At 27.4% G+C, this 56887-nt stretch overlaps 1 protein-coding gene across 1 annotated transcript; it reads left to right on the top strand.

Moving 5' to 3' along the window:
- Positions 1–19910: 19910 nt before the first annotated feature.
- Positions 19911–54719, top strand: LOC107451030 (proton channel OtopLc). The gene is made up of 8 exons (XM_016066997.5): positions 19911–20221; positions 44290–44429; positions 47036–47207; positions 47767–47881; positions 49674–49938; positions 51216–51376; positions 52366–52546; positions 52682–54719. The coding sequence occupies exons 1-8, from the start codon at positions 20007–20009 to the stop codon at positions 53671–53673; spliced, it is 2241 nt and encodes a 746-aa protein (XP_015922483.1). The 5' UTR covers positions 19911–20006; the 3' UTR covers positions 53674–54719.
- Positions 54720–56887: the final 2168 nt, after the last annotated feature.

Below are 56887 nucleotides of genomic sequence, written 5' to 3'. Positions count from 1 at the left end.
TGTTTATGAATTATTCAACTTTGGTAAGTTACTTCCGCAAAATTTTGATGTATAAATGAAATATTTATTTTTACTTATTTAATTTTCGTCTAAATATATCCTGTATAATATTTTTCTCAGACTTGTCGACATCAAACTATTTTGTGTAGCCATTGTTTCTCCTTTCCTTTTTTTTTTAAACATGCATCTATCGTTTAACAGTGCTTCTAATTCTCTTAATTTTTCTTTGGTGCTATTGTGCAAATTTTGACAAAATATCAATTTACAGATTGGAAGAGGAGTTATTATACATTTTATCTCTTTATTTTTTTTCTCTGTATTTTAGAGATATTATCTTTATAATTAATATCTCTAAAAGAAATTAGGACGAAGGTGATTGCTCTTTTCTGAGGTTTCAGGATGAGAATCATGTTAACAACCAAATTTTTACATGATGTATAAGCAAAGAGGTAATCATTTGAAATTTTATATGGTCTTGTACTTTCCTGCAAGATCAACACCCTAAATTAGTTTTCTGTTTAATTTTTTTGTAGACTTTAGAATATAAAATCTATCACTCTATTTGCCCTCTATTGTGTCCTGACTAAGGTTTACAAATTTCGATCTCTTATTAAATTTGAACAAATTTTTAACTTTATCAGCAAATATATATATACATATTTGTTTACCATAGTAATTTTACTTTGCAAATATTTTTTTCTACTTTAAATGAATAAGTATGCATCACTATGCCATTCTGTTGTATGTTTAGATAAAAATTAAACGTACTTTCATTTACATTAGCTCGATAAATATTGTAAGTAGAGACTTTGTATGAATGTATCATTACTTTAAAATTATACTTAAGATACTCAAGGAGGTTAGAGCAGTAAATTTATAAAGGGGCCATGTCATCCACATTGCCTTATGATTCAATTTCATCATTGTGCATATCCAAATACTGCTGTGCCTCTTGATAGAAATTAAATTCATTTTACATACTTCCCATTTGAATTTTTATTTATTTAACTTGTATGTTTAATAGCCATTATAACAAACTGACAGTTTTCTATTTAATTAACTATTTTTTATAGTTTTCATTTTAAAAATTGTTTTTACTCTCACAGTGGCTTAAATGTTTGTCTTGTGTGGTCTTTAAATTTTTGTTACTGTGTGTGTTTCAATAATAGACCTCAAGCATTTATTAGTAATTTTCATAATAATGGTCTATTATTCATTATGTTTGACTGATATTTTTAATATAAACATAGAAACTAATTGTTCTATCAATTTGAATTATATGGAAGTTAAACTTTTAACCACTTTTTAATGTGTTCCAATAGTTAAATTTATTTTACATTCCTTATTAAAATTATTTTAGAGAGTGAATGTTGAAACATTTATTTTTCCTTTTAAGTAATATCTGAACATTTTAGTACTGACTCATGAAAAATAAATTCTGGTCAATTATTACAGATGCTTAATTTTTTTAATGCTCAAAATCTTTAATCCTGTTCTAATTTTATACATTATCTAATTTTATATTTTTCTTTATCTGCTCTACTGTTTCATATTCACAGTATTTTGATCATGGAATTACTCTGTTAAATTGCATTTATTTATGTAGTTAATATGAGAACAACTTTCCTTCTAACTTGCTTATTAAACATAATTGTGGAAACTACTATAAATATTTTTCTTATTGCCTGGAATTTTTTTAATATTCGACTACATCAAGATATTATCGACTCAAGTTTTGAAGATTTAGTTGTTACTCAATATATATTTGAAGTAAATGTAAATTAATACAAGTTAGTATTTTAAGTTATGAAATCGAATACAAAAACGTTTTGCCTGAATAAACATACCTTTTTTTTCGACAAATTCAGTTTCTTCATACTCAAAATATGGGGGTTGTTGCAATCGAAAAAAAAAGGAATAAGAATGCAAATGGCATTTTATACGTATTAAAGAGTAAAATTATATTCTAGTATTTATGGTTTAATTATAAATAAAGAGTAAAATAATTTATACCTATTCACATATTTTGAATTACAGTATCTCATCTAGTGTCACATATTTTAACTTATATCTAAATCATAATTGAAATTTACAGCTAAATTGCATTTTAAAAAGTGGCTATTAGTTTTCCCTTATTTAGAAATGGTCATTTCATCCACAACTCATTCCTTTTTACCAGGATTTACTTATATTTATCCTAATTCCTAGAGTAATAAGTATTGTTTGCTAATTTACTGTCTAATGTTCGTCATTTTGTGAGTAGGTTGCTTTTCTTTATGTATATAGTTATATTTTTAAACTCCCAATTTCATTATTTTAATTTATTCATTGTTCATATAACCCATGAATTATAAAACAATTTGTGTATTGATTTTAGTAAGTAAAATAAATAAATTTTGTCACTGAAAACGACTTAGTATTGTTGACTTATGCATTTTGCATCTACCACTAGTTTATCTTCAAGGTTACAGTCCATAACAAAAGTTACTAAATTTTTTTAAACTTCAGCATTGTTACTTCACTTTTGTGATTTTAACAAGCATCAGTGAAGGTACTCTTATTTAATCACTTATACAAAAGAAAAAATCTAACTCATGCTTGCAAAAAAGAAAAGTTAATATATGAAATTTTAAGATAGCGCCAGTCCGGGTTCTACTTGGTAATTCAACTATTCTTTGTGAACCAAAGTTTAAAGTTTATCTTCAAAAAGCTTTAAGGACCTTATTGTTTTAAGAAAAGGTTCTAGAAACATCTAGTTTTGATTAACCGTTTATCTGTTCTTTGTAATATCTGTTTCATATTTCTTAATCTTTATTGTGGGTCTTTTCAAAATTGTATGAATGGATTATTCATAGAAGAAAATTTAAAATAACTGACATTGTTATACTACCTCTTAAATAATAATAAAATTTTTTTGTTTGCTTTCTGATGATTTGTAAGCAAGTTTTAATTAATTATTTTTATTGACAAATATTCTTACACAAGAACACAGGCCTGCAAAACTTGAGTCATGAGAAGCAATTACAGTCTAATGACTGATTTTTATTTTATTTTATGAACTGATTTCAGTCACATAAGGATTTTTCACTATCTGGGATTGAATATATGGAGAAAAATGTCTATTTTACATATTCTAGAGTGAAGGAGTAACTATACCATTACTACATAGAAAAGTGAGGCATTATTTCTGTTGTAAAATTGAATGATATCAAACTAAATTCGATAGAACTAAAGTTTAGTAGCAAGATTTTATGTACAAAAAGTAAAATTTTGTATTTATACATATTTGCATACATGATATTGTTATCTAGACAAAAAGAAGTATTATTTTCTATAAATTTTTTTATGCTGAATCGAATAGATAAAGTTTAAGCTGTTGAGACTAATAGTTAAAAAGTTAGTGAAGTTTTTACGTATCAAAATTACAATTTTGAACTTATACCTATTTACATGTTTGATATTGCTATATAGTCAAGTGAGGCATTGTTTCATGTATATTTTTTATGACAAATCTAATGAAATGAAAATTCAATCGATGGAACTAAGATTTTCCCTAAATTTTTTCTGGGAGTACTTCGATTTATGTGTCACCTAGATATTCATTTTATGATTATGATGGTTAAATTAAATTAATTTGCTTTTTTTAAAATCACGTGCTTGTTTGTCCTGCTTACACGTCTGCCACCCTTAGAAGTCGGCAAGATAGTTATACCTGAGGAGAACGGGAGCAGGATTAATAAAATTGAAGTTAATTAAAAAATGAAAAAATCTAAACAAAGAGAGACACCTTGCCCACAGGAGGAAAATTTTTGATTTCAAAGAAGTTTCTAAAAAATCAGAAATTGAAATACATGCTTTAAAAAATGTCTAAACAAACAAATTAAATGATATTTGCATTCATAAAACAGAATATTTTAACAAGGTGAAAAAATCTTTAGTTGTTAAAATTTTCAAATAAGTTAATTATATTTAATTTTCGATATTATTGTTATTAATAATAATAAACCATCCTGTTAAGAAAAAAAAACTATATATTTTTTTTCCTAGAGATTATATTGTTCTAAATAACGTTTTTTAGCTTCTTTTTTCCATTTGGTCAGCTGTTTTTCCATTCAGAGTTAAGTACGCCCCCTGTAGGTTAATTGTAACAATGTTTACCAACACAAAGGAAATTTTCTACAAAAGTATTACATAAGCATACGTATAATATTGCATTTATATTTTGATGTTTAACTTTTGTTGGTGCAAATACGCTCAGCTAATTATTTTGTTTTTCATTGTATAAACGTTTCTCTACAAGGACAGTTTTAAAACTGTTGCACATGACCAACAAATTCATATGTTTCTGAAAAATAAGAAATTTATACACATGTTTTTAAAAAATCTATGTGAGCAAATAAAATGCGATTTTTATTGTACTTACATTTATTGCATTTGCGAAAGACAATATTTAAGTACAGAAATATATATATATATATATATATTTTTTTTTGTTGTCAAAAGATAGTTCAGCCTGTTATTTCAGTACAAAGAAACCAACACTAAATTTTTCCTTTGTGATTGTATTGTTCTATGGACATCAAAAAGTAATTATGATTAAGAAAAAAAATATTTATTTTTACAATTTTGGTCAACTTTATTTTTTGACTCTGACCACTGTGTGTCAATAACTATTTTTAAAATTTATGTTGAGAAAAAAAAATTTTGATTATTAGTTTTTCATTACAAAATTACAATTGTTTAAATGTAATTCTTTCACATTTTGGCTTTTATTTTGTACTTAAACTTTGCAAACAATAATAATAGTTTTTTGTTATTTCACTTTAAATGATTTTAATGTTACAAGTAGTATATTAATATTTTGTACGAGTATCAATGTTTAAAATCATGTCATACATTTTAATATTTTTTATTTAAGTTACAATTACAGAAAATGGCACTAATAAAGTTTTTATTTTATTTTTTTTATTGAAACCTGTATAAAATTTTACAAGGGCCAATTTAAAAAATTAATGTCATGAATTTGTACTGGGAAATCTAAATTTTTAGAACAAATTATTTTCTACCATATTAATTTTAATGAGGTATCATATTAATCAATTTTATGGGGTACTTTTGAATTTAATATTCCAACTTTACTACACCTGACCTATATTTTTAATACATAAATATTTTCTACCCTTTTTTAAAGTTTAACACAAATAAATTAAAAGACATTAAAAATTACAGGTATTTCTATAAAAAAAATTTTTTATTTTTTTAATAACATAATTACACGACGCAACTCATTTCTATGAGAGTCCATACTTAAAATAGTACCATCTATTTTAAAATTAGAACATCCATTATCACTTTCTAAAAATAACAATAAAATTCAGAGTGTTTGATAAAAACGTATCAAAACTTTGAAGCTCAGAAAAATAGTTACAAGATCTTACTCGTTCAAAAATATAAGGAGATTTCTTTACAATTAAAAGCTCAGAAGTCGTCTCACAACTGAATAGAAGAAAAAAGTTTAAATATTTTTTTTTTAAAAATTATTTATATTTTTTTATCATACGTATTTCTTGATGTCCATAGAACAATGTTATCAGAAAGAAGAAAAAAAATTTTTGGTTTTTTCCTACATATATAACTTACTGAACGTTTACTTTTTTATCATTGCAAACGTAGGGGAAAAACAGACGCTAACAATTTTGGGAATTTTGGCACCAAAACTAATTTTTTTGTTAGCTTATAAAACTAATGTTACCATACCAATATCATCTTATTTTGTTACTTTACTACCGTGTTTAATAAATAAAAATGTGCAAGTAGATTAAATAAAAATTGCATTTCACGTGCATTTGGACATTTTAAAATGAGTGTTTTGATTTTTTAGAAACATTGCGGAATTTTAAAATATTGGGTGCATATGACAGTTTTAAAATTGTAATGGGTCTTGTAAAGAAACGTTTATAAAAAGGAAAATAAAAGAAAGAAAAAAAAAAGCGTTAAAAATCAAAATGTAAAAATATTCTGCGAGCGTTTGACTCATAATGGGGTGACCCGGGCTCGAATCCTAGCAATAGCTGGTACATATGAATTCTGCACCTGGCACGCACCGATCACAGTGCTGACGTAAAATGTCCTCTGTGGTAAACAGATTATGGGTCAAAATTCCTTGCTGTTGGGCATGGGAGGTTTTCGGGGTTTTCCTTTCCATGTAATGCAAATCAAGGTTAGTTCCACTAAGAAAGCTTCCACGAATGCTTGTTTGCCCAAATTCTTAACCCAGGAGCTCCCTTGTCTCCTGGGTTGGGTTTAAAATTACAAGGCTTAGGAGTTGAACATTGATAGGCATGAGCGAATTCATAATTAGGTCGGCTTCTTCGTAAGAGAAATAGAAAAACTATCTCAGATAGCGAAATAAGGTTTATTTTCACTCAGCAAAAACCTTTTAATGTAAACCTAAAGAGGGTTGTAACACGGTTTACGTGTAAACCTTCTAACCTTAAAACGAGATCAGCGACAATCTACTTTATTCTACGCACATTGCCATAATCTAAAACCTTGGAAAACAACCTTCTATATAGAAACTTTAAATCGAGGTTGACTTAGGGTTTTCAATCGTGGAAAAAATCCTTTACTAAAGCTAGTCTCAAGGTGAAAATAATTATAAATCTAGGTAATTATAAGGTTTCTTTTCGCAAAGTCTTGCATGTTCAGCTAAAATTCACCTTGTCATGAAATTTTAATGGACAATGCTATTTGATCTATCGCTAGTGTGACGTCATTATGGACCTTAGTGACAATACTTTTAAAAAAAAGCTTTAAAAAATATTTTTTATTCCTTTTGGGATGAAAGGTTTAAAACTACAATATTTTTGCTTTATTGAAAAAAGGTTTTTAGTACAAACATTTTCGGAACAGCAAGAAGAAAATTCTGACACAAGGTTGCCATAAGGTTACATGCTTTCTGGGATGAAGTTTCATTACGTTAATTTATAATTTTCTGGATAATTACCCCAATTAAAAGTTACGCTAAATTAGAGTTTGCCACAAAGACAGAAATCTCGCATTTCGACTGCGTGATCAAACAAATAGAAAAACTAAAAAGTTTTTGTTCTGTATTTTGTAATTATCTCAATTAAAAGTTACGCAAAATAAACGGTTGCCACAAAAATAGAAGCCTCAAATTTTAACTAAGTGTTCTTTATTAGAAAGCAGGAAAGACTGAAAATTTTCCTTTAGATATTTTCTAATTATCCTGGTTATTGGGGATAATCAGTGTCAATTAAGACACTGATGCCAAATAACACGTTGCTATTTTGTTTAAATCCCAATATGGACCGTGCGTTCTTTATGAGATAAATAAAAAAAACTAAAAAGTTTCATTTCGATATTTTTTAATTATAGAGGTACCTCGATTTATAGTTTCGCTAAATAAAAATTTGCTACAAAGATAGAAATCTTAAATTTCGACTCTGTGTTTCTTATCAGATAAAGGAAAAAACTAGAAAAAATTTAATTTTGATATTTTTCAAAGATCGGAGTAATCACCATTATTGGCAGTAATGCAAAGTAACGCTTTCCAACCAAAATAGAAGCTGCAAACTTGAATCATATATTCCATGTATCAAATTAAAAAGATAAACTGAAAAAGGTTATTTCGATATTTGATAATAATCGTGGTAATTAATCCAATAGACAGTAATGCTAAATAACCCTTTCTCTCTAATTTCCGCCCAATATTTGGTTCGGCATTGTCGATTCTTATGTTGTTAAACGAGTGATTTCGTGCAGATGGACGACTACTATACAATAATGTATACAATTTTTTTTTTTTTTTGCAACTGCGAAACGGTGAGTTTGTGTAAGCGTACTAACTGGGATTCGCGATTCGCTCTACACAACTAGAATTGGGCGGAGTCTCTTTACTGTTAGGCTTTCAATATAAATATTTGCCTCATAGTAACCTAATATTTAAGTGATCTTCGAAGTCAGAAGTTCAACCGGTTCTATAGCATAACAAGCTATATTTTGCGTAGAAAAGGAGAAACCTCTTCGCACGCTTCAGAAACGGGTTTTGTGCTTACATTCAGAATAAAGATGAGGTCTGGATAAAGCAAAATAATTACGTTTTATCTTTAACCTCTGTTAAAAGTTAACATTGCTACGCCACAAAATGAAAATTGGCTTGTTGTCTATTGCACGTAAAATTCTAATGCTGCTGATTCAGAGCGATGCTGCCGAAGACAGCGGGTACCAATGTAAATTCACAAACGGTTGAATTCATGCAAGGGGCAGTCGAGGCTCTAGACAGAGCCCTGCGAGACCTCAGAAGTAGAGACAGGCTTATGGGCGGAGTCTTGTCGCAGAAGTCTGTAGACAGACTTTGCCAGTGCAGAGTTGGCCGTCTATTACAGTAATCGATTACAACTGCAATTGATTGCAGATAATTACTGCTATCTAATCAATTACTTGTAATCACGATTACATGTAATCATGATTACAAGTATTTATAATTTTTTATTACATCAGAGTAGAGCAAAAATTTAATCGATTACATTTTCACTTACAGTAATCAATTACTTGTAATGATGATTACAAACATTCTTAATTTTGATTACAACTGTTATCGTGATTACATAACCAATTACTGTAATCAATTACTTGTAATCGTGATTACAAGTAATCAAAATATATGATTGCATGTAATCTAAATTTATGATTACAGGACTATTGTTTACTTATACATGATTATATTTTACATAGTATAATGTACCGTATAGTGATAAATTTTGTACGTATTTACATACTGCATATGTACGAATGAATATAACAAAAATGTATGTACATATGTATTTATCTAATGCATATGTAGATAAATATATATGTACAGACATTTTAGTTATACACTCGTATGCATACAATTATATTGTATGTATAAAATATATGTACGTATGTATATAGCTAATAATTGCGTATGCATGTGCAAACAATGTAGACATGCACATTTATACACAATGAATGCATGCATTTTATGCAAATGTTACTTGTGTACAGAAAATGTATATCCATGTTTATGTACGAATGTATATACTTGTTGATTGCACGAACATACATATATTGTTTGCACAATGTATGTCCCAAGCATGCATGTACGATTTATTTATGAACAATATATATATATATATATATATATATATATATATATATATATATATATGTATATATATATATATATGTATATATATATATGTGTGTGTGTGTGTGTGTGTACAATATATGTATATACGTACGAAATATGTATGTATAATGTATGCATGTACATATACACGAAGTGTTCATGTTCAATGCATGTATCCAAATATGCATAATACATTTACGTACGTACATACATGTATTCGACATGCATATATTGTACAGATGTATATTCGTATAGTGTACAGATGTGCATTCATATAATGTACATATGATGCAATATGCATATAATTTTCTTATAATGTACATATGAACGAATTGTACATATGTGCATACGTATGTACCTATATTATATATATGTGCGTACATATATTATACATATGTGCATATGTACATGGGTAATATATTGTACATGGGTACATATATTGTACATATGTGCATACATATATTGGATATAAATCATTCGTACAAATTTTACTTGTGTACATACATGTTATCCCAATACATGCAATATGTACAATGTTTATGTGTCCAATAAATGTATCCACATATTACAATACATGTATGTTTCATCTATGCATATTCATATGTACTATGTATGAATGTATGTACATGCATTGTACATACTTACATACATTATGTACAATACATTTATGTCTAAATATATGTGCAAAGCAATAAATAAAATGTAAGTTAGCTGATAACGACTCAAAGCAAGCTCAATGACAAAATCAAACGATATTTAAGTTTAGGTTTCAGCTTTAATTGTTCTATATCATTTTAAAAATGTTTGAATATAATATAATTTTCAAGTATTTTCTTAAAATGTTTGATGCTACGAATTTATTTTGTTATAACATAATGCATACATAGTTCATAAAAGTTTTTAGATGGGGAAAAAAACGGTTAATTTTATATGTGGAAATAATATTTAGGAATTTAAAATAAGATTATAGTTTGCTTTCCAAAAAACAAGAGTTTGAGTTGTATATGTCTTAGAATAAATTTTAAAATGAACTTTAATAACTTTACTGTTATAATTTTTTTTAATGCATGCACAATGTATGTGTACATTGAAAGTACATATATTTAAATGTACGCATGTATTTATACATTAAATGTAATTACGTTTATGTATACGTTGTATGTACATACGGACATTGTGCATCCAACCATTTTTTGTGCATCCATACATTACATGTACATATATATTAGCAAAGTATATAGTTATATAAGTACATATGTTGTGTGTACAAACCATATATCTATGTACATGTAAATGTACATGCATACATGCATGCATTTTATTTACGCAGCTATGTACAAATTATGTACCTATAAACATTCTTACATATTGTACGTAAATACGTACAGTGTATTTACATACATACATTGTATATACGTGCTATTATCGCAAATTTATTACACTTACGTACATAAATGCATGCATACGTATGGAAATTTTTTCGCGTACTTTCATACATATGTTGTCTATGTATACAAATATACAAAATATTGCATTCGCATACAAAAAAAACGTACATGCATCATAAATGCATAATTATGTGTACTAAGCATAAGCATATACTTATTGTATTATGTATATTTCAATATAATTATGTATATTGTGCTTACAAACAACGTTTGCGCATTCATTGTATATTTATATATACGAATCACAAATTGTACGTACATGAGTGCGTACATTCTATGTACATAAAAATATGTATCCCCATACATACTTACATAATGTATTTGCATGTAGTATGCAATTGTAATTACTTGTAATAGTGTAATATGATTACAAGTAATCACAATTACTTGTAATTAAGATTACATGTAATCATGATTGCATGTAATCATATATTTTGATTACTAGTAATCATGATTACTCGTAATCGTTTTTGTTGTGATTACTTGTAATCGCAATTGCTTGGAATCATGATAATAATTGTAATCAAAATTTTGATTACAGGCGTAATCAAGATTATAAGTAATTGATTACTGTAATCAGTATTGTAATCATGATTACAGCTGTAATCAAAATTTTTGAAAGTTGTAATGACGATTACAAGTAATTGATTACTGTAATCGACCATTGTAATCACGATTACAGCTGTAATCAAAGTTGTAATCACGATTACAATTAATTGATTACTGTAATCGACTATTGTAATCACGATTACAGCTGTAATCAAAGTTGTAATCACGATTACAATTAATTGATTACTGTAATTGTTTGTTGTGATCACGATTACAGTTGTAATCAAAATCAAGGTATCTTGTAATCATGATTACAAGTAATTGATTACTGTAATCAAAAAATTTAATCGATTACATTTTTGTCCAACTCTGGCCAGTAGAGTATCTCGTGCCCGTGGTACTCGAGCTAATGAGGCAAGGCTTGTTTGAAATCCTCTTACTTATGTCCCAAGAAGGTAATTGTTTTGTCTTTGCGAGTGAACACGAGGGTGTACTTGTAAGGGGTTATCGAGGGTTATCTTCAGGGGTATCAGATTTAAAAAGCCCTTCGGAATTACTTTACCCTCATCTTAAGAACAAAACGGAAAAAAGTGATTCAGCGAAAGAATAATTCTAACTCCCGAAAACGACATGGTAGCGGAAATTAACAACATACTTTTGAAACAGTTAACCAAACCAAATTGAAACATATAAGTCGATCGACTTTGTAATCGAATTGGAAAAGACGATAAATTACCTTATCGAATTATTCGATACGCTTAATCTACCTGGCATGCTACCACAACCACATAACCAGATTCTGATTGTTAATGCTACTATTATTTTGCAAAAAAAAAACAAAGTTGAAGTTGTGATATTTAACGGTTGTGGAAAAGGAGAAACAGCCTTTATTCCTAAGATTCCATATTTGTCATTTTAGTTTAAAAAAACTAGTTTCCAGTAAGGCTTTGCTTGACCAAGACAATTAACAAGGCTCAAGGACAATCTCTTCTATAAATCAGAATGGATCTGCTGAGAGAAGATAGTTTCTTTCACGGACGTTGTACGCAGCCTATTCCAGAGTTAGCTCGTCGTACAATTTATGGATCACCAACCAGATGGATAATCAACTGGATAGACAGACTTGCGGCAAATGTCATTTATCATGAAGTGTTGAAAAAATGATATCCCTCAACAGTAATGCACTAAAATGCTAAATAACAGGATAGAATACCAAGAGAATCTCGATATGGAAGTTTTTACTAAAACAAAAATCTCATATAAGACCACGTGTTTTCAATAAATAAAAAAAAAACTAAATAAGATTCATTTCAATATTTGTAATTATCAGGGTAATTAGCCTAATTGACAGTAATGCTAATTTTCCCGTTTTTAACAAGATAGAAGTATCAAATTTGGACTATGTGCTCCAGATAAAATTTAAAAAAGGTTACATTTCCCTATTTTGTATTTATCGGAGGTGCTAAATAACTCATTCTCACCAAGCGTTTACTGCAGCTTAACTCATTCTGGCTCTTGTTCACGTGACTCGGAAAGAGGGGAGTTCGTGTAAGTTGGCGATTATGTGGAATTGCGAAGCGGCCAGGTTGTGTATAACCATTGTAAGTTTTTACCATGATTGAAGTCTCAAATTAAATCACGTGCTCATTATGAAATAAATAGAAAAACTAAAAATAGTTTCATTTCAATATTTTATTATTATCAGGATAGTAATCTGAGCAGGGACCGATCAAGACAAATTCAGGCCCAAGGCCCACCAAATTTTACAAATACTTACAAAATATTTTGAAATTAAATTACTGAAGAGTAGTCCTAATAATGAAAAAGAATCCATTAAACTGCATAATTCAAGAGAAACATTCTAAGAAATTTTAAAAGCAGACAATTGAAGATTATTTTTCTAAGAAAAAGTTTACGTATCTATAAATTAAAGCAAAATATAAAACAACAATACAATGTTATGTCAGAATAAAAAACAGTTTGGTGACCACAAACAATTGAAATCAGTGATTTTTGCTAAAAGTCACTGATTAGCTGAATCATTTTTTATTTAGTACTTAAATCAAGACATAGCTAGCCCACCTTTAATTAGCGTTTTTACTAATTTTTGCGGCCCCTCAGAAATTGTGGGCCCTAGGCCCATGCCTATTGGGCCTAGGCTATAATCAGGCGCTGAATCTGAGTAATTGTAATAATAATCTTAGTAATGAGGGGTAATTAACGTAACTGACAGCATTGCTTAATAACACGTTTTTATCAAGATAAAAGTCTCAGATTTGGAAAGTGTTCTTTATGAGAAATGAAGAATGAAAAAAAGATTCGTTTCGATATTTTGTAATTATTGGAATAATTATCCTAATTGACTGTAATATTAAATAACATGTTCCCATGAATTGACAACATGAGTGTATACCGGGTAAAAAAAACAATGTGGAGCCAAGAAACGGTGAGTTTTGATGGTGAACCAGGTGTCGCCGTAGGCGGCTAGTATTTTATTAAAATGAAAATAAGCTTTTTAAATTAGCAAATAATAGCACTACACCAAGCGCGTGGGGGAATGCTGTGTTATTAGCATCTCTAAGCCACGGCTTCACGGACTAAAGAATTAATTTAATTCACCCTCAATAATGATTTGTTGGATGTTGATTACGTTAACAAGTCATTCCGGTGAAGGACAGTGATTTGTTTCTGATTAACTAAAATAATTAAACAACTAAAAATGAGACTTAATTCCTACCAAGGCTCGAAATTATGTTGTCCGAGATGCCCGGGGCATGTAAAAATTTCGATTTGGCATGTAAAATTTAATCAGAAATACTATTAAATACCGACTAAACACTTTTTTAAATTTTGATAGAAATCTTCCAAGATGTGGGTTTAAAAGGAAGAAATTGAATATATTTATAGAACTTTATTGTTTCTGAATATAATTAAATAAATAAGAGCTTATAAAACAAAGTTACATTACTCTTTTTTATTTTCATAGACTTGCGTATTTTTATTTAAAAAATGTCTATCCTTACCACTGTGCATAATAAATATTAATAAATATAAATGTTGATATAGCAAAGTAAAAGTAAACATAAAGCATCGTTTTTATAACTGTCTCTGAACATCTGCTTCTAATATTGAATGAAATCCCACTATTTCAGAGCAGGTGATTTTTTTGTTTTAAATTAAATTTTTTACTAATCGTTCCTAATAAGTGCTCTGCAGTTTTTACCATCTATGCATATTCATGCTAAACAATTAATTAGCAATGCAAAATAGCTTCATCAATGGTTATTCGTGCTTAATACTTGTCAATAGTATCTTATACCTTTGTTAATAATACTTAATATTTATGATTTATATTTAAAATAAATGCGTTGAATGTTGTTAATTTAATTTTTTAATTATTGAATGTCGTTGACTTAATTTTTAATTTATTTACAGATTAATAACGTTGGTAGCGCGTTCATACGCATTCGAAAAATATTTTTGGTTGTGTAAAAGTTTCGTTTGGGCATGTATTAAAGAGATTAATGTGCCTGGTAGGACATACGAAATATGTGAAATATTTTCGGCTCTACTTTTTAACAGAAAATGAATTTCACTCAAAATGATTTGATTCAGAAAATTTCTAATTGCTATTGCTTTTTGTTATTATCATACATGACAGTGAATGAATAAAAATATTAATTTACCTTGATTTTACTTTATTAAACAGTTTTATCAACCCATCTATATCTGGTGCTTATTTTATTTAGCACTAGATATAGATATAGCTCTATAGAAATAATTTAAAATTTCACTAAAAAAATTGAGCGTAGTAAAGCGTATTCATGAACTGAAAATAGTTTTCAAAAAACATAGATAATACGCTATTTTTTGTAGTAAATGCGTTTCAATATTGTATTCATAAAGTGCGCAGTCGGGGAAAAAAAGGGTTTACGCATAAATTCTGAACTGTTGGTTGGACTTTCATTCTGTAAAGTGCACGCTTACTGTTTACTGTTCTCACTTTTTAACAATCGTATTTTATTTTACTTAACCTTTTGACGCAAAATTTTTGTTATACATATTTTTCAGATTTTTTTTCAGTATTTTGCATTAATTTAGGTCTAAATAAGGGGAAAATATTACATTTAGCCTTTTAATAATGTATAGCTATGAAATACAGCATGGAACACCGGTGTCTTTTTCTGCGTTAAAGGTAAAACCTTCCAAATACGGCTCACTTTCAAACCATAATTTTTCAAAATTGCACTTATTTAGGTTTAAGAGAAACTGTTATTCATTATTGAAATTTCTTTAATTTTACAAAATCTATTATTTATAAATTTTTGAATATTAATTTTAAAAAAACATTCAACTACTTTTTTTTGGATTTTATATTTTAGTACAAATACAATTCCGATAGTGTAACAGATTTGCTTTTGTATCTATTAGAATGTTTTTTATAATTAAAGAAAACCAATATATATATTTTTGTTTGTAATTAGAGCGTCAGAAAAAAAGTATATAAAAAAGGGACACCGGTGTCCTATTTGCGTCAAAGGGTTAATGCTTAAGGCACAAATTTTGGATTTTTTGATACCCCTTAAGAACTTCAAGCCCTGAGTCTGTGCCTGATAGGCCCAGACCTAAAAACTGCTCTACTATGGTAAAAGGTCCCAAAAATTAAAAAAGAAAGAAAATTGAAAAAAAAATAAGGAAGAAGAAAAATAAATTAGTTTCTTTCTCTTAGTAAAATATATTAAAAATATATTTAAAGAGATAAAAATATATGATTATTAATCATTTAAATTTAGATAAGCTTTGAAGCTGATTATTTTAAAGAAATCAAAATTCGGAATAAATCGAAAGACTAAAAATGTTTCAACAATTTATCTGTTTTGATATTCAGCTTAATTTTTTTTTTTAAATTTTTGATTTGAAAGAAAGCAATTCTGAATAGGATGAGACTTTTCTTTTAATCCCGTTTTAAAATGTATATTAAGCTCTCACGGAAACCTGAATTGAAAAAGTTAACATTCTGAACAGGTTTTCTTTCCCCCTATTGATGCTTGTAGGAAAAAGCTTTGTTTTATTCTTTCTTCTTAGAAGCGCTCGACATCGGATTTGTGGATATCAATATTCAACACAGTAGCCTTGAAGTTTGAACTTAACCACGAAGACAAAGAAACTTTTGGATGCATGAAGTAATTTTTTTATTGCATATTTTTTTCTTCTAGTTAAGAAAATAATATTTAAAATTTTTTGAAAAGGAGTTTCTATTTCGTATATTATTTATCAACTTGAAACATTTTATTATTTAAGAAGATTCAACACAGTCTATAGGTCTAAGAGAAGTCAGAGAGAAAATTGTAAATCTCGAACTCAGTTTTCTTAGAATGTTGCGAATCATTTTAAAAGCGGTTTATTTAATTCGACGAAAAAAAATTTCATAATCGTTACACGACGCTTTGTTAATGTTGTCAGAAATTTACACTTTCATAAACTTCGCAACAGTGACTAAACTCACGAAAGACGATTAATTCATAATATCGAGTATATACATATGTAGGGGAGAGTCGGGTAGCCCGGCCCACTTAAGGAGTATTGCTTATATTTCTGTATAATATTAAGTAATAATCAATATTTTTGTATGTTTCTATTGTTTTTCCATCTAATTAAATAATGCAAAAAGAATAAGTCAAAAAAAAAAAAATAATAGTTTAACTTAAAAAAAAATAGAAATTTAAAAAAACATGTTTTTCAGCTCTTTTCAAAATGTGTGGGGTAGGGGCTACCCGACACATGTTACAAAAATTATGTTTTTTGACTGTTTTTTCAGGTGTAAATGAAAGTGACCAATGTATTGACAATCGATAAACCTCATTTATCATTTTTATCACAAAATTAATTTATTTATTACATATTTATATACTTTTAGTGAATTCTAGCATTTAATAACAATCGTTTAATAATAACAATATTTGTTCTTAAAAATGCATATAACATTCAAATTTGAAGCAATAAAATAATGATCTTTGCAACCGTACATTTATCGACGAAATAAAATTGGGCGGTGATACCCGACATTCGTGTGAGCTGGGCTACCCGAAATCCAATTTTTTTGTAAATTTGTAATTACTCGAACAATTTTTCACATATAAATTTCTTTCTTCTTGCAAATTAAACTTAAGACTACATACTTTAATGCTGTATGTATAGAAAAATTATATTTTTTGTTATTAAAATGAAATTTAATCGAAACATTCAACCAATTTTTCTTAATTTCATGACAACTGTATTCAACATATTTTCAAAACTATTGTTTACCATGTTAAAAGCTGCATAAATACTTGAAACTTTGAAAATAATATTTTTTTTAATATAACAATTAATGTCCGATTTCCCATTGACTTGAAAAAGTATTCTATACATATGAAATTGACTGTGGGCGGGGCTATCCGACTCTCCCCTATATGCAAGAGGAAAATAAATAAATAAAAAAATAAATGAAAAAAATGAAATAAAATTTTTCAAGACAAATTTTTAGTGAATTATGCGTTGTTATACAAACTAAATGAAAAATTGTTAAAATTAAAATATTATTTGTCTCTGAAATTCTAAAATATTTTAAAATAAAAAGAATTAGTTTTATTTTATATAAATTACAAAAAAAATCTCATAATCGTTACACAACACTCTGATAATGGAGCCAGAAATTTACACTTTCCCCATAAACTTCGCAATAGTGACTAAACAGAACAGAGACAATATTTAATTCCTCTTAATTATAATATAGAGCAGGGGTTTCCAACTTACATGAGGCCGGGGGCCGTAATTAAAAACACCAGTCAAATGGCGGGCCGCAACTTTATCAAAATTTTATATAGGACTGTTTTACGTTTGAAGGAACATTAAATATTACTGTCAGCATTTTTATCAAGTTGTACAAAACAAAAGTATTGAATTACAAATCAAAATACGAAGTAGAATTTTACCTGAGAAATAAATTTCTTTGCACCGTTGGTATGTAAAATTTCACAGAAACGAAGAAATTACGCTTTTTTTAACGAAAGAAAAGTATTTTATACCCATAAAGATTTTTTAAGAAAATTGTCCGCAAAAAAATGACTAATATATTTTAGTTCGCGGGCCACAAAAAAAGGCTTCGCTGGCCGGACGTGGCCCCCGGGTCGCCAGTTGGAAACCACTGATATAGAGTATACGAGTAGATACATGCAAATAAATAAATAAATAAAAATAATTTAAAAAATAAAATAAAAAAGTTTAAGTCAAAATGATTTATTTAGTAATTTATGCGTTGTTATATATACTAAAGAAATTTTTTTTTAAATTGAAATATTATTTGTCTTTGAAATTCTAAAATGTTTTAAAATGAAAAGAATCAGTTTCTTTTTTTATATATAAATTGTGAAAAAAACTAGCATTACGATATTTTATCAATTTAGGTATGTTTAGATACATTTTGAACGCATTTTCATGTTCTACATTTTTATGAATGATAAGAATTCAAGAGAAAATTGAAAATTTCTGACTCAATTTTCTTAGAATTGTGATAATAGTTTTAAATGCATTTAAAATTTCTAAAAAAAATAATCATGACGAAAAACCCCATATTATTTATCCCATAAAATATTATTATAATCCCATAAAATATTATTTATAAGAATCATTTTTTTTATAAATTATGGAAAAACACTAGTATCACTAAAAAGTAAATATCTCATAATTGTTACGCAACACTCTGATAATTGTGCCAGAAAAAAAATTATACTTTCCCCCTGAACTTCGCAATAGTGACTAAACTCAAAAGACGATGTTTAGCTCCACTTAATTCATAACATCGAGTATATTGATATAGACATACAAAATAAAAATAAATAAATAAATAAGTAAAATAAAATAAAAATTGAAAAAATAAAATAACATTTTTTAAGTCAAATTGATTTTTTTAGTCATTCATGCGTTGTTATAATAAACTAAAGGAAAAATCGTTAAAATTAAAATATTATTTGTCTCTTTAAAATTCTAAAATATTTTGAAAAAAAAAAGAATAATTTGTTTAGAAATAAATTATAGAAAAAAACTAATATCGCGACGAAGAAAAATCTCATAACACTCTCACGCAGCACTCTGATAATGACGCTAGTAAAAGATTAACTCTTTCCCTATAAACTTTGGAATAGTGACCTAACTCAAGAGAGACGATGCTTGGTTCCCTATAATTCATGATATCGAGTATATGCATAAATACACACAAAATAAAAATAAATAACTAAAAAATAATTTAAAAAAATAAAATAAAAATTTTCAAGTCAAATTGATATTCTTAGTGATTAATTCCATGCTATATAAAATAAATGAAAAATCGTTAAAATTAAAATATTTAGTTTTGAAATTCTAAAATGCTTTAAAATATAAAGAATCAGTTTTTTATAAATTATACAAAAAACTACTATCGCGATATTTTAATTACTTAAGGCATATTTAGATGCATTTTGAACGTATTTTCATGTTCTATAGTGTTTCATGTTCTATATTTTTTAACGACAAGAATTCTATGAGCATCAAACCTCCACCAATGCATGATCTAAAATGCATCAGAATCAATTTGTTTATTTACATCGGATGCACGTTGGCGAATTTTTGCCCACCCAGCAGATGAAAACAAGCAGTGTGGGTGCACCCCGTTGGAACGTCGAATCCCATAAGCAAGACCCTTTTTTTTAGGTTTTTGTTATTCGCCAAAAAACGGCAACCCTAACATTCTCATGTGGTTCTAAGGGAGCGTCGCTTCCACAAACGCTTTCAGATTTTCCTAAAATAATGAAGATTTGACAATGGCTAACAACACCGAAAATGACAAGAAAGAGGTTTCAGAAGTTGTTAATAATCGACTTTCCGTCGAATCGAAAGAATCTTCCTATATGGGATTCGACAGAGGTATTGACTCAGATATAGAGATAGAACCTCGAAATGAGGAACACCCCACTGCAAGATGCTCAAGTGAACCACACCTTAAGAAGCGTCTGCCGCTCACGCCAAAACTCGCGAGGTGAGTTGTTTTTAATTCCAATCTATTTTGACAGTTCATGCCTGGCGACTATTTAGTATTGTTTCCCAATAATTAATTATCTTTGTATTAATATTGCGCGCTGTCATTATGTAAAAAATAATAATCATTTCTTTTTTTGAAAGTTGTTAAATATTAAATTAGAAAGTTTTAAATTGTTCTTTCCCAAAGAGAGTTTCTTTAATGGAGTCTAAAGAATGAGGAACAAAATCGTTTGAATTTCGAATAGAAACTTTACATGTCTAGTTTTTAATAAATAGCTTTGAATACGAAGAAAATATTCTTGATATTATTAAATATTTAGTTAGGGAAATTCGAAATTTTGTTTTCTCAAAGAAAATTTAGTAGATGGAGTATGAAGAAAGAGAAACGGAATATTTGGAAAAACATAATGGAATTATTTGTATAAAGAATTTAGGTGCCTTATCCTTTTATCAAATAGTTTTCAATACAAAGAAATTACTTTCAAAATTATTAAATACTTAGTTAAGGAAATTCAAATTTTTTTAAAAATTCCTCTCTATTTTGACAGTTCATGCACGCCGACTATAGTTTTCAATATTAATTATCTTTGTACTGATATTGTGTATGTGTGTTAACAATGTGTGAAAAATATCAAGCCTTTCTTTTTCCAAAAGTTTTAAATTCTACTTTCTCAAAGAGAGTTTCTTTAATGGAAAATGAGGAACTAAAACCAAAATTGTTTGAATTTCAAATAAAAATTTAACTTCCCTGGTTTTTAGTGAATAGTTTCGAAAACGAAGAAAATAATCTTAATATTGTTAAATAGTTAGTCAGGGAAATTCAAAATTTTGATTTCTCAAAGGAAATTTAGTAAATGGAGTATGAATAATGAGGAACGGAATGTTAACAAAATGGATTATTTGAATAAAAAAAGTTTAGGAGCCTTATCTTTTCACCAAATAGTTTTGAATATGAAGTAACTATTTTCAAAATTATTGACTAAATATTTAGTTCTATAAATGTAAAATTTTACTTTCTCAAAGAAAATTTAGAAGATGGAGTCTGAATAATGAGGAATGCTTGTAAAAACATAATGGAATTGTTTGAATTTTAAATAAAAATGTTAGGTTCCTCATCTTTTAATAAAACTGTTTGGAATATGAAGAAATTATTTTCAAAATTATTCAATATTTAGTTTTAGAAATTTAAAATTTTATTTTCTCAAAAAATAAATAAATAAATAAAAATGGTAGATGGGCTCTTCATAATGAGGAACGTTTGTGGAATGGAATTATGGATATTTAAATAATGGAATGGAATTATTTAAATTTCAAATAAAAATTTTAGGCGCCTCATCCTTTCTTCAATTAGTTTTGAATACGAAGAAATTACTTTTTAAATTATTAAATATTTAGTTAAAAAAATAAAAAATTTTACTTTCTTGAAGAAAATTTAGCAGATGGAGCCTGAATAAAAGCAAACAATATGTTTATGAAAACGTAATGGAATGGTTGGAATTTAAAAAAAAAAAAAATTTAGGTGCCTCATCTTTTCATCAAATAGCTTTGAAAAAGGAATATTTTATAGATAAAATTTAGAATGACGATGCTTTTTTTATAATCTCAAAAGTTGCAGTAATTTTATACGAAGTTAAATTAAAGTGTTATTTCATTTTAAAATGTGAAAAGGGTGTTCCATTCCATGGAAAACTTTTTTTAATTTGATTGAAAAGGTTAAATTAAAATTTTTATTTATAAAAAATTTAACACCTAAAATTTTCATAGTTACATATTCCCAAAACATAAATGACGAGCCAAAATACTAATACACTAACAATAATACATTTGAATACGAAATCTTTTTTTATATAAATTTCAGAATGAAACAAAATATAAAAAAATCATTTTTATAAGAGCGTCGGTTGTTCAGAGGATAAAGCGCATGCCACCAAGGTTCGAATCCCAACGATCGCTAGTCGTTACTAGTTAGGTTGTCGGCTTTCACCAACCATAGTGCTGACGTAAAATATCCACAGAGATAGACAGATTATAGTTTAGAATCCCCTTGTCTTCGGGCTGCCAATGGGAGGTTTTCCTCTCTACGTAACGCAATTTCGGGTTTGATCTACTAAAAAAAATTCTCCACAAAGGCAAAGTTGTCCCACTGCTAGATTTAGGTTCACCCTTGTCTTCTGGGTTGAGTTTAAAATTACAAGGCTGCCTAGTAGAACATAGATATTTTTAAACACAAAATTGCGCCGGCTGTTCTACACCGGTTATTTAATAAAATGCAATTTTTTATGAGCTCAAAAGATAATAGTAACTGTAAGAACATAATGGAATTGTTTGAATTTCGATTAAACTTTTATGTGCTTTCACTTTATCAATAAATAATTTTGAATACGGATTCTTTTGTATCGAACAAAAATAATTTCCTTTTTTTTCCCTTCAACTCGAACGATGCATTAATTTAACCCGAAGGTCAGGTTGTATTGTATAAAAATGTAAAATTGAAATTTCCATCTTAATGTGTGAAAAAGACGTTTCATCAACAAAAAAAATAAATATTGAATTTGATTGAATTTTTTTTAATGGGAATTTTATTTTTTAGAAATATAATTTTAAAACACATAAGATTTGTTACATTTTCTCAAAAAATAAATTGTGCCGCTAAAATACTTGCATTTTGATATTAATCTGAATTCTTTCGTAGCTAAATTTTTGAGTGGTGCAAAAATATTTTCTACTTAATTTTTTATAAGATTTTAATAATTGTAAGGATATAACGGAAAGGATTGAATTTGAATTTGGATTGTATTGAATAACAGAAAGGATTGAATTTTGATTATAAAGTTTAAATCCTTTCACTTTTTTAACTAATGGTTTTGTCTTTCGTAGATATGTTTTAGAATGATGATGCAAAATTTCTTTTTTTTTTCCGTTCTTAAAAAAGTCTTATAGAACTAACGTGACATGAAAATTGCATTGAATGAAAATGCAATTTCTATCTTAAAGTGTGAAATGAATGTTTCATTACAAGAAAAACATATTTTTTTAATTTGAATTAAGTCAATAAGCAAAAACAAATTTTTAAAATATTATTTTTCATAAATTTAGAAAAAAAGAGAAAAAAGAAACTGTTTTTTATTATTCTTATAACCCTTTCACCTGAAAATAAGTAATGTGTTTTCCACCTATTTCCCAATCACTTCACCTTTAGATTTTTAAAATATTAATCACCTTTTTCCAGGTGATGATTAAAATATTATTCAAATTTTATTTTTGCTCGAAATTAATTGTTAAGTTCAGGACCCGATAAAGAGAAGCTGAGCATGGGACTGATTTAAGGGCCCCAAAATTTTCATAAAGTGAAAATTGTTTTTATTTAATAAAAATTTCACAAATTTACACTGATGTGTGGAGTACAGTTTGTAGTACTCGATATAAATATATATATATATATATATATATATATATATATATATATATATATATATATATATATATATATATATATATATATATATATATATATATATATATATATATATATATATATATATATATATATATATATATATATACATACATACATACAGTCTGACTTCTATATAACGAACTTACTTCCATTTTGCAAATTTCATTATTTTGCGAATTTTTTCGAGGAACCAAGAACATTTTAAAAATTTCTTCGTAAAATAACTTCCAAATAGCGTAGTGAATTTTCTATTTAACGAACTTTTCTTTGAGATCCACTTTCTCTATTTCCCAAAATATTTCAGAACATTTTAAACTTGTTAACGCATTTAATTAGGGAAATAACCTTGAATTGAATTTCAATGCCACTTAACTTTTAGAGAAAGCAGTAAAATCACTTTCCCTTTTTGTGTGCATTTCAAACGATAAACTCAGACTAAATTAACGAATTTTATCAATAACAATTAAACTTTAGAACGCATGTGGTAATGTATGTTTAAAATTACTTTTATTAATAAATGCAGATATAATTGTATGCATAAATTTAGCTTTTTTTAGTTGAAAATATATGTAGCATGATTGTGTAACACTGAATAATGTTTATCTCTATTCTTGCTTTCCATGCAGATTTCTTTTATGATTAAGATTTATAAAATAAATAGTAGTTACTACTTTATAATATAAAGGTGTAACCATTGCTATTTTGATTATGTCTAATGCTTATGAATTTGAAGCCTGTTTTGTGTCGTTTAAATATTTCAAAAGATGATTTTTCTTTTTAAGGAATTTTCCATATAACGAACTTATTATCGTGATTTAGCTACTTCGTTAAATAGAAGTCCGACTGTATATATGTATGTATACAAAAATGGAACTATTATAGAAGTTTAATGAATCAGCGAGGCATAACCTAAAAATGTAAAATAAAAAAAAACCTTAAATTAAAATATTTTAAGCATTCATATTTGGGGCCCTTGAAATTTTGGAGATCCTGGTGAATTAACCCTTATATCCATGCCATAATCAGGCCATGGTCGAGTTATAAATATTCGTGGTTTTCCTCTTTATCTAATCCAAATGCGAGTTGGTTTCATCTAAAAATCCTCTCCGAAATCAAGTTTGCCCCAATGCTTGATCCAAGAGTTCCCTTGTTTTCTGGTTTGGGTTCAAAATTACAAGGCCACAGAGTTGAACATTGATAGTTCAACTATGTTCAACACCTTTTATAAAATAAAATATAAAATCAGTGAACGAAAATTTTTAATTATCAAATGCATTTTATTAACTTAAAAAGTAATAAGAATGAGATAAATCTTTCTTTAAAGGGGAAAAAAAAAACATTTAATGCTGCAAAAAGGGACAAAATATCAATAATAATAAAAATTTTCAATAGGTGAAAATGGAATGGACGAATTTTCTACATCGTTTTCTTGATTTATTTATGAAATTGAATGAAAGGAAGTTAATGTTAATGACACATCTCTGAAAAGCGTTTATAATTGATCAGAAACAAATAATATTAAGTACTCAATGCAAGAGAGTCAAATTGTGCTTTAAACCAATTCAGACGCAAAAAGAAAAGGGTTCAATTATTTGAATGGTAAATTTAAAAACACGAAACTCAGAATCCATTATGACACACCAAAATTAAAAATTATCTACTCAACGTAGCAAATTCAAGCGATATTTGTCGCGAAAATAGAAGAGAAACGTATGGTTAGGCTAAAGATAGGTTATAGATGGCTATAGGATTCCTCCACTCGTGAGTTTCCTATTTACCTGAAGACCCTCTCCCCTTCTCCCGAGAGGCCCTTGCTCTCCTGGCACACATTTTTTTCCTTGTGTCACTGGAACTACATGTGTAGTCATTTTGTTAATTTTTAAGAGATTTTTTGCGAATGGCTTAAGAAATAACTTCGCATGTCTTAAAAATAAGTAACATCTTCCGCTCATCTAAATCTTATGAGCTGTTTGAAATCATGTCTATGTCATTTGTTGTTAAATTGCCTTCATGTAATTCTGCGTTAGTGATCCAATTTAGCTTTACTTAAAAAATAGTTTCTTTTAACTATTATATATCGAATATGATTTCAAAATTTTTCTGTAATCATTGAAATGTTACGTAGAAGAGACTTTTCAAGAGCTCTTTTGTTCAGCCAAAGAGAGGATAGATTTTCGATATTTCGTACATAAATTATAAAACCAAAACAGATCACGAAAATAGAAAAACATGTTTAACTTAAATTTTGTCACGTTTTAACTTTGATTTACTTATTTGGTGAAAAAAGTATTTGATTTATTATCCATCGTTTACGAATATGTTATAATTTTTTATAACTTATTATTCGACAGATTTTATTTTTTAATCATAGAGCACTTCAAGAAAAAAAAATAATAACAATTTAAAAATTGAAAATTTTCGGCAACACGGCTTAGGTTGGAGAATTCGCACAATTAATTTTAAAAAGAATGAGTATTAATTTTTTGTTAAACTAACCATTAATGATGTTGGGTACATATTATTTTTATGTTTTGTACTAATGTTTTATAATTGTTTTGTAATTCAGCTTTAATTTTAAACAGTTGCAATAAATCTAAGAATGATCTTTGGCTCAATATATCCTTAAGGAGTGGGAGAGATAGTTATAAATAATTACAGTAAAATTGCGAACAATATAATTTGCATTTAAGTAAAATCGCTATGAGGTTTTTGTAAACAAATAATATTAGAAGTGAAAATTTCAACTTAATGTATAAAGAAGCAGAAAATTGAAAGAATTTCAACTGTAGCAAAAAATTAAAAAAACAGAAAAAGTAACTTTTGCTGTTTTCTTTTGGCTGCTTTGAACACACCATAATCTTACACAGCATAGGAACCAAGTCCCATCTTTTAACATAGGAAGAAAACCACCTTTCTCCACACAAAAACTGAGAAAAAACTTGAAGTCAAAACTATCAAAATAGGGTATAATTTACTGTGTTTCAGGCTCTATTTGGAACTCCAAAAAGCTCGATAATTTTTACCGAAGCGCTTAGGCAATGATTTTGGTAAAATTAACAATAAAATATGGTTTTATAATATGAGATAAAATTTGGTATGTGAGCAAGGATGGCGCCTGACTTTGCCCAACCAGGGGTCAAGTCTCCCCCGACAGGGGGGCTCAAACAAATTAATTCGAAATATTTAAATTAAAATGAATTTTATACTTTACATTTTTTTCTCACATCAGTGTTTCAAAGAATCTAAAATCACTAATATTGATACCATAATGTGCAGATTCATTTTAATGTAAATTTAAATCGCATTTTTTTCTGTTATCGATGTATTTTGTACTGCATGGTGCAATTTACCACACATCGTAGGCTTAAAATTTACTTCTGCAATAAAGAAAAATAGTTGTAGCAGTCACTGCTATTTCAAAAAATTTCTACGCTTCTTACTCTCATAACGCAAAAATTATTCGATAATAAAAATTTGAAATTTCATGTATATTTAACAAAACATTTAAAGAACATTTTGATGTGAAAATTTTATTTTTATATGCATCGATTGGCTTTTGAATCATTTAAATGTTTTACAAATAATGCAATAGGTACATTTTTTTCATCTATGTATTCTATCTAAAGATATCATGCCTCGTTTTGAGCGAACTTCGAAATGGTTACGCACATTAAATTGCAAAATTCGATTTTTTTTTTTAAATTGTTGCATAAATTAATTTTACTGACAAAAAAGGAGCTATTTTAATCTGGGGACTTGATGTCAATATATATTGTAAATAAATACAAGGAAACTTTTAAAATTTCTCCTTATGATTCCTTTTTCTTTTCAAAGATGCTTTTAAAGTGAGCATCTATGTTCGGCAAAATGCTTATTTCTCCATTTGAGAAAAAGAGCTAGTCCATCGGCTAAAAATATAAAATTCAAACAATATAGCTAAAATTTGTAATGATTTTTTCAATTTACAAATTTCCAATTTGCGTCCGAGAAACGAATATTAACTAACTTTCATTTAAAAAAAAATTGCCCCATATGGCTGCTGTTTGTCTGCCTATGTTTTCGTGTCTCTGCAGAGCTGAAAGCAGACTTTCCACCTAGATTTCTGTTTCACCCTGCAGAAGCTTTTTACGTATTGGCATACGCCTGCAACGAATAACCTTTCACACAGTCAATTAACTATTGTTTACCACATATCAATGCGAAAAATTCTTTCCTCTATGATTTAAATTTGCTTTTGCTTTTGTAGTTACGAATTTTAAGTCACAAAAAATTAAGGAGCTAGGGGACCAAATTTCGAAAAATGCGAGTTTTTTATTTTTATTTCTCAGGATAACTTTTACCGATTTTGCTTAAATTTTGTATTTTGACATTTAAAATTGCATTCTTTCAAATGATGAAAAAATTGTATACCCAACATTTCTAAAGTTTTTAGACTTTCATTCACTAAAGTAATAATAAATGTTTGCAAAAAGTTATATTTTGCATGAAATTATCCTTAGAAAAACGAACTGGAATTAATTGATATGATTGGAATTGTATGCAAAGCTCTTTTAATTCGCTCAAAAAAATTGGGATATAGTGAAATACGCAAAAACTAAAGTTAACATTAAAGGGTTCAAACTTTCAAGAGCGCTCCTGAAAAAACTATTAAAACAATATTTCCAGATTGAAGCTACTATATTTTGGGTGTCAAAAATCCGAATCCGTCGAAAAAAGGTATGTTTAATCATAGAAAGTATGTTTCTTATGTCTAATTTCCTAACTTAAAATATCGTTTGCACTAATTAATTAGTATATTTGACGTCTCCTTCTCGAACCGTTAAGAATGAGTCCTAGAACATGAAGGTCCGAACTTTATATCAAAAGTTATTCCGGTAGGTTCATTTATTTTTTTGCGTACTATACATTCATTTGAAGTATATGTCAATATTGCTGATTATAGCAAAACCTTTTTTCATTTTTACATAGAAGGGTAATTTAGCTGGTGGTTATCCATATATATATGCTTTGATAACTTTAAGGATTATGATTGGAAGAGAAAAATAAGGTGAAATGATGATCACTATCAATATTAATATCAGATATTAATAAATAAAAACGTCTTCCATTTTGTTCTCTTTCTTTAATTTTAATAGTAGAAAAATGCATTATCCTCAAATGAATTTTAGCCGCTACTGCGGATATCGAAATTTTTCGTTCTTAACTCGTTATAGACAAAGAATTTTTGTATCTGAAATATTAATATTTTAAAGGTATCAATCATAATATCGGACAACTCACAATATGAATCTTGATATACCAAGCTTTCAGTGTACTTTAATTTGCAAAAATACGAAAGGAAATTTTGGCTTAAAGAATAAATATTTGCACGTATGGAAAGTGTATTAAAATTATACTGAACTAGTTTTGATATATGTTGCAAAAAATTTGCAAGAAAAAAAATTACAATCTTTATTTTTTATTTTAATTGAGAATTTTTTAATGAATTTTTGTAGGTTTTAAAAGATACTAAATTTAATCTGTATTAATCGTCAATCTACTAATGAAAAAGAAAGGGAAGGGGAATAAACCTTGCAATGTATGTACATTTACGAAACAAAAATAAGTTGATTCTAAATGATTAAATGAGAATATTTTTCTTTTTCATTTCATACAAAATTCTTGCTAAATAAATAAATAGAATTTACATTTTACCAAAAATTAGTAAATAAATAATAACAAAAAAATTGAATAAGTTTAATTTCTTGCAAGACTTAAGGTATTTTAGTACTGGTATTAATTCATGCAGATGATTTTTGCTTTTAACACTAAAACCCGTTGTTTTGCTATTTTGAACCCAACTTAGAGTACAAAGGAACTTCTTGATAAAATTTTACGGCAAGTTAACTTTCATGGAGGACATCAGAATTGAAACAAGCTCACATTTGCATTAAATTTGTAAAAAAAAAATAAATAAATAAAAATTTAAAAAAAAAACATGAAAATACTCCATGGTTAGCTAGAGAGCAAGATTATTTTCACACAAGATCCCTCTACCAATGGTATGTTGGAACTGTTGTCAGTGCTAACCGAGGGCTAACCGAGAATTAACGTGATAATTCGAACCTAAGTCTCATCAATAGGAAGTGAAATGACTCAACACATAAGCCATATCGGCTTTAGAATATTTATTATTTAAGTTGTAAAAAACAATGGAAAATTCAAAATGCAGTATTATAAGTTTCGTTAGAATGTAAAGGCGCTATACGTCGATTAAATGAGTTGCTGTGCAGTTTTGCCATTCCTCCATCTCGCAATTTTGGAGAAAGCAGTTTCTATAATAATACAAAAAACAAACAAATAAATAAATAAAATTCGGCGGAATAGAATAAATTCTTATTTTTGTCGACAGGAAGATGAACTTTTCCGACGAGAGCAGAGATTACAATCCTGATTTGTATGTTCATTTTGTTAATCCTATTTTTCTCAATTATATTAAAAAAAATTGTTTTTTCACATGATTATAGAAAATCTATTTCTAATGGAATATCACGCTCATTTTAACTACAGAATGATTGAGGTTGTCTTTATTGTAGTTCATAAGGCAACTTGGTAGTTATTTATTACAAGTCTATTTTAATATTTTAACTCATATATGAGCAATTATAATTGAATTTATTAGCATATATAAATATATACACTATTTAAGAGCAAATAAAGAAAAAAGATTGACAGAACAAACTTAGTTCTTCACTACTTCCCAATAATTTAAAAATCGAATTCTTTACATTAAACGGTGTGTCGTTTAGCAAAATACTTTTCTTTATTGAATGCGGAGAAAGTATTATAGTCTCAGTCTCAAAGAGTGTGGTAACGTGAGTATGATGGGGTTGGAGTTAGGACAGTCTTCTTGTCTTCCCCTATCTCTCAGGGGGGGTCATTCTCACTGAAAAGGTATAAATAGATTAAAAATTTTTCTCAAATTAAAGTAATTAAAAAAGTGATAAAAATTACATAAATGCCTTTATTTATTTTTGTTATATGTCTTTATAATAATGGTCAAGTTTTCTATTTTATTTTTTACAAGATTTGAAATATTTTAAATTCTGTCTTGTCCACGGAGGAGATGTAATTGTCAACGAAGGAGACATTTTATGTTATAAAATGTCAATGATGACTAATTCATTAATTATTGGGTACAACTGATATGAGTTTAACATTAATAAGTAAATAATAAAATATTTCATTATTAGAGATAGAACTACTTCCGATTAATCATGCTGCTATGAAAGGAAACATCCATTTTTAACCTAGGTGTACAATTTTTTAAGTAACTGTTACTGAATATTAATAAATTAAAATGTAAAGACTATTGAAATAAAAATTCAGACTCCACATGAAAGTTGAGCGTTGAGGGTACTCTTTTATGAACATTTTATGCAAGTTAAACATATTGTCATCCAAATAACGCTTTTGTTTTTCTCTTTTCTTCTTGCAATTGTTTCTTTTTTCCCTGGGCACAAACGGCTTGCTCTATCAATTTCTAGAAATTTAAGTACATTTAATCACAATTTTTCTGTTAAATCTTTTTCTGATGCAGATTTTAAAGTTTCTTGCTCCTTTTTTTCTTTTTACTTTCTTCAAACAATATAGGGTTTTCTTTTAATTTCTGTCTAGCTTGTCTCATACTAAGTTTTTTCTGTTCCCTTCTCTTTTGCATTTGAACATTTGATTGCCTTCTTTTTTTATATTTTGGTTTTGCCAGTTTTTTCCTAAAATTTGAAGAGAAGAAAAATGTTAAACATCAGAGAAATTATTTAGAAAAATTGTCAATATTTACATCTCCGACAAGAAAAAGTTAAACTTAATTGATTTTCTTTAAAAATAAAAACAAATTAACACATTTGTTCCATTTTAAAAAATATCAATTAAAAGAAAATAGTTTTTTAATTATTAAAATTCTATTATGGTTATCTAACACATTGTCTCTTCCATTGACTGTGTCTTCTCTTCCGTGGACTTGTTATGTCCACGGAGGAGATAAAAACTAGTTCTTAAGTTTTTCTGATTTTTGATTTTAAAGTTACAAGAACGGAGCAGTTCTTTTTATTAAATACACTATTTTCGCAATTTGAAATTCATCTATCAAAAATAAAATAAATTTCTCTTACCTTCTTTATGATGTCCACGGAGTATAAGATGAGAACTTTGCCAAACCCCTTTTGAACACAACAATCCAAAACTGACACCAAAGAGAACAAAAACAACTGATTGTTAACATTAGAAAATAGAATGGTTACCTTTCCCAGCAGCTGTCTTATAGGGATTTCGCGTATTCTGCCCTTTATTGCATCTTTACCGAACTATATTAATTGTCCATGGAGAAGATTTCATTTTTGATGGACAAAGATTACTAGTCAATTATTTTATAAAAAAAATTTTTTTTTTTTAAATATTAAATAAAAAGTTACTATAAACATTTAACTAGGTAAAACTGCAAGAACCATTAAAATAAAATTTAAATTGTTTAACAGCCATTAAAAATTATTTTGAAGTTTCATTATGGCATTTAGTAAGCATTTTGCTTGATTTAATTTTTTTTACCTGATTCAATAACCGATACTTTGTACCGATAATAATTTTACCAGTCAATACTTGTAATATTGTCTTTTCAACTTTATGAGATTTTCGGCTTTTAAAGTTAGATTGAATTTGTCTGTCAATAACGTCAGCAAATAACAATTTTCTAAACACATTAAATTTGATTCTTCTATCTTAACTAATCATTTCACAAATGATTTTCCTTCTTGGTGATTCATTTTTCTTTTCGTTACTTTTCTGAAATTTGCTTAATTTTTTTATGTCTTTCAAGTCTAGTATTTAGTTTCTTGTTTTTCTCTTCTAATTCTTCTATCATCTTCTTTAATTCACAGCGGGTTTTTTTTTTTACTGTTTTTTTCCCTCTTAAAACTCCAGAATTATTTTCTTTAATAATGTTACTATTATTCAATAGAGAAGATGAGCTCGGAGTTGTATCTATGATTAATCCTTTAGATTCTTCCGAACGTTTTCTTTGTCTACGATATTGTCTTGCTTTTTTTCCCAAACTTTTCTTATTTTTCTTATTTCACGTTCATTCATTTCTTGAACACCTATAATTTTCCCACAGGCTTTTCTTTGGTGGTAACGCTCTCTCTCTCTCTCTTTTTTTTTACTTTCTTCAAACAATATAGGGTTTTCTTTTAATTTCTGTCTAGCTTGTCTCATACTAAGTTTTTTTCTGTTCCCTTCTCTTTTGCATTTGAACATTTGATTGCTTTCTTTTTTTACATTTCTGTTTTGCCATATTTTTCTTAAAATTTGAAGAGAAAAAAAAGGTTAAACATCACAGAAATTATTTAGAAAAATTGCCAATATTTACTTCTCCAATAAGAAAAAGTTAAACTTAATTGATTTTCTTTAAAAATACAAACAAATTAACACATTTGTTCCATTTTGAAAAATATCAATTAAAAGAAAATAGTTTTTTACTTATTAAAATTGTATTATGGTTATCTAACACATCGTCTCTTCCATTGCCTGTGTCTTCTGCTCCGTGGATTTGTTATGTCAACGGAGGGGAAGTCCACGGAGGAGACAAAAACTAGTTCTTGAATTTTACTGATTTTTGATTTTAAAGTTACAAAAATGGCGCAGTTCTTTTTATTAAATATACTATTTTTGCAATCTAAAATTTATCTATCAAAAATAAAATAATTTTCTCTTACCTTCTTTATGATGTCCACGGAGTATACATTGAGAACTTTGCCAAACCCCAGTTGAACACAACAATTCAAAACTGACAACAAAGAGAACAAAAACAACTGATAGTTAACATTAGAAAAAAGAATGGTTATCTTTCCCCCCAGCTGTCTTATAGGGATTTCGCATATGCTGCCCTTTATAGTATATTTACCGAACTATATTAATTGTCCATGGAGGGAGATTTATTTTTGATGGACAAAGTTTACTAATCATTTATTTTATAAAAATAAATTTTTTTAAAAAAAGTATTAAATGAAAAGTTACTATAAGCATTTAACTAGTTAAAACTACAAAAATCATTAAAATAACATTTAAATTGTTTAACAGCCATTAAAAATTATTTTGTGTCACAGACGTAGGGACGTCCACGGATGGGATTTTGAAGTTATGTTTATTAAAAAATAAGAATGAAATATTAAATACATTTAGCAGAAATGCATATGATTGGTTAGTTAGAACTTTAGGAAAAATGATGAGGAAAAATATTAAGTAATCTGCTGTATTTCCTGATATTTATTACTAAGGGACTTAAAATCCCCTTTTTGTGAGAATGACCCAGGGGTGATGAATAACTTTCCATATGGACACAAATAAAAGACTTGTCCCTCAGATTTTTCTGAGGAAAAGTGAACAGGAAGTTGGTGTTAAAGTGCAAGTAAAAAGAACACATTTTCGTCTTTAAGTTTTTAATTTATTTCTATTTTCAAAAAAAATAAATAATAATAATAATAATAAATAAATAAAAAGCTAGATTTTTTTAAGAATGTAATTATATTTCTTTTCAAGACGGTAGTGGTTTCCCGATGACATTTAAGTTCATCCCGATAGGGGGCAAACAATGCCCGATAGGGGGGGGGGCAATTGCCCCTCTGACCCCCTACTGGCGCCGCCCTTGTATATGAGGTAAAATTTGGTGATTTTATCATGACATCTTAGAGCATGACATAAAAATCATTTATTCGGTTAAATTTATAATTCAGTTATGTATTTTTTACTAAATGTGTGGTAAAAAGGTCCATACTTTTGAAAACCAGAATTTCCGATAAATCGTTATCATATGAATGGAAAAATTACCGAATGAATTGTTTAAAAACCGTTTATTTTGGTTGTATTAACCGAAATTATGTTTTTTTTTGTTGTATGTTACTACTATACAGCACCGTAATTTTACCAGATTTTTTTTCTCCATGTAGGAAAAATGCCCCCTTTTTTTACGTAGCAAACGGGCACTCTCCCATTTTGGTAGGAGTGATTTCACAGCCTTAGTTTTAAACAGAATATTCAGTGAAACCTCTCGGGAGTGACCACAGTAAAATGGTCGTCACTGGAAGTTGGTCGTTCTTAGGGGTTACTTCAATTAACTTCAAAATGTTATTGAAATCGAAGGTATATGATTTTCGCAAGCGATTTTAATTTTACTCTGAGTCATTTTCTTGGTGCGGAAAAGTCACTTGTGTCGGTTTCATTAAAACCGAATTGATGAATAAAATTTATTGTCAATAAAAATGACCCCTACTGATATTATTATGTGTAAAAACAAATTTTCCAATTATGAATGATGGAACAATTTTAAATAAATAAGCAATTATGCTTTTTGTTTAAGTTTGCATTTAATTTTATATCACAAAAACTAGTTTACTTTAAAAAATGAGAGGTTTGTTTGTTAGAGATGCTTAGTTTTTTCGAAAAAAACTTTTTTTTCTAATTTAATTTTTAACTCTAAAATTAAATCATTGATAGCATCATCTTTAGGGCACTCTGACTGTAACATCAGGTGATCAATCTCTTCATCAGGTGTTCAATCGTCAAAAAGAGCTCTCCAAATAAGAGCCACTTACAAATATTTTGAATAAATTTGAATCTACTTATTTGTTTTGCAAAAAAATTTTATTTTGGTATTTTTTCCTGATTCCTTATTTTGTTACGGAGATATGATCGGTCAGTGGGAAAGGTTTTGATGAAAAAACCTCTCTCTCTCTTTTTGAAAGGAAAGAAGAATTGGTGTAAGAATTCTTGGTCACGATAGCTTATGAGAAATTGTTTAAAAGTAGCTAATTAATATTTAAGCGAGGAAAAACAAAAACGCTCCCGAAATCTAATGAATCACTACTCAGTACGTGATTTTAAAAAATCAAGACTAATTTGATTACTTGTTGAAACTTGGAAGTACATCAATATGAGAATCATATGGAAAAACCATTAGTACGTTTGTGTTATAAAACATTTTTATTCTCGTACAAATTATTTAGAAAGTTTTGAATTGAATTGCGTGTGTATCTTCTTGCTATAGGTTGAAACTAGACAATGGCCTGTCTTGAACTGTATTTTAAAATTTCCTACTACGAAATATGTTGAAGTTTTACTAATATAAAATTTGAAATTACTAGTATGAAATATTACATATTTAATAATAGTTCAATCTTGAACCGAATCCTGGAAAAACTCATAAAAATATTTTTTCCAATTTTTTAATTTATAAATATTAAAGAAAATAAATCAAAATTCTTGATTCACAACTTCCTAATATGTTCCAAAATAATATATATCTATAACTTAACATAAAAAATGTTTTGACAGTGAGAATTATCTTGGTATAATGGGTTTCGGTCATTTCCATAAACAATTTTGTCGAAATTCTACAATTATTAAAATTACACTTTATTTTATGAAAATGAGAAATTATTTCTTTATCTTCTAGAAAATTTCTGAAAATGGATTCAGTTGTCTTTGAAATCGGAGGCTTAAATTATTATCCTAATTATTAAGCTTAATAATTATTGATGATTTCTCATTTCAACCAAGATTCATAACCAAAGTTTTATTTATAATTTCTTTTATTCTTAATTTATTTAATAGTTTAAGTGATTTTTGGATTCTTTTAACCCAGTAGCTGATTTAAAGCGAGAAGGAGATGACGATCACCACTTCTGTTTTTCCTGTTAAGATCTAATGGTGGGATGATACCTAAGTATCATTTTGAATATAATGGTGTAAAAGTTCATAAAAAACTACATTAATGTGAGCATAATTGTTACTTTTTATCTTGAATTACTGATATTTATCAATTTAATATAGACTTTGGAGGGAAACTAATTTAAACCAAATTCTCTCTCTTCTTTTATAATTAAATTAGTATGCATCTTGAAACAGTGAATCCATTCTGCAACAATGTGCTTACTAGTAAAAAATAAGCAAATCTTCATTAATATGAGACATTGTTTTATTAGAGAAGTAATTTTTATAAATGTCAAAAAGTAATGTATTTAAAAAAAAAAAAAATCCTTAGATATGAAATCTGTATTAGCCCCATTTTACCTATTTTACCAATGGCGTAAGACTAACTTAGTTCGACCCCTTCCCTTATGGCGTGAGTTTTTCCTCTTTTTTTTCTTCCAATTTAATAGAAAGAAAAAATCCTCATTTTCAAAGGAAGTTCCGTTTTTTCGAATTCCCGAAAAAAATATTCATTTTGTAACCTTTTTATTATCAATTGCAAGCATAACTTATGCAAACGCTGATTAAAATTACATTTAAACGATTAACTAAAAAAAGCGATAGAATTACATATTGTGTATTGTGCTCACGCGAATTAAAATCGAACATCGCTATCTGTATTCACTCGATTTTAAATGACACATCACAATTCATATTCACGTGATTTAAATATCCCACATTGCGATTCGTATTAACACGATTTAAAACTATGCACATCGAGATTCATATTCTCGTAATTAAAAAAAAAATGCGCATTAAAACAATATGATTAAGCGATTCTGATATTTTTTATTAAAACGTTGATAATGTTCTATGATATACGCTTCCTACACACAATTTTTACTTGCTTCAATTTAAGGCGTGTTTTCAATCATTTCAAATGTGTCTTGTACATAACACTTTTAGATTTCTATTCTCAGCTTCTCTGATTTTTTTTACCAAACTCGTCCCGGTATATGTTCTTTAGTATCCACTATTTTAAAACGAAAAAGTAACGAAAAGAAAAAGACACTTTTAAAAATAATGGGGAAAAAAGGTGAACGAAGAGAAAGAATACCATTTCCGCTTTCAATAGTGTTCTCATAATTATAGACTGGGTTTTTCCTTTTCACATGGCGGTATTAAATTTAAGAAGTTTTTAAGTAAATGAGAGCCTTTAAACGTGCAATTTTCTTTTGAAATCAATAGTTATTGTTTTCTAAAAGTTCTGTGGTTACTTATTTTGTGTCATTTGCTATGTCATGCACCTTTTCTAGCAAAATTTAATCAATTTAATGTTAGAGATTTGTTTGAAGAAGCGATATCAATCGGACCGCCTGCGATGGGAAACAGAAATAATTGCAGTCCTCTTTTTCTCAATGTTTGATTTCGTATTTACTAGGAAAATTATAGATTCAATTAAAACTTATTATAATTAAAAATGATCGAACTACTTCCAACTTGAATATGAATACAAAAAAGGAAGAAAAAAGACGCATTTGCTAATTTAAATTGAACAATGATGAAAATGTAAAATGCTTACTATGGATTAAAAATGTACGCAGTTTCTTTACTAGCCATGTGTTTTTCTTTCTTCTACTTTTTAATATAGGAAAAGGATTGGATGCGTATTTTTGGATTTTAGCGATTCTTTAACTTTCATAAATCTAAATTACGGCAAAAAAGATGCAAGTACATTTGCCCTCCATAACAAGTTAATTATATTTGAAAAAACGAGAATAGATTTTCACGTTAGAGAAGTCAGTAAAGTAACTTTTCAAAGCATAACTTGCATTTTAACAGAGAAAGGTAGTATACTGAAATTATTGTTGTTATACAAGCAGTTTTTCTTTTAATACTCGGCTGAAATAGTTTAAATAAGTAAATAATTTTTTTAACAGAGAAAAAATTGTTCATTACCATTTTCTACCATATTTTTAATTTGTTTATTAATTTACTACCCACTTGTTATTGCCATATTTTTAATTTGTTATTGCTAGCGAAATAAATGTAGGATGTATTATTTTTGTCCTCTTGTGTTAAACATTTTTCTTTTGAAAAAAATCGAATAATTTTTTTCTTCTTTAGATAGCAAAAAATTTCGCTTCATAACATTGATTATTGTTTAGAACAGGTACTGTACTGCTAAATAACTACTAAAAATACATATTGAGATTAAATGGAGTTATCTTTTATTAAAATATAAATAATTAAACTTTTTTAAAGTAAAGTGAAGCTAAAAAAGTGTGATTTAAAAAAATTTAAAGTTTGCTTTCCATACTTTTAACGATCTCAGCAGTAGTATGCAAAGGTGAGTGGATACATAAGACAAACTCTTTGATTAGACGCCCCTGAAAAAAGGAGAAAAAAACGCATACTCATATATATTCAATTTTATAGAAAAGTAATATTAATAGATATTAAGTTTTTGCAAATATACTTACAGCTATAATGTATATAACTTACAGCTTAATGTATATACTTATAATGTAACTTACAGCTATAGAATTGCGAGAATCTTGTTTTAATTTTTTAACTTCTTGCTTTAATTTATTTGCTTTAATTTATTTGCTTGAAATTTTTTAACAGTATAATTTTTTGCCGGTTGTAACATGTAGAGGAGCCATTGTTATCTCCATTGTTATTTTAAATTTATTGGGGAAGAAAATGGCTTAAGAGTCAATTGATTTTCTTCTTGCTGAATAATTATTTTATAATTTACAATGAATCATAAAATGACTCATTTCTAATTCAGTTGCTGTAAGTTTGAAATTATTTTCGGATACATTTTTGCTGTTTGAAGTAGTCAAAGTTACAAAATTTCAGTTGCTGTAAGTTTAAAATTATTTTCGGATACATTTTTGCTGTTTGAAGAAGTCAAATTTACAAGATTTTGGTAATTTTGAAAGATTTTACCTTAATCGCCGATTGGATGTTTCCTAGAGAGTACTTGGGACAGTTGAACTCTTTTCCCATCCTTATGCAATTCATTGATCAATTGTTCAATTCATTTTTTTAAAATATTTTAAATTTTTATTGTTAAATTTCCTAAAAAATGCCGCTTTTTGAAAATCATTGAAAAACTTGAACAAAAATGATATTTAGTTTGTATTTCAAATTCTTGTCATTATTGCTTAAAATCCATTCATTTCTTAAATTTATGTCCTCTAAGAATTTTCCATTCCTAATAAAACAAAATCAGTTTGTTTTATTTCCCATCGTGCGTGGTTCAATTCTTCCATCTTCTAAAACATTTTAAATTTCTATTCAATTTCTATTCTATTCATTTTCAATTTTTTGGAAATCATTCAAAAATTCAGAAGATCAATGTTAAAAAAAAGAAGAAGAAAAAAAAAGAAAGAGAGCAAATAAAAGTATATATAAAAGTATATACAAGTAAAAGTATATGTGGATCACTTTTCCATGAGAATTCGCGGTGTCCTTTGAGTTTTTCATGATTATTATTTTTTTTAAACTGTTTGACTTATTTACCAGTGGCGTCCTAAAATTTTTTATAAAAAATGTAATGCTTAGTTTTACCAAAATATATTCAAATAAAAAGGATGGAAAAATATTTCTTAGTAAAAAAAGAAAGGCCTAATTAAAGATAAGTTAGAAAAAAAAAGAATAATAAAAGTGAGTTATACTTTATGGCAAGGAAATATGAGCATGAAGAGTGGCATTGAAATAAAATCGACTTAATCTCTTTTCTTCCCATTTCAGGGACAATAATAATTTTTTTTCTTTCAAAAACATAGAAAAAGACATGGATGTTACTTTATCCATTTCCGAGAACTTCCATTAAAGTATTCTCTTCCCCTTCAACTCTGTGCGACATCCTGTGAGTATTGAATTACGAGAAGCTCTGGAAGTTCTGAGAAAAATCGAGGTTATGTGAGGATGGATTAAGATGAAGACTTTAACTTACTTTTTTAATTATAGAATATTCATTAGCATTTTGGAAAAAAAAGTAGAGTTTAGGATAAAAAAAAAAAAAGATCTGAATTACTTTGATGTTCCAATGATCGAATTTTCACGAACTAAGTGCCAATATAAAGAGTTGCTCCTTAATATACTAACTAATTAGTGCTAATAAATAATTGGGTTACAGAATCAAGCAAAAATATGTACTTTGAATAAATATACCTTATTTTCGACGATTTAGCTTTTTGACCCTTAAATTGGAGGTAGCCGCAAGCTGGAAAATATGATCCCGATAGTTAAGCCAGAAGAATTGACCGGTCGGAAATTTAACCTTTTGATTTTAATTTAATCTTCTGATTTTAATTTCACTTTTTGCGTAATTCGCCATGTTACGGAAACTTTTAAAGTGAATATAAAGCTTTTAACTCACAATTATTAAATTCGTTTGTCCGAAATAATTAATTCCATGTTGAAAATAAATTTCAAAAATTTATTGTTTATTATTTTATTTGATATTAGTTGAAAAAATTTGAATTCTAAGGTATATAAGTTTTTACATCATTTTAAACTATGTAATTTAAAAAAAAAGAAAAAAATGAATTTGAACAAAATCAGTCAAGCAGCTTTTCAGGTATAAAATTTCGAAAAAGGTATAAAATTTCGAAAATTTCGAATTTTTAAATTAATAAATATTGTCGGAAACATTCGAAGCTATTTGAAAAATTTCGAAATTATCTGTATTAAAAGATTTTTTTTTTCTGTGAAAAAAACACTTTCATCACTTGAAAAAAAAATTGTGCTATTGGAGTCATTAAACTTTTCTTACTATGTAACTTCTTTTTATAAATGTGATAATTCATTTTTAACATAAAATTAAAAGTAGATCAATTTATAACTATGGGAAACGTAGCTTTCACTTCTTGTTGTTTGGATACGTGACGTCACACTTTAAAGACGCTCATTGATTCCGTTTCTCATATCATATTTATAAGTTAAATGTTTGTTTCTACCATTATTTTGTTGTTGAAGAAAATCGTTTGCAATAAATATTTTTTATTCTTACAGCAGTCAAAAAGTAACGTCAATAAATTGTTATAGTTTTTAGAACTCATTTTTATTGGATGTTTATTAATGGTTATCATTAATAACTTTCATTTGTTAATTATTGATGTTTAGAATTGTTTTTCGCTTATTACCGTTTAAATTGTTATTACGAATATTACTTAGATCAAGTATGCCAAAAAGTTTATTCATATCGTTTCGGTAAACCAGACAGAGTAAAAATACATTTAATAAATGCTTAGACTCAAAAGAGAAAATAAAATAAACATATAAGTGCTTCATGCTTTTGGATTATATATTAGCTTCGCTAATAATCCAGGTGTGATTTGAGAATATAAATAATTTAATGGTAAGTTAAATTTTTATGCATTATTTTTATTTAGAATTTTTCGAAATGTGGAATTCGCATAAAATATATAATTTACTATTATCTATAATTACTTTTTTAACATCGTAAATAATTTAATGATTTTCATAATTCAATGATAATGCATCAATTTCAAAATATGCATTTAAAATTATATATAAAAGTTAACAATTATTTTCCTTAAATAATTAAAATTTTACTTATTTCTATATCTATTTTTTTCCTCTTTTGGCATCAATATAATTCACAACCATACAGTTTGTCCACAGCTAAAAAACGAAGATCTAATTTAATTTAATTTTAGATCTTTTTCAGAAAAATTAAAAAATAATACTTATACAAATTTAAATATGATACAATCCTCCAATTTCATAATTAAACACAAATTTCTTTTCATTTTTGTTTTCGATTTCAAACATGGGTATATAGAGCAGGTTAGGTTTTAGTATTATTTTGGAGGTTACTGCACAACGTCATTTCAAGAGTTAAGAACGTAACGTCGCTTACGTTAATACGCATTAGCGCTGGGATCCAGTCTTTGACTTGGTATGCTTTTTGTTGAAAACAGGCTCTCTCTAGAGAAATAATGGTTTTTTCCTTAACTTGCAACATAATAATAGTCAGTCACTAATATTTGCCTCATAGCCCAATGTTTAGGCTAGAGAAATATTTTAGACATTTTAACGCGAACGTATTATTAAAACCATTATCTCAGGTAGGGTCTGCAGCTTTAGGCCCCCAAGTAACTTAGTGCTTCGCCAGGGGCTAAAATTTAAAGAAGCAGAACTCATTTTTGTGATATTTTTAAAATTTTTATAAACGTCTTCTATATTTTGAGCATAAATTTTGCAAAGGAAAAGTTTGGTCATGTTTAGTTCAACGCAAGACCTTTCGATGATGCGCAATTGAATGAATTTTCAATTAAACTAAGCTTCAGAAAAAATAAATAAAATAAAGTAAAATAAAAAAAATAAAAAAATCGAACCATGACGACACTACTTCAGCTGATTCTCATGTAAAATGACACGAATATGACATGAATATAAAGGTAAAATGACTTGAAAATGACTCCAGTTTCTCCCACCGTTTTCTGGAAACGCCTCCCCCGCTCTAGTTTTATTAACTTCTTGACAATTTTATGGCCATGAGTTTGATTCAGAGGTTGAATAAATGATGACTTAATTAACCATTAAATTTCAGCTAGGAGGGTGTTTTTTGGAGGGAATAGCCCCCTCAATTGCAAACAAAAGTAGTTCAAAATTATTGCTTTTCCCCTTTTTTTCCGCAAATTTTTAATTTATTTTCTACGTATTCCAGCTTCAATCTTTTCATTTCTTAGTACTTTTAAATAATATAAATATTTAGTCACAATTTTGGCTAAAAGCGAGTGGAAATGGAGAGGTCACGAACGCCTAGTACAGTGAAACTTCCAAACTTTCTTGCTGAAGTTTTGGCGTCTCATCAAGGGAGGGAAATGATTATTTTAACCGTTAAATTTCGATTGTTTAAAGAGCTTTAAAGTACGAATATTTGAAGCAATATGGGGAATTTTGAGAGATATAACCCCTTAAATTGTTAGAAAAATCATTAAAACGAATGTTTTTTATTCGGAGTTATTTTACTTATTTTCTACATTTTCCATCTTCCATGTTTTCCTTTTCATATTCGAAACAAACTTTTAAAAAAGTAAAAAGTCACAATTTTGTCTAAAAAAGTACGATAAGACAGGTGCGAAGCTCTTTCAACAAGGTTCGGAGGATTCTTTGTACGAGATCTTCCTGAACCCCCTCCCTCACACTCTTATAACCAAAAAGTTTGTCGAAATATTTTTTATGAGCGGGTGATCAGGGGGAGATAAAGGGCGCTTAAATCTGGAATAGGTGAAAATTAAGTGTGAAAATTATGTGAAAGAAAAATCAACAAAAGGAACGATACTTTTTAATTTCTTTCTGTCCTTTTTAGAAATTTAATTGGAGAATCCTCTAAAGTCTCCTTTTTTTGCTGTAACTGTTCATGATTAAGAACTTTTCACCTTTATATCCTCTCAGAAGGTGTGTGATTGGTTAAAATAATAATTTTCCTGGTTTGGTTAAAATAATAATTTAATTATTTCAATCTGCTCAAGTCCGTCGCATGTTTTGAGAGTCAATAAAGTTCGTTTTGTAGATTTTTTTTTCTTTGTAGTTAGTTTTCTAGCGACGAATTTTCGCGAATAGTCCCAACACCGGTAAATAGTTTTTAACTAGTTAGTTTAATATAAATTTAATAAAAATGCATGCACAACTTTAGAAATATTTTTCCACGTTTGCATTTTTGTATTTCCATGGTAGTTTCAGACGCAAAGCAATCTGAAACGAGCTACGTAAGCAGAGGAAGTTGAAGAGGTCGGTGAGCGGTAGCCAGCAGAGAGCGTATCGTCCTACTACATATATATAGAGAAAAAAGAATGTTTATTGTCACTTACTGGAATAACATGTTTAATTCATGGTATTATTTTTAGGTGGGAAAGCATGGATCCGCCAGAATCAGGAGAATCACAAACATTAGTTGAAGCAGAAGTGAAAATTGAAGAAAATGGAACAGCATTTAATTCGAATCAAATGAAGAATCCTGAACAAGAAAACCTGATGAAAAAACAAGGTAATTAGTGGTTTCTATATGGTATAAATTATGGTAAAATTACCCTATTCTATAGTAATTTCTGGTTAAAAGAAATAAGTAAAAATAATTTAATAAAACCGAAATATATGGTATGGTATGGTATATGAGCCATTCATTTGGTAATTTTTCCTTTCATATGGTAATGGTTTGATGGAAATTCTGACTTTCAAAATTATAATTTATCTATAGTACAAAATGCAAAACTGGAAAGCAAATTTAGACGAATAAATGGGTTTAATGCAATGTTCTAAGCTATCATAACAAAATTACTACATTTTATCATAAAACCATATTTTGCTGTTAATTTTATTAAAATCAGTATCAAAGCTCTTTGGTAAAAATTAGTGAGCTTTTTGGTGTTTTCAGAGAGATCATGATTTAATTTACCATATTCATGTAATTTTGGCCATACTTTCTTTTCTCATTATTGAAGCAAATGCTTATGGACTCTTCAAATTATATAATTTACAAAGAGTAATTATTTTAATATGCAAGGGAGGCTGTGCTGATCATGACAAGGATCTGACATTCCAAAGTCCAATTCTTAGAACATATGAACTGAAACAAACTGCACTTCATATTACTTATTAGTAAGTATAAGTCGCATAAATTTGTACCAAAAGAAGTTTAAAATACTAAAAGTGTACAATAATGAAAATAAATTTAACTGGTGTTATAAATTTTGACTTATGATCCTGGCAAAGTATGTGCTACTTTGTTTAAAATTAAAAGGATCATTTTTGTGACAGATTGTCCTTCTCTACCTATTATAATATAACAAACTCTAAAACTACCATTTTTTAAAATAATTTTCATAAAATAATTTGAGTAATAATTATTCCCTAATTTTCAACAATTATTAATGGAATTTGAAAAGAATTCATAAGATATTTTAAACTATTCATTATGTTATTCATAGACATTAATAAATTAAAAATGTTCACCGGTAAGCATGAATTTTTAGTATTAAATTGATGGTATGATGAAAAATTTAGAAAAACTTGTTCAAAGTATTTTAAAGTAAAAATTTAATTTTATTATTATTATTATTATTGTTGTTATTATTATTATTTTTTTTTACAATTTGCTTCTTTAATATATTTCTCTGGATACACTTTTTTTTATAGGAATTTTCATTATTTTTCTATTTCCCAAAATATCATTTAATCAGGTAATAAATTTAAAACTATTAAGTTGAACCAAAGTGTTATGGGTAATTTCATGCTCTTTCATCAAGGAAAATTTAAAGGCCACAAATTAAATGCCTTAAACTCCAAGTAAAAATTTAATTTTGTGCAAAATTATATAAAATATTATCTAATTGAATCTTAATGGATTTAAAAGCAGACAAATATTTTAATACTGATTAACCTTATTTTATAAGCTTCCAATTTAACATGATTTTTTTCAACCAAATGAAAATCATTAAAATTAATTTGAAATATCCAACATTTTCATATTTTTATTAACTTAAACAGTGTATTCATGGAGAAGGAATTGGAATTTTGCACCATTTTTATTAGCATAAAGAGCTCTTAGAGTTATGAATAACTGTTTATGACTAGCAAAAATTTTAAAAATGGAATAATAGAATAACGGCTTTATTTAGTAGACAAAAGAACCTTAAAAAATTAAATATGAAACCTGAGAAATATTTAAAAAAAAAAAAATAGAAGAAATATTTAAATATTATTATTATTATTATTTGTTGAGGAATTTTGATTATAGACCCTTAAAATATGAAAAACAGTCACAATCTAGGGAAAATGATCCCAGTAGTTTAGCTAGGACACCTATTTGAAATTTTATTTTAAATTCATTTTTTTAAATTTACTATATCAAATTTTTAAAACTTTTTCACTAAAACTGGGCATTTAAAATGACAAACTTATATACTTGACTTAAAATAATTAAGAAAATCCAGAAAAATACCTTTAGTGGTCAAAATTTTTGAAATTGAGAGGTCAAATTCATTGGTATGTAGTGTCCAATTTTAAATTTATTTTAAAGGGTAACTATTTTATCATTATACTAGGTGTTCTGTAAAGACAGAAATTAATATGTATTCTTAAGTTGCCTATCAAAAATGAAAACAAATTATTTACCAGGAAAAAACAAAAACGCTATTGATATAAGACAAATTACAGTGCAGAAAAGCAAATTAAAAAAAAAAACAAGGCTGGTTTGATTGTGGGAAGGGACAGAAAATAATTGATAGACTATTAGAAACACCTTAAATTTTAAACCTCCAATCATGCCTGTTTTGTGTTAATTATGTGTGCCTTCCTGAACTGTGATTTGTCAGAGTTTGATGCATTTTTGTTTTTTCCTTTTTTAAATATTAATTTGAGACCTCCAACGTGTACTTTTTTTTTTTTCATTTTTAATAGGAATTTTAAAAATAATTATGGGTGGTCTTTACAAAACAACCTGTTTTTTTCCCTCTACTGTTATTGATAAATATAAAAATTACTGAGATTTGTCTTAGTACTGTTTATTGTTATAGTAAAAAGTTTTAAAAGATTAGTCCTTGTTGTAGAAAATAATATTTATAAGAAATTCATGACAATTTTTGTAATCAATAGGAGTGTCTCCACTGGTGACAGAGATTCAGAAAGTGATTATCAATCACAGAATACCTGATCCTGGCAACTGTTATCCTCCTGTAGCACAACACAACTCTGGTGATTCCAGTATAGGACCAGTTGGCTTTACAAAATATATTCTAGTTCAACACGGATCTAGAAAGTATACAAGGTGATAATCTTTGTTTATGCATTTATTTCTTTAATATTTTTCTGATAGTATGCATTATGATGCAGTGGCTGATGGCTAATGCAACTCATTTAGGCAGAGGCGGTATATATTCTCAAAATATCATTTTGATTTGTAAATTAAGTAAACCAAAATACTGTTTAAAAAAGATTTACTTCTTTTGGGTCCTATTTTACTTATTAAGAGTTATTAATTATTATTTAATTCCCTTAAATTTTTTAGATCCTGCAGAAGCTTTAACAAATTTAGGGTCTTTGGATGGCCAGGCTTTTGTACCCCCGATTATAGATATAAATTTCAGATTAAATCCATGCATTTATAGCTCCTTCGTAATAAGAATTTTAAATCCTCTAAAACAATTCTGTTAATGCTGTTCTGTTATTTGCTTCTTAAAATTTTTACCCAAATGTTGCTGGTCTTATTCGCTGTATCTTTCTTAGTATTAAAAATGTTTTGCACTTTAACATAAAAATTTTTCATAGTATTATTTTTAACTGTTTCTGTTTCTCATGAAAAGCAATAATTTTGATTTTTTTTATAGTGACTCTTTCCTGCTCATGTTAAGTGGAATTTATGCCAAACTTCTTATTGTCATGGGTATTTGTTTTCCCGTTGCCGAAGTTATATCCAAAAGAATCCCAGTCACCTACTATGAGGTTAGTTTAATTTCTAAATCTGTATTCATGTAAGAAAGTAAAAACGGTGTGAATAAAATATGTGTAAATAAAAAGCACTGTTAAATGTTTTGGATTAAGAAATTTATTGTCAAACTATGGAACATTTTTTAAAGGGAACAATGAAGCCATAAGGTTTTTTGACTATCGCTTGTAGGACTTTAGGATTCCTATTTATCACAGAATGTTTCTTCAGAAAAAGCCTCATAGTAATAATTAAGGCCCGGATTTTGATGACATTTGCATTTTTTTGCATTTTTTGCATTTTTGGACATTTTTTGTCTTTTAGAGCATTTTTTTAGATTTATAGGGCATTTTTCTTTAAATTTTGGGGCGTATTTTGCATTTTTAATGCATTTTTTAAAGTTTTCGGTTAATTTTTTCCAATTTTTATTATTTTTTATCAATTTTCATTATTACACTGGCTTCCAAACAATGAAGAAAATCTATAGGATATTAACAGGTGAAGCAAAATCTTTTCAAATTGAAGAAGAATTGTCAGTAAGTGAGACTGTCTTTTTCAAGTACACACCTATAACATCAGTAGACGTTGAAAGAAGCTTCTGCAGGAATGAAAATTTACTTTCAGATAAGAGACGCTCGTTTACATTTCAAATTATCAAAAAAATAATTAATAATCCAAGGTAATTCTGATATTTAGTAATATTATGAGATGGGAGTTGTTATATCCCTCAAAGTTTCTCTACAAAAGAAAAATATTTTGGTGTCAATATATTTTCCTTTTTTTGTCATTTTAGGATATAAAACATATTTTTCAAACTTTAATGAACGTAGAACAAGTATTGCATTGCTTTATATTTTTTAAATGACTCATAATAATTTTAAAGAGCAAAACATTTTTTTAATTCACTATTTTTACTTTATTTAAGGCATTTTTTGCGCAATTTTTGCATTTTTAAGGGCATTTTTTGCCCTTTTTAAGGGCATTAGTTGAGATTTTTTAGGTCATCAAAATCCGGGCTCTAGTAATAATAATAACAATTACTTTATTTGGTAATTTTTAAGAGAAATATTACTTTGAAAACTATCAAAGCATCATTTAATTCATAACTGAGACATATGCTTAAAATCCTAAAGGAAAAAATAAGTATTGGCATCTTAACAGGTAAAATACTATATTCTTATTTGTTATGCTAAGAGTCTCTTCTTGTCATGAATTTTAATTTTTTTTATTCCACTTTTATCATCTTTTATTTTTAATAAACTTTTTACTACAGATTATTTTTTAAAAAAATTATATTCTAGAACATAAATATAAAGGCTTCATTTTATTAGAATGGAAAATAACTAACAATACAAGCAATAATTTAGAACTTAAGAAGTTAATTATTAAATTACATAGCAAGCAGTTTTTTAAAAAAAAATTTTTTTTGAAAAGTATTCTAAAATTGGGTCGATTTGTTTTAGATTGCTTTAAAATTGATTTTTTTTTCAAAATCAAATAATTTTTTGGTTAGATAATAAAAAATTATTTGTATGTAAATCATGCAAAAGTCAAGAAACTTATATAAAAAAATATATATATGCCAAAGTTGTATAGGATATTACTTTTCCTTATACACTGTCACTTATTAATAAATTTAAATTGTTATTCTTTAACTTTTTGCATGAGAAACATCTAGAAATTTAGATATTGTAACTGAGATGCCATTTTTTTTTAATTTCTCTATTTCTCTGTAAACTGTCCAATGTCATGCAAAATGAACTGAAAATGACTTGCAAAATGATCTAAAATAAGTTTATTTATTTTCAGGGATTTTACTTGTATTTATATGGAGGGAGCATCGCTTTCTTAATTTTCATGTACTGTTTCACTCTACATAGTGAAAGATGTTGCAAAATAAAGTCTCTGTTTTGCTTCAGTTCCATAACAATATCTTCGAATTCAATATCTCAATCAGTTGAAGAAACCAACAGCAATCCCAACAGCCTTAAAAGTCTAAATCAAACATCGAAAATGAATAAACTGTCAGAAAATAAGGAATCGAAACACTTTTACTTGAGATTAGGAGCTGTTGGTAAGTATACATATATTTTTAACTTCTTGATAAAATAAAATTGTATCTTTTAATGATATTTACGTTAATATTAAATGGCATAAAATTATGTTGAAAATTAAAATCCATAATTTTTCCATAATCCATAATATTCTGTGCATAAATTTTATTGTTAATTTATGTCAATGTAAAACATAATTCTTCAACTTAAACTTATAACTTATGATGCATTTTCAGAACAGTTCCTAAAAAAGTTGAAGAAACCACAGCACTTTTAAGCTAATTTTTAAAGCAATTCTTTTATCCCACTTGCATTAATTTGAAACACTATTTCTTTTTAATCGAAAATTTTATTTATAAAGTTCCTTTTTGACTTTAATGAATTTAAAATCTTAACCATTTCTGGGGCTTCATAAAAAATTATCGAAATATGGAAGCCTTAATATAGGCTATGCTGTTTACATAATTTCGTTAATGTCAGCTATATTTTTTAAAAATTAATTTTAAAATCAATTTAAAGCATGAAATTATTCATTTTGGGACAACTCTTCGAGAATATTACTTTGACATTGCATTTATAAATGCAATTCTTGGAAGTATGTTATTTCTTCAATTGGGAAAATTAGTCAACATCAAATAAAGACTATATTAAGGGGTAATGCCAGGAAAGATGGTCAGAATAGATTCTGGCCCCTTCAAAATTATTTTCCTAAACTAAGTTCCTTTGAAAAGTTCTGCCTTCATTGAAAAGAAAAAAAAAATCCTTATATGAGATTCTCACTATATTTCTAGAGTTAGTATTAAAATTTAAATGCAAATATGCTAAGTGACTCTTGAATTACTTAGGCATCTTTATAAAAGGATTTTATAAAAACGTTTTAAAATTCCTCAGCAAATTCTCTTCATATCCTTTTAAAGTAATCAGTAAAGGGTATTTGAAGTGGTAAAAAGAAATATAGGATAATAAATACAATTTTAGCTTAAAAAAAAAAAAACAGGCTACATTATTTATGAATCATTTTCTCAGTTTCCTAATTTGTTTGAATATGGCATGGTGTGTCAAAATTAGTCCAGCATTTATAAGTTATGAAAAAAATATTTCAATTTTTTTTTCTTTCAATATAGTGGCTGAACATTATTATGTCTATTTTGATCTGAATGACAAGTGGTGATCTATCAAGCATTGTCTATATGAAAATTTCATATTTCATTACTAATATTTTTCTGATCACACAATTAATTTGTAGATTATTATGGTATTATAGATGGTAACCTAAGTATTTTTTTTCTTTGTGTAGCATTTGGTATTGCGAGTATGATATATTCTGGGCTAGAATTTGGTCAATTTTTAGAGTTACAACCTGGATCCAGTTGCTATAACGTGCTGTATGGAATCAGTCCACTTACTAGAATGGCTTTTACATTCATTCAAATGTATTTTATCTTTTTGAATTCAGAGGTATGTGTTAATTTTGTATTGGCAAATATACACTTTCAAGACATTGGCAATTTGCTTGTCTGCACTGAATATGCCATTTTTAATAAAAATAAACATCAAACTCTTCAATTCCTTAAAGTCCTTTTCATTCTTACTTTCTTTAATTAATTGTTTAACATTCTTTAATTGTTTAAAAAATGTTTTTATGTTAAAAAAAAATTAATTTTTTTAAACAATTTTCTACATAGTAAATTTTTTTTTTTCATGGTCTCTTTAGTATTATCTAAATTTGCAAAGTTATACATTTTTAAAATTTAGAAGGTCCTTATTTTTTCAAAAAACTTTGATGAAAGGTCGAAGTTCACTAGCATTGATTTATGGCCATTAACATAGAAAGAAGATCTTTCATATAAATTTTTGTCAATTGTAACAGTATTGTCATAAAAATGTCAAAATAGTTTTTTAATAATTTTATTTTTTTTAAGATTATATTATTTTATAAAATGTAAATTGTATTTGAAAACACTTATTTTAACAAATATCATTAATCAAATACCATAGACTTATGGCTTCCAATTCATACTCTGTTTATAATTAAATTATAAACCATATTTATGTACATATCAAATAAAAATCACAAATTTATAACTTTTTAAGAATCATTAATATAAAGGTTTTGTATTGATTATGTTATAAATGCATGTTGGGAATATATAATGAGTTATGGCACAGTTATTTTTAAGCAAACAAAGTCTGCTTCAGATTTATCATTTTAATTTATATGATGAATTATAAAAGGTATCAATGAAAATTGAGTAAAGAAATCACTCACCAAACACAAACTATAATATCTTGATGTTTATTAACTTTTCTTATTCTTAGTTCAGTGGAGAAAGTTTAGAAGTATTATGTAATTGTATTGTAATAAAATTACATTATAATAGAAGGTTTATAACCAATATATACTAATTATATAACTTAAATGTATAACTGTTTTATAATTTTTCTAGGTTTGTATTCGAAAATACAAGAGTCTTGCAAGATTTGGATTAATGCATATGGTTGCGACTAACCTTTGTATTTGGTTGCATGTTCTTGTACAGGAGACTAAACATGGAATTTTAAATGTAATCAATGTCAATTTTACATTACCACTGACATTTTCAGTTCCACTAAATATGATTGCAGAAGGTATGAAATGCCTATGTATTTAATTATTTACTCATTCTGATCTTACTTAAGTTCTTTTTTATTGTATTTACTTATTCTGATCTTTTTTTCAAATATACTTTATTGATTTTAAAAATATTTTTTTATCATTTACAGTTGCGAATGAAGAAAATTTTACCGACTATGTATTTGAAGAGGTTTCAAACAGTACCAGAGGAAATCGTTCAGTTCGTGAAGATATTGCTTCAGTTATCCTCGAGTGCAGACGATCTAATATAATGGGAGAGCTTGTGCAAGAAGCAAGTCACTTTTTGTTTCCTTGTACAATTCAGTATAGTTTAATATGTTCAGCAATTTTATACATCATGTGGAAAAACATTGGGAAGCAGCAAAAATCTACCAAAAGCAACATGACTGCAAGTCACCATTCATCTTACAGTGCACTGCAGCGACAATATAATCAAGTTTATTGCACAAAATCAAACAAAGGACTATTTTCTGGCATTTTAGTTCTTGTGCTTTCAATCATAAGTATTATTTTATTTTTTGTCTTCATAAATAAATCTGATTATAAAATGTTTGCTATAATGGAAGCTAAAGTTACTGAGCTTGGTTTGTATCTTTTAACTTCAGTAGCTGTGTGTATAGCCTTGCTACAAACTCGAGAATTAAAATATAGCGCACAACTGGACACAGAACTAGATCGTATACTCTTAATTGTTTCCCAAAGTGGGTTATATCTTTTTACTATGTTCAGTATTATTGGGAGTTATTTCACCACCGACCAGAATACATTGCTTGTTCTGGTTACTTCCTTAGCTTGTATAACTCAAGCAACATTGCAAACTATTTTCATATTGGATGCATTTCATTGCTCAGCTACAACTACAGATCAGGTGCGGCGTATGCCTGGGCGAGAATTGGTTACCTTTCTTTTAGTTTGCAATATTGCCACTTGGAGCATGAATACTTTGCAAGCACAAAGGTCTGATTCAAATCCAATACAGCTCCAGTTTTATGGTTTTTGGGTATGGACTATTATTACTCACATTACTACGCCCTTAGCGATATATTTCCGTTTTCATTCTACTGTTTGCTTGTGCACCATCTGGAAAAGAACATATAAAATAAAGTTTGACTATGTCTGAACCTTATTGAATACACCTATAATCGATATCAAAATTCATGTGAGATAGCCTTTCATTAAAAATCTCAATTTCATTCATTCATTAAGGATTTTTTTTCAAAAATAGCATTTTTAAGATAGTGAAGAAAAAAAACTGAAAATTTTTTAATATTGATGTTGCCAGAAATGTTTGATGCATCTAAACATCTTTTTTGCATAAAAACATTATACTATAAATTTTCAAAACTCAAGGTCTATTTCAATTTTGTTAGTGCTACTAACATTGAAACTTATTAATTTCTTGGTTAAGGAGGATAGTTTCTGAGCTTTTCATAAACGCTTAATCATAAGTAAGCATTTCAGGCGTTTCTCACCTTTATTTTTTATTTATTTAATAAGCAAAACTATCCTAGTAATAATTTTGGTAAGCTTACATTTTACATACTGCATTTTACATTCAACACTGCAAAACTCAAATTCATTACCCCTATATGTTTACTTGTTTAATTGTAAAATGTATATAAAGTTGTAAATGAATGGGTTTGAGGTGATTTTAACAATAGCAGTGTTAGCTGTAAAGAGTTAGAAAAGATATTGCTCAGCTATTGTAGACATAGTAATTCTGTTTTGGCTTTAAAAAAATCCTAGTGAAGTGTTACAATCTATTATTATTTCAATTCAACTCATTACTTCATTGTGCAACCATATTTGAACTATTATGAAGTATTGATGAATGAGTTGTCAATTTGAAAAGGTAGACCATAACTTAGGTCAAAACACAATAATCGTAACATGCAAGTCATTTCGGGTAGAATTAAAACTAATTATTTCATAAATAAACTGCTTATTTATTATTCTTTAAATTACTTATTTTTATCAAAGTACTTATTTATTATTTTTCTTAAAAAAAAAGTACTTTCCCATGAAACAAGTTTGCAAAAAGGGATGGAGTCCTTTTAAGAACAAGGAGTATAAAACTAGACTGATTTGCATTATTAAGAATTTTATTTTAATGCCCTTGATCTAGTTATAATAAACATGCTCAGAATAACAAAAAGAGAAGAAAAATATGTGCAGAAAATATAGGGAGACAATATTTCTTCTTTAATAACTAGTTAATAATTTTAAGGAGTAGATGATTTTTGCTTCTAGTAGTATTAGAATAATATTACTTTTCTTTTTTAGTTCTATACTTGAACAATTTGTAAAAGTGCAATTGTATGGGTGATTGAGTACAAAAATATGTGTACAATTGGGCCCTCATGTCCAGCTTATCGGGTACCAGCTATTTTTGCAGTTTTTTTACATTTTCTTTGTGGGATGCATTGAAATCAAATCCCCTTATTATATATTTATATATCTCTTTAAAAAGTTTTCTCTGCACTATTCATAACAATGTTCAATCATATGTGATAACATGATCAATGCTGATGCTATGTACCTCTAAAATATACTGATGTCTGCTTTACTCTTACTCTTATAACATAATTATTTTCATTCCTCTGCAAATTTTTTAAGAACTGTCTTCATAAATTTTTTTATTTTATCATCAAAATCGTTTTTCATAATTATTTTTTAATGTTCATCATATATAGTGTCCATTGTACAAACTATGTATTTATATTGAAATTATCCACAGTATTTACTGTATACCTTTAAATACTTATTTAAACTCTTCCATTTGAACCAATTTAGTATTCCCGTACTTAATTTATTTAATGTCATTTGCTAACATCTTATTATCAAATCAATCAATTTATTTTTGCTTATTTTACATTAAAGTTAAAAACTAACCTTTTTTAAAAGTCTGTTAAAGCACTGATGCAGACTATTTGCCTCTTTAAATTTTGATCGCGTCTTTGTTCTTAGAGGGTACAAAATATTTGGCAAGTGTCTTTTGAACTGTCTTTACATGATAAGATAAAGATTTATACTGATAAGATCATCAGTGATTTACAACAAACTTTTAGTTTGATTTAGTAAAAATAACAGTTAATATCTACTAAAAATTTAATGTGTATAACTATTATCTAGGTAGACACTCCTTTCTGTGATCATTAAGTGAAAAATGTGATTTTTAACCGGAATATGTATTGAAAAAAATTTAATTAATTTTCCATTTGTTGTAAGAGAAGTTGTATTAACATCAATACCAGATTTTTTCTTAAGATAACTGGCTTTTCCAGTTAAATGTTATCACCTATCATCAATATTGTTATCAACAACCGAGCTATGCAGATAAGTACAAATATTATATAAGGAAATGAAGGTTGAAAAGGGTTATTGCATTGATCATTGAGTATTTTTTGTTACAATGTAAATAAAAATGCTAAAAGTTTTTCATATTTTCCCTAAATAATGTTCTGTTTCTTTGAATTTAGGAGAAAAATCATTCACTAAAATGATTTTGAGCATCAAAGATTAAAATAAGTTTTTTTTTTTTTTTTAAAACCAAAAATGTTCAATTTAGTTCCTATTTACGTTTGATATTGTGTATTTAAATAAAAATGTACTATTGTATGGTTTTTGAGAGGCAAAACTGCTTTGTAAGATATATAGACTTTCATCTCATCATATTTGCTCATGGCATATGTTGATTCATGCTGAATTGTCACACAATTTCTTGTTAAAACTCACTTAATTGTTGTACTAATTTGAACTTAGTTTTATTATTTTTTGGCCATGAATTTCAAAGTGCCATATTTCGTCTAGCTAATTTTTTTATGCTAGTTAATGTTTTTATTTCATATTTATTGCTTGCAAAAAAAGTTATACAAGCAAATGTATAAATTGATCTTTATGTAAGTACAGGGTATAATTAAGATGTACATTATTATTTGTTTCTATTGAGTGTCAAAACAGTTTATACAATGGCTATTTGTAATTTCAATTAGTAAAATCTTGTAAATTATGCATTTAAAGTGAAACCTTTGCAAGTTAGCGATTCATTGTACTGCACTTCAGTGGTTAACTTAAAAAGAGTTAAAAATAAGAATTCATTAATGGATTTCAAAAACTTCAAATTATTAATTGAAAGAAAGAAAAATCTAGCCAACTTTCATATATTGTTTAACAGCACTTAAACACGGCAAGGAGTACTGCTAATCAGTGCCGGTGGAAGATATTGTTGCGCTCCCAGATGATGCTGAAAACGGTGCCCTTAACTAAATTTTTGAAAAGTAATATTTTTTTAAAAAAAATCTTTTAATTGTCTTGCTGGAGTAGTCATAACTGTA

This window comes from Parasteatoda tepidariorum, chromosome 11 (genome assembly GCF_982258835.1).
Source record: "Parasteatoda tepidariorum strain Cologne lab strain chromosome 11, Ptep-v5.0, whole genome shotgun sequence".
Lineage (NCBI taxonomy): Eukaryota > Metazoa > Arthropoda > Arachnida > Araneae > Theridiidae > Parasteatoda > Parasteatoda tepidariorum.
The sequence above is the reverse complement of the archived record's forward strand: the minus strand, read 5'-3'. Positions and strand labels throughout refer to the sequence as shown.

What these genes read in the sequence shown, in the direction of transcription:
- LOC107451030 (XM_016066997.5), top strand. Translation starts at nt 20,007, where the DNA reads ATGGCTAACAACACCGAAAATGACAAGAAAGAGGTTTCAGAAGTTGTT. An exon ending in CTCACGCCAAAACTCGCGAG is followed by an intron (nt 20,222 to 44,289) that starts GTGAGTTGTTTT and finishes TATTATTTTTAG; the next exon opens with GTGGGAAAGCATGGATCCGC. An exon ending in CTTGAGATTAGGAGCTGTTG is followed by an intron (nt 49,939 to 51,215) that starts GTAAGTATACAT and finishes TTCTTTGTGTAG; the next exon opens with CATTTGGTATTGCGAGTATG.